Genomic DNA, 69,775 nt, shown 5'->3' on the forward strand with positions numbered 1-69,775 from the left:
GCACAGTTCTCTGCTGAAGCTGCTGCAGTCAGAGGCCGGCCAGGCTGCTCTCCCGGCTGCTGCACTAGCACCCTCTCCACAGTGCTTTCTGCTGAGCTGTTTTGTAAGGCTCTTGCCTTGGAAGAGTGGATGTTGCTGTTCCAAATCCTTCTGCAGACTTTCCAGAGCATCACTGACAAAGGTCTGTGCACGCATGTCCAAATCTGAGCGGAGCTTGCTAAAGGAGCTGAGTTGCCAGCCCTCAGATCAAGGTAAGGTGGACGGAGCAGGAGATCTCCCCAGTGCTGGAGGAGCTGCTGATATCTGAGCAGGCAGGAATACAGGCATGGAAAAGCAGGGCTTTAAAGGAAGCTGCTCATTCCCATGGTTGCCCCTAACCCTCCTCGGGAAGATCAGCAGGTGTGCTTCAGATGAGTGGACAGTGTGTGGCTGGAGAACACATCCAGTGTGCGGATTGCAGAGCTCAGAGGGTTGTTCTAATCGGTGCTGAGTCTAGTTGGAGGCCTGTGGCTAGTGGTGTTCCCCAGGGGGTCAGTACTGGGTCCGGTGCTATTCACCTATTTGCTCAGTGCCTTGCAGGAGGTGACAGAGTGCCCTCTCAGCAAGTGTGCACATGAGACAAAGCTGGCCGCAGTGGCCGACACTCCTGAGAGCTGCGCTGCCTTTGAGAGGGAGCTGCAGAGGCAGGAGAGTTGGGCAGAGAGGAACCTCCTGAGACTGAAGAAAGGCAAGTGCAGGGTCCTGCACTGGGGGAGGAAATAGCTTGAGGCTCCAGTACAGATTAGGGGTGGAGCTGCTGGAAAGCAGCTCTGTGGAGAGGGGTTTGGGAGGTCTGCTTGACAACAGGTCAAGCAGGAGGCAGCAATGTGCCCTTGTGTCAAGGATGGCCAGAGGGATGCTGGCCTGCATGAGGAGGAGTGTTGGCAGCAGATGGAGGGGGCTGATCGTGCCCCTCTCCTCAGCTCTGCTCAGGCCACACCTGAACTCTTATGGGCAGAAATATTGTGGGCTCCACAGGACAAGAGGGCTGTGGAACTTGCAGAAAGTGACCAGCTTATTGCCACAAAGATGATGAAGGAACTGGAGCATCTATGTTATGAGGAAAGAGTAAGCAAGCTGGGCCTGTTTATCCTGGGGAAGACAAGAGTGACAGGGAAACTTATCAAGAGGTACAAGGAGCTGAGGCGAGGATGTAAAAAGGACAGGGCCAAACTCTTCTTGGTGGAGCCCAGCAACAGCCCAAGGGCTAGAGGGTGCAAATTGCAACACAGTTTCAATGTGTACAAATTGCAACACACTTTCAATGTGCATATGAGGAAGAGCTTTTTGCCTGTTAGGGTGACGGAGCACTGGAAGCGGGTGTTCAGCGAGGTTATGCAGGCTCCTTCTTTAGAGATCTTCCAAACCCTCCTGAGTGTGATCCTGTGCAACACGCTGTAGGGTTCCCTGCTTGTGCAGGGGCGGCTTGGACTGATGATGTCGAGAGGTCCCTTCCAACGTCAAGCACTGTGTGACTGTGTGACCGGGGAGGGCTCCGTGGGCACTCAGGGCAGCAGCGATGTTGGAAGGGCAGCGGTGGGGTTTTGTCAGGCTGTAAGGCCTCTTCTCCCATGGCACAAAATTGTCACCATGAGCAGCTGGCAGATGGCCCTGCAGACAGCAGAGGGACAGAGCAGCCTCCACCGTGGTCCCCAGCACGGGGCCCTTCCTGGCAGCAGCCCATTTCTGCACCAGCCGCCTCCAGGGACACTGACGCTGTGACACGGTCCCTGAGCCTGTCCCAGCCCTGCGGGGCCCTGTGTCCCCCAGGGGCTTGGGGAGTTTGTCCCTGCATCTCCAGACCCCGTGTCCCTGGGGTGTGACAGCTTCCCTTTGCCTGTGGCTTGGGCACTGCGGGGACATGTTGTGTGCAGCACCCGGAGAGTTGAGAGCTGCCCCATGGTGGGGCTGGGTTTTTTTCCCCTTTGGGCATCCCCACCGCCACATGTGAAAGGAAGTCCCAGAAGGAACTTTTTGCTCCCCTGCCCCTGGTGCACACAGGGCTCCACACACAGACCTGTGGTGGGGATGCCTTTTGTGCCTGAGCTCACTTGGAAAAAATACGCAACATATGAACAATGATACAGGAATATATATTTAAACAACAACAAAAAAGAATAACAATAACAAAAATAACGACAACAATAACAATTACAACAACAACAACAGTAACAACAACAATATGAAAAACAGTATCAACAATATCAACATCTAAGAACTACTGTGACACTACAAAGAAAAAAATGCAATAGTCTAGGGACGGAGTCCTCGTGCCCAGCGCTTCCCAGCAGCAGCCAGGGTGAAGGGGAGCTTGGCCTGCAAGGGAAAAGGAGGCGTGAGCAGGGCCGAGGAGCATCTCGGGGGCTCCCGTGGAGCAGAGGCTCTTTGGCGGCTGCGCGGGCTCTTTGGCAGCAGCGCTGCCGTCATTGGTGCCCTGGCAGAGGCTTGGCGTGGCCAGCGCAGCCCAGAGGCCGGCAGAGGGGCTGAGGCAGCAGGTGCCCAGGCCTTGGGCGCTCCTGCACCCTGTGCAGCTCTGCCCCGGCGCCGCAGCCCGCCAGAGTGCCCGCACACCTGGGCCAGGCTCCCGCGCGGCTGCTCCCCAAAGGCAGCGCGGAGCAGCGCCAAGGGGCCGGGCACAGCCCCAGCTCTGCCCGTGCAGCCGGCAGCAGGGGCCATACCTGGGGGCTGCACACAGAGCTCTCCCAGTCCATGGACTCGTCTGCACTGCAGCCAACCAGGCCATTGTTCCCCATCATCTGGAAGAGAGCAGGAGACCTTGGTGGGGATGGTGCGTGGGGAAGAGGAAGGATAGGGCGTCCAGTGGCTGCAATGACTGTACCTGGCTGCTGCCATAACTGAGCCACTCCATTGGCTCCGACTCGTTCCCTGACAGCGCCCCATCCATATGTGGAGCCTGTAAGAGAGAAGGAAGCATTTGCAGGACAGATCACAGAGGTGGGGGGCTCTGGCCCCACGGTTCCTCTTGCAGCGGGAAGCAGGAAAGTGGAAAGGGGCCAGGTTGAGCCCCAGTTTTCCCTGCACAGCTGGCAGCATGGGCAATACCTGGAGGGTGCAGGTTGAACTCTCCCATTCCATGGGCTCCTCGTCATTGCAGGCGACATGATTGAGGGTGCCCCAATTCTGGAAGAGAGCAGGAGAGCTTGTGGGGATGGTCATGGTGGCAGCGCTGGCTCTGTGCGCGGGGCCTCGTGTCCCCTGCGTGCGCGGGTCAGGTGGTGCACAGAGCCAGGGCGCCAGGCTCAGGCAGCAGCCCCCGAGGCCTTGGCCACTCCTGGCCCTGGCACAGCTCTGCCCCAGCACCCAGGCCTGCCAGAGCTCCCTGCCACCTCTGCCACCAGCCCTGCGGCTGCTCTCGCAGAGCCAAGCGCCAGCCGTCCCCGCGCAGCCTCTGCCTGCACGCACAGTACCTGCACTGAGCTCTCCCATTCCATTTCTTCGACTTCACATGTATCCATTTTTTAACTTTCCTGAGTCTGCAACAGAATGGAATTGTTTACATTTGCAGCCATGAGCACCAAGTGTCGCGCGGTGGCTTTGTGGCCTCCCCTGGGAGGCATCGCGCAGGCTGCCCTGCAGCCCCGCAGCTCCCCTGCATCTTGTGGGCACCACGGGTGGCTCCTGGTGCTGCGCGGCCCTGCTGCTCACCTGGCCTTGCTGCTGCATGGCCAGCACTGGGGCCACTGTGAGGCGCAGCCCTGGGAAGCATCCGTGTTCCCGTGGCGATAACTGCCCCTCCGGGATGTTCCACTGCTGCGTGGGGGGAGGAGGGCAGCAACAGGGGCCAGGGGGGCTGCCGTGAGGAAGGGTCTGCGTGTGCTGGACTCCCCCTGGCACTGCTGAGCCTGGCGACAGAGAGCAGTGCGTGGCCTTGGGCTTGCTGGGTGCCAAGGAGGTCTCCTCACGCAGCCCCATGGTGCTGCTGGCGGCTGCCTGCCCAGAGGCCGGGCTCCACTTGGGGCTCTGCTTCCACTCCTGCAAGCAGCCTTGAACGCCTTGCTCTTTCTTCCCTGCTCCACTCCTGCCCTTACAGCCCCACGAACTAGAGAAAGTTTTGTTTTCCATGGTTGAGACGTGTTCCTCCGTAGCATAATGAGCGCAAAGGGCAGTTGTGCCCCGGGGCCAGGTGTGCATGTCCTCAGCAGAGCCCTTGCGAGTTGGTGGTGTCCTGGGAGCCCCAGGTGCATTGCTGGGCTCCTTCTCTTGTCCTGCCGCGCACCTTGCAGGCGCCATGTGCTGTGGCTGAGAGCAGCCTTGGTGCGGCATCTGCACTGGTTGCCCTGCCACGGCTTCCTAGGGCTGCAGAGGGCAGAGCAGGCACAAATGTGCCCTCAGCCACAGCAGGGACCTGCAGCTGCTGCATCTCTGCCCAGCACTGGGGTAAAAGAGTCACTTCCTAACAGAGGTGAATTCCCAGCCTTTGGGAAAGGACACGCTAGGTGCCTTTGGGCAAGGTGCTGCCAGGTGTAGCCCTCCCATTGATGGAAACCCTCCAAAAGCAAGCAGTGCAACCCCTGCCACCAAAGTGCTGCAGCCCAAAGGAGAATCTTGGTGCTGGCCAAGCTTGCTTGCTGGCATGCCGCAGTGCCCCTGTGAGGCAGAGCGCAGCTGCTGGGAAGGGGCTGACGCCAGAGGTGCGCGGAGGGCTCTGGGTGGCTCCCAAGCAGCCGCAGGGCTGGTGGCACGGGGAATTGGTGGCAGGCATGATGAAGGAACTGGAGCATCTATCTTATGAGGAAAGAGTAAGCAAGCTGGGCCTGTTTATCCTGGGGAAGACAAGAGTGACAGGGAAACTTATCAAGAGGTACAAGGAGCTGAGGCGAGGATGTAAAAAGGACAGGGCCAAGCTCTTCTTGGTGGAGCCCAGCAACAGCCCAAGGGCTAGAGGGTGCAAATTGCAACACAGTTTCAATGTGTACAAATTGCAACACACTTTCAATGTGCATATGAGGAAGAGCTTTTTGCCTGTTAGGGTGACGGAGCACTGGAAGCGGGTGTTCAGCGAGGTTATGCAGGCTCCTTCTTTAGACATCTTCCAAACCCTCCTGAGTGTGATCCTGTGCAACACGCTGTAGGGTTCCCTGCTTGTGCAGGGGCGGCTTGGACTGATGATGTGGAGAGGTCCCTTCCAACGTCAAGCACTGTGTGACTGTGTGACCGGGGAGGGCTCCGTGGGTACTCAGGGCAGCAGCGATGTTGGAAGGGCAGCGGTGGGGTTTTGTCAGGCTGTAAGGCCTCTTCTCCCATGGCACAAAATTGTCACCATGAGCAGCTGGCAGATGGCCCTGCAGACAGTAGAGGGACAGAGCAGCCTCCACCGTGGTCCCCAGCACGGGGCCCTTCCTGGCAGCAGCCCATTTCTGCACCAGCCGCCTCCAGGGACACTGACCCTGTGACACGGTCCCTGAGCCTGTCCCAGCCCTGCGGGGCCCTGTGTCCCCCAGGGGCTTGGGGAGTTTGTCCCTGCATCTCCAGACCCCGTGTCCCTGGGGTGTGACAGCTTCCCTTTGCCTGTGGCTTGGGCACTGCGGGGACATGTTGTGTGCAGCACCCGGAGAGTTGAGAGCTGCCCCATGGTGGGGCTGGGTTTTATTCCCCTTTGGGCATCCCCACCGCCACACGTGAAAGGAAGTCCCAGAAGGAACTTTTTGCTCCCCTGCCCCTGGTGCACACAGGGCTCCACACACAGACCTGTGGTGGGGATGCCTTTTGTGCCTGAGCTCACTTGGAAAAAATACGCAACATATGAACAATGATACAGGAATATATATTTAAACAACAACAAAAAAGAATAACAATAACAAAAATAACGACAACAATAACAATTACAACAACAACAACAGTAACAACAACAATATGAAAAACAGTATCAACAATATCAACATCTAAGAACTACTGTGACACTACAAAGAAAAAAATGCAATAGTCTAGGGACGGAGTCCTCGTGCCCAGCGCTTCCCAGCAGCAGCCAGGGTGAAGGGGAGCTTGGCCTGCAAGGGAAAAGGAGGCGTGAGCAGGGCCGAGGAGCATCTCGGGGGCTCCCGTGGAGCAGAGGCTCTTTGGCGGCTGCGCGGGCTCTTTGGCAGCAGCGCTGCCGTCATTGGTGCCCTGGCAGAGGCTTGGCGTGGCCAGCGCAGCCCAGACGCTGGCAGAGGAGCTGAGGCAGCAGGTGCCCAGGCCTTGGGCGCTCCTGCGCCCTGTGCAGCTCTGCCCCGGCGCCGCAGCCCGCCAGAGCGCCCGCACACCTGGGCCAGGCTCCCGCGCGGCTGCTCCCCAAAGGCAGCGCGGAGCAGCGCCAAGGGGCCGGGCACAGCCCCAGCTCTGCCCGTGCAGCCGGCAGCAGGGGCCATACCTGGGGGCTGCACACAGAGCTCTCCCAGTCCATGGACTCGTCTGCACTGCAGCCAACCAGGCCATTGTTCCCCATCATCTGGAAGAGAGCAGGAGACCTTGGTGGGGATGGTGCGTGGGGAAGAGGAAGGATAGGGCGTCCAGTGGCTGCAATGACTGTACCTGGCTGCTGCCATAACTGAGCCACTCCATTGGCTCCGACTCGTTCCCTGACAGCGCCCCATCCATATGTGGAGCCTGTAAGAGAGAAGGAAGCATTTGCAGGACAGATCACAGAGGTGGGGGGCTCTGGCCCCACGGTTCCTCTTGCAGCGGGAAGCAGGAAAGTGGAAAGGGGCCAGGTTGAGCCCCAGTTTTCCCTGCACAGCTGGCAGCATGGGCAATACCTGGAGGGTGCAGGTTGAACTCTCCCATTCCATGGGCTCCTCGTCATTGCAGGCGACATGATTGAGGGTGCCCCAATTCTGGAAGAGAGCAGGAGAGCTTGTGGGGACGGTCATGGTGGCAGCGCTGGCTCTGTGCACGGGGCCTCGTGTCCCCTGCGTGCGCGGGTCAGGTGGTGCACAGAGCCAGGGCGCCAGGCTCAGGCAGCAGCCCCCGAGGCCTTGGCCACTCCTGGCCCTGGCACAGCTCTGCCCCAGCACCCAGGCCTGCCAGAGCTCCCTGCCACCTCTGCCACCAGCCCTGCGGCTGCTCTCGCAGAGCCAAGCGCCAGCCGTCCCCGCGCAGCCTCTGCCTGCACGCACAGTACCTGCACTGAGCTCTCCCATTCCATTTCTTCGACTTCACATGTATCCATTTTTTAACTTTCCTGAGTCTGCAACAGAATGGAATTGTTTACATTTGCAGCCATGAGCACCAAGTGTCGCGCGGTGGCTTTGTGGCCTCCCCTGGGAGGCATCGCGCAGGCTGCCCTGCAGCCCCGCAGCTCCCCTGCATCTTGTGGGCACCACGGGTGGCTCCTGGTGCTGCGCGGCCCTGCTGCTCACCTGGCCTTGCTGCTGCGTGGCCAGCACTGGGGCCACTGTGAGGCGCAGCCCTGGGAAGCATCCGTGTTCCCGTGGCGATAACTGCCCCTCCGGGATGTTCCACTGCTGCGTGGGGGGAGGAGGGCAGCAACAGGGGCCAGGGGGGCTGCCGTGAGGAAGGGTCTGCGTGTGCTGGACTCCCCCTGGCACTGCTGAGCCTGGCGACAGAGAGCAGTGCGTGGCTTTGGGCTTGCTGGGTGCCAAGGAGGTCTCCTCACGCAGCCCCATGGTGCTGCTGGCGGCTGCCTGCCCAGAGGCCAGGCTCCACTTGGGGCTCTGCTTCCACCCCTGCAAGCAGCCTTGAACGCCTTGCTCTTTCTTCCCTGCTCCACTCCTGCCCTTACAGCCCCACGAACTAGAGAAAGTTTTGTTTTCCATGGTTGAGACGTGTTCCTTGGTAGCGCAATGAGCGCAAAGAGCGTTGTGTCCCGGGGCCAGGTGTGCATGTCCTCAGCAGAGCCCTTGCGAGTTGGTGGTGTCCTGGGAGCCCCAGGTGCGCTGCTGGGCTCCTTCTCTTGTCCTGTCGCGCACCTTGCAGGCGCCATGTGCTGTGGCTGAGAGCAGCCTTGGTGCGGCATCTGCACTGGTTGCCCTGCCACGGCTTCCTAGGGCTGCAGAGGGCAGAGCAGGCACAAATGTGCCCTCAGCCGCAGCAGGGACCTGCATCTGCTGCATCTCTGCCCAGCACTGGGGTAAAAGAGTCACTTCCTAACAGAGGTGAATTCTCAGCCTTTGGGAAAGGACACGCTAGGTGCCTTTGGGCAAGGTGCTGCCAGGTGTAGCCCTCCCATTGATGGAAACCCTCCAAAAGCAAGCAGTGCAACCCCTGCCACCAAAGTGCTGCAGCCCAAAGGAGAATCTTGGTGCTGGCCAAGCTTGCTTGCTGGCATGCCGCAGTGCCCCTGCGAGGCAGAGCGCAGCTGCTGGGAAGGGGCTGACGCCAGAGGTGCGCGGAGGGCTCTGGGTGGCTCCCAAGCAGCCGCAGGGCTGGTGGCACGGGCAATTGGTGGCAGGCATGATGAAGGAACTGGAGCATCTATCTTATGAGGAAAGAGTAAGCAAGCTGGGCCTGTTTATCCTGGGGAAGACAAGAGTGACAGGGAAACTTATCAAGAGGTACAAGGAGCTGAGGCGAGGATGTAAAAAGGACAGGGCCAAACTCTTCTTGGTGGAGCCCAGCAACAGCCCAAGGGCTAGAGGGTGCAAATTGCAACACAGTTTCAATGTGTACAAATTGCAACACACTTTCAATGTGCATATGAGGAAGAGCTTTTTGCCTGTTAGGGTGACGGAGCACTGGAAGCGGGTGTTCAGCGAGGTTATGCAGGCTCCTTCTTTAGACATCTTCCAAACCCTCCTGAGTGTGATCCTGTGCAACACGCTGTAGGGTTCCCTGCTTGTGCAGGGGCGGCTTGGACTGATGATGTGGAGAGGTCCCTTCCAACGTCAAGCACTGTGTGACTGTGTGACCGGGGAGGGCTCCGTGGGCACTCAGGGCAGCAGCGATGTTGGAAGGGCAGCGGTGGGGTTTTGTCAGGCTGTAAGGCCTCTTCTCCCATGGCACAAAATTGTCACCATGAGCAGCTGGCAGATGGCCCTGCAGACAGCAGAGGGACAGAGCAGCCTCCACCGTGGTCCCCAGCACGGGGCCCTTCCTGGCAGCAGCCCATTTCTGCACCAGCCGCCTCCAGGGACACTGACGCTGTGACACGGTCCCTGAGCCTGTCCCAGCCCTGCGGGGCCCTGTGTCCCCCAGGGGCTTGGGGAGTTTGTCCCTGCATCTCCAGACCCCGTGTCCCTGGGGTGTGACAGCTTCCCTTTGCCTGTGGCTTGGGCACTGCGGGGACATGTTGTGTGCAGCACCCGGAGAGTTGAGAGCTGCCCCATGGTGGGGCTGGGTTTTTTTCCCCTTTGGGCATCCCCACCGCCACATGTGAAAGGAAGTCCCAGAAGGAACTTTTTGCTCCCCTGCCCCTGGTGCACACAGGGCTCCACACACAGACCTGTGGTGGGGATGCCTTTTGTGCCTGAGCTCACTTGGAAAAAATGCGCAACATATGAACAATGATACAGGAATATATATTTAAACAACAACAAAAAAGAATAACAATAACAAAAATAACGACAACAATAACAATTACAACAACAACAACAGTAACAACAACAATATGAAAAACAGTATCAACAATATCAACATCTAAGAACTACTGTGACACTACAAAGAAAAAAATGCAATAGTCTAGGGACGGAGTCCTCGTGCCCAGCGCTTCCCAGCAGCAGCCAGGGTGAAGGGGAGCTTGGCCTGCAAGGGAAAAGGAGGCGTGAGCAGGGCCGAGGAGCATCTCGGGGGCTCCCGTGGAGCAGAGGCTCTTTGGCGGCTGCGCGGGCTCTTTGGCAGCAGCGCTGCCGTCATTGGTGCCCTGGCAGAGGCTTGGCGTGGCCAGCGCAGCCCAGACGCTGGCAGAGGGGCTGAGGCAGCAGGTGCCCAGGCCTTGGGCGCTCCTGCGCCCTGTGCAGCTCTGCCCCGGCGCCGCAGCCCGCCAGAGCGCCCGCACACCTGGGCCAGGCTCCCGCGCGGCTGCTCCCCAAAGGCAGCGCGGAGCAGCGCCAAGGGGCCGGGCACAGCCCCAGCTCTGCCCGTGCAGCCGGCAGCAGGGGCCATACCTGGGGGCTGCACACAGAGCTCTCCCAGTCCATGGACTCGTCTGCACTGCAGCCAACCAGGCCATTGTTCCCCATCATCTGGAAGAGAGCAGGAGACCTTGGTGGGGATGGTGCGTGGGGAAGAGGAAGGATAGGGCCTCCAGTGGCTGCAAGGACTGTACCTGGCTGCTACCATAACTGAGCCACTCCATTGGCTCCGACTCGTTTCCTGACAGCCCCCCATCCATATGTGGAGCCTGTAAGAGAGAAGGAAGCATTTGCAGGACAGATCACAGAGGTGGGTGGCTCTGGCCCCACGGTTCCTCTTACAGCGGGAAGCAGGAAAGTGGAAAGGGGCCAGGCTGAGCCCCAGTTTTCCCTGCACAGCTGGCAGCACGGGCAATACCTGGAGCCTGCAGGTTGAACTCTCCCATTCCATGGGCTCCTCGTCATTGCAGCCGACACGATTGAGGGTGCCCCAACTCTGGAAGAGAGCAGGAGAGCTTGTGGGGACGGTCATGGTGGCAGCGCTGGCTCTGTGCACGGGGCCTCGTGTCCCCTGCGTGCGCGGGGCAGGCGGTGCACAGAGCCAGGGCGCCAGGCTCAGGCAGCAGCCCCCGAGGCCTAGGCCACTCCTGGCCCTGGCACAGCTCTGCCCCAGCACCCAGGCCTGCCAGAGCTCCCTGCCACCTCTGCCACCAGCCCTGTGGCTGCTCTCGCAGAGCCAAGCGCCAGCCGTCCCCGCGCAGCCTCTGCCTGCACGCACAGTACCTGCACTGAGCTCTCCCATTCCATTTCTTCGACTTCACATGTATCCATTTTTTAACTTTCCTGAGTCTGCAACAGAATGGAATTGTTTACATTTGCAGCCATGAGCACCAAGTGTCGCGTGGTGGCTTTGTGGCCTCCCCTGGGAGGCATCGCGCAGGCTGCCCTGCAGCCCCGCAGCTCCCCTGCATCTTGTGGGCACCACGGGTGGCCCCTGGTGCTGCGCGGCCCTGCTGCTCACCTGGCCTTGCTGCTGTGTGGCCAGCACTGGGGCCACTGTGAGGCGCAGCCCTGGGAAGCATCCGTGTTCCCGTGGCGATAACTGCCCCTCCGGGATGTTCCACTGCTGCGTGGGGGGAGGAGGGCAGCAACAGGGGCCAGGGGGGCTGCCATGAGGAAGGGTCTGCGTGTGCTGGACTCCCCCTGGCACTGCTGAGCCTGGCGACAGAGAGCAGTGCGTGGCCTTGGGCTTGCTGGATGCCAAGGAGGTCTCCTCACGCAGCCCCATGGTGCTGCTGGCGGCTGCCTGCCCAGAGGCCGGGCTCCACTTGGGGCTCTGCTTCCACCCCTGCAAGCAGCCTTAAACGCCTTGCTCTTTCTTCCCTGCTCCACTCCTGCCCTTACAGCCCCACGAACTAGAGAAAGTTTTGTTTTCCATGGTTGAGACGTGTTCCTTGGTAGCGCAATGAGCGCAAAGGGCCGTTGTGTCCCGGGGCCAGGTGTGCATGTCCTCAGCAGAGCCCTTGTGAGTTGGTGGTGTCCTGGGAGCCCCAGGTGCGCTGCTGGGCTCCTTCTCTTGTCCTGCCGCGCACCTTGCAGGCGCCATGTGCTGTGGCTGAGAGCAGCCTTGGTGCGGCATCTGCACTGGTTGCCCTGCCACGGCTTCCTAGGGCTGCAGAGGGCAGAGCAGGCACAAATGTGCCCTCAGCCGCAGCAGGGACCTGCAGCTGCTGCATCTCTGCCCAGCACTGGGGTAAAAGAGTCACTTCCTAACAGAGGTGAATTCTCAGCCTTTGGGAAAGGACACGCTAGGTGCCTTTGGGCAAGGTGCTGCCAGGTGTAGCCCTCCCATTGATGGAAACCCTCCAAAAGCAAGCAGTGCAACCCCTGCCACCAAAGTGCTGCAGCCCAAAGGAGAATCTTGGTGCTGGCCAAGCTTGCTTGCTGGCATGCCGCAGTGCCCCTGCGAGGCAGAGCGCAGCTGCTGGGAAGGGGCTGACGCCAGAGGTGCGCGGAGGGCTCTGGGTGGCTCCCAAGCAGCCGCAGGGCTGGTGGCACAGGGAATTGGTGGCAGGCATTTGTCTGCTGCCCTGGGAATGCTGGAGGGGAAGTGCGAAGCAGAGCAGTGTTCCCTGCAGGGAGGCACGAGCAGAGGGCTGGGCAGCGAGCTCAGCCCCGTGGCTGTGAGGGCAAGTGCTGGGAGCCCCCTTGCCTGCGCGCGTGACGCCTGCAGAGCCCAGGCGTGCGCAGTGCCCCCGTCGGCAGGAAAGGTGCTGGGAAGCCCTTGCCCCACGCAGGCTGCTTGCACAGAAGCTGCGGCTCGTCTGCCTCATGGCTGGGCCACCAGGGTCCACTTGGACAGTCCTCTCTGGGAAGGTGCTTTGCAGCTGCTTGAAGGGACAGGCTGCCTGGAATCCTGCTGACTCCTGAAGGGAAGGGGTCTCTCCTGCTCCACGGCCTCCATTCAGAGTAATTTTTCAACACTGCAGTACAAGGTCTGTCTGCAGGTGGTTGGGGTGAATGGAGGGGCTCCTGCACGCCTTCGGGTGTGCCCTGCCCATCTTACTCAGATCTTTGCCGCATGGATAGGAACAGGTGAGCTGAATCTTCCCCTGCTGCTTCTTCACCTACTCTCCATGCTCTGAAAGTCTGAGAGTTCCTGGCAGGATGATAGATGGGAGCTTTGTTCTTGACTTACTCAGCTTGGATTCTCCCAGAGGAGTTGTCCTTCCTTCTGGCCTTCCATTGTCCTGCCTCGCATTGCTCCCTTCCCTGGGGATGGGCTCTTTTGCCACCCGACTTGCACAGTTCTCTGCTGAAGCTGCTGCAGTCAGAGGCCGGCCAGGCTGCTCTCCCGGCTGCTGCACTAGCACCCTCTCCACAGTGCTTTCTGCTGAGCTGTTTTGTAAGGCTCTTGCCTTGGAAGAGTGGATGTTGCTGTTCCAAATCCTTCTGCAGACTTTCCAGAGCATCACTGACAAAGGTCTGTGCACGCATGTCCAAATCTGAGCGGAGCTTGCTAAAGGAGCTGAGTTGCCAGCCCTCAGATCAAGGTAAGGTGGACGGAGCAGGAGATCTCCCCAGTGCTGGAGGAGCTGCTGCTATCTGAGCAGGCAGGAATACAGGCATGGAAAAGCAGGGCTTTAAAGGAAGCTGCTCATTCCCATGGTTGCCCCTAACCCTCCTCGGGAAGATCAGCAAGTGTGCTTCAGATGAGTGGACAGTGTGTGGCTGGAGAACACATCCAGTGTGCGGATTGCAGAGCTCAGAGGGTTGTTCTAATCGGTGCTGAGTCTAGTTGGAGGCCTGTGGCTAGTGGTGTCCCCCAGGGGGTCAGTACTGGGTCCGGTGCTATTCACCTATTTGCTCAGTGCCTTGCAGGAGGTGACAGAGTGCCCTCTCAGCAAGTGTGCACATGAGACAAAGCTGGCCGCAGTGGCCGACACTCCTGAGAGCTGCGCTGCCTTTGAGAGGGAGCTGCAGAGGCAGGAGAGTTGGGCAGAGAGGAACCTCCTGAGACTGAAGAAAGGCAAGTGCAGGGTCCTGCACTGGGGGAGGAAATAGCTTGAGGCTCCAGTACAGATTAGGGGTGGAGCTGCTGGAAAGCAGCTCTGTGGAGAGGGGTTTGGGAGGTCTGCTTGACAACAGGTCAAGCAGGAGGCAGCAATGTGCCCTTGTGTCAAGGATGGCCAGAGGGATGCTGGCCTGCATGAGGAGGAGTGTTGGCAGCAGATGGAGGGGGCTGATCGTGCCCCTCTCCTCAGCTCTGCTCAGGCCACACCTGAACTCTTATGGGCAGAAATATTGTGGGCTCCACAGGACAAGAGGGCTGTGGAACTTGCAGAAAGTGACCAGCTTATTGCCACAAAGATGATGAAGGAACTGGAGCATCTATGTTATGAGGAAAGAGTAAGCAAGCTGGGCCTGTTTATCCTGGGGAAGACAAGAGTGACAGGGAAACTTATCAAGAGGTACAAGGAGCTGAGGCGAGGATGTAAAAAGGACAGGGCCAAACTCTTCTTGGTGGAGCCCAGCAACAGCCCAAGGGCTAGAGGGTGCAAATTGCAACACAGTTTCAATGTGTACAAATTGCAACACACTTTCAATGTGCATATGAGGAAGAGCTTTTTGCCTGTTAGGGTGACGGAGCACTGGAAGCGGGTGTTCAGCGAGGTTATGCAGGCTCCTTCTTTAGAGATCTTCCAAACCCTCCTGAGTGTGATCCTGTGCAACACGCTGTAGGGTTCCCTGCTTGTGCAGGGGCGGCTTGGACTGATGATGTGGAGAGGTCCCTTCCAACGTCAAGCACTGTGTGACTGTGTGACCGGGGAGGGCTCCGTGGGCACTCAGGGCAGCAGCGATGTTGGAAGGGCAGCGGTGGGGTTTTGTCAGGCTGTAAGGCCTCTTCTCCCATGGCACAAAATTGTCACCATGAGCAGCTGGCAGATGGCCCTGCAGACAGCAGAGGGACAGAGCAGCCTCCACCGTGGTCCCCAGCACGGGGCCCTTCCTGGCAGCAGCCCATTTCTGCACCAGCCGCCTCCAGGGACACTGACGCTGTGACACGGTCCCTGAGCCTGTCCCAGCCCTGCGGGGCCCTGTGTCCCCCAGGGGCTTGGGGAGTTTGTCCCTGCATCTCCAGACCCCGTGTCCCTGGGGTGTGACAGCTTCCCTTTGCCTGTGGCTTGGGCACTGCGGGGACATGTTGTGTGCAGCACCCGGAGAGTTGAGAGCTGCCCCATGGTGGGGCTGGGTTTTTTTCCCCTTTGGGCATCCCCACCGCCACATGTGAAAGGAAGTCCCAGAAGGAACTTTTTGCTCCCCTGCCCCTGGTGCACACAGGGCTCCACACACAGACCTGTGGTGGGGATGCCTTTTGTGCCTGAGCTCACTTGGAAAAAATGCGCAACATATGAACAATGATACAGGAATATATATTTAAACAACAACAAAAAAGAATAACAATAACAAAAATAACGACAACAATAACAATTACAACAACAACAACAGTAACAACAACAATATGAAAAACAGTATCAACAATATCAACATCTAAGAACTACTGTGACACTACAAAGAAAAAAATGCAATAGTCTAGGGACGGAGTCCTCGTGCCCAGCGCTTCCCAGCAGCAGCCAGGGTGAAGGGGAGCTTGGCCTGCAAGGGAAAAGGAGGCGTGAGCAGGGCCGAGGAGCATCTCGGGGGCTCCCGTGGAGCAGAGGCTCTTTGGCGGCTGCGCGGGCTCTTTGGCAGCAGCGCTGCCGTCATTGGTGCCCTGGCAGAGGCTTGGCGTGGCCAGCGCAGCCCAGACGCTGGCAGAGGGGCTGAGGCAGCAGGTGCCCAGGCCTTGGGCGCTCCTGCGCCCTGTGCAGCTCTGCCCCGGCGCCGCAGCCCGCCAGAGCGCCCGCACACCTGGGCCAGGCTCCCGCGCGGCTGCTCCCCAAAGGCAGCGCGGAGCAGCGCCAAGGGGCCGGGCACAGCCCCAGCTCTGCCCGTGCAGCCGGCAGCAGGGGCCATACCTGGGGGCTGCACACAGAGCTCTCCCAGTCCATGGACTCGTCTGCACTGCAGCCAACCAGGCCATTGTTCCCCATCATCTGGAAGAGAGCAGGAGACCTTGGTGGGGATGGTGCGTGGGGAAGAGGAAGGATAGGGCCTCCAGTGGCTGCAAGGACTGTACCTGGCTGCTACCATAACTGAGCCACTCCATTGGCTCCGACTCGTTTCCTGACAGCCCCCCATCCATATGTGGAGCCTGTAAGAGAGAAGGAAGCATGTGCAGGACAGATCACAGAGGTGGGTGGCTCTGGCCCCACGGTTCCTCTTACAGCGGGAAGCAGGAAAGTGGAAAGGGGCCAGGCTGAGCCCCAGTTTTCCCTGCACAGCTGGCAGCACGGGCAATACCTGGAGCCTGCAGGTTGAACTCTCCCATTCCATGGGCTCCTCGTCATTGCAGCCGACACGATTGAGGGTGCCCCAACTCTGGAAGAGAGCAGGAGAGCTTGTGGGGACGGTCATGGTGGCAGCGCTGGCTCTGTGCACGGGGCCTCGTGTCCCCTGCGTGCGCGGGGCAGGCGGTGCACAGAGCCAGGGCGCCAGGCTCAGGCAGCAGCCCCCGAGGCCTAGGCCACTCCTGGCCCTGGCACAGCTCTGCCCCAGCACCCAGGCCTGCCAGAGCTCCCTGCCACCTCTGCCACCAGCCCTGTGGCTGCTCTCGCAGAGCCAAGCGCCAGCCGTCCCCGCGCAGCCTCTGCCTGCACGCACAGTACCTGCACTGAGCTCTCCCATTCCATTTCTTCGACTTCACATGTATCCATTTTTTAACTTTCCTGAGTCTGCAACAGAATGGAATTGTTTACATTTGCAGCCATGAGCACCAAGTGTCGCGTGGTGGCTTTGTGGCCTCCCCTGGGAGGCATCGCGCAGGCTGCCCTGCAGCCCCGCAGCTCCCCTGCATCTTGTGGGCACCACGGGTGGCCCCTGGTGCTGCGCGGCCCTGCTGCTCACCTGGCCTTGCTGCTGTGTGGCCAGCACTGGGGCCACTGTGAGGCGCAGCCCTGGGAAGCATCCGTGTTCCCGTGGCGATAACTGCCCCTCCGGGATGTTCCACTGCTGCGTGGGGGGAGGAGGGCAGCAACAGGGGCCAGGGGGGCTGCCATGAGGAAGGGTCTGCGTGTGCTGGACTCCCCCTGGCACTGCTGAGCCTGGCGACAGAGAGCAGTGCGTGGCCTTGGGCTTGCTGGATGCCAAGGAGGTCTCCTCACGCAGCCCCATGGTGCTGCTGGTGGCTGCCTGCCCAGAGGCCGGGCTCCACTTGGGGCTCTGCTTCCACCCCTGCAAGCAGCCTTAAACGCCTTGCTCTTTCTTCCCTGCTCCACTCCTGCCCTTACAGCCCCACGAACTAGAGAAAGTTTTGTTTTCCATGGTTGAGACGTGTTCCTTGGTAGCGCAATGAGCGCAAAGGGCCGTTGTGTCCCGGGGCCAGGTGTGCATGTCCTCAGCAGAGCCCTTGTGAGTTGGTGGTGTCCTGGGAGCCCCAGGTGCGCTGCTGGGCTCCTTCTCTTGTCCTGCCGCGCACCTTGCAGGCGCCATGTGCTGTGGCTGAGAGCAGCCTTGGTGCGGCATCTGCACTGGTTGCCCTGCCACGGCTTCCTAGGGCTGCAGAGGGCAGAGCAGGCACAAATGTGCCCTCAGCCGCAGCAGGGACCTGCAGCTGCTGCATCTCTGCCCAGCACTGGGGTAAAAGAGTCACTTCCTAACAGAGGTGAATTCTCAGCCTTTGGGAAAGGACACGCTAGGTGCCTTTGGGCAAGGTGCTGCCAGGTGTAGCCCTCCCATTGATGGAAACCCTCCAAAAGCAAGCAGTGCAACCCCTGCCACCAAAGTGCTGCAGCGCAAAGGAGAATCTTGGTGCTGGCCAAGCTTGCTTGCTGGCATGCCGCAGTGCCCCTGCGAGGCAGAGCGCAGCTGCTGGGAAGGGGCTGACGCCAGAGGTGCGCGGAGGGCTCTGGGTGGCTCCCAAGCAGCCGCAGGGCTGGTGGCACAGGGAATTGGTGGCAGGCATTTGTCTGCTGCCCTGGGAATGCTGGAGGGGAAGTGCGAAGCAGAGCAGTGTTCCCTGCAGGGAGGCACGAGCAGAGGGCTGGGCAGCGAGCTCAGCCCCGTGGCTGTGAGGGCAAGTGCTGGGAGCCCCCTTGTCTGCGCGCGTGACGCCTGCAGAGCCCAGGCGTGCGCAGTGCCCCCGTCGGCAGGAAAGGTGCTGGGAAGCCCTTGCCCCACGCAGGCTGCTTGCACAGAAGCTGCGGCTCGTCTGCCTCATGGCTGGGCCACCAGGGTCCACTTGGACAGTCCTCTCTGGGAAGGTGCTTTGCAGCTGCTTGAAGGGACAGGCTGCCTGGAATCCTGCTGACTCCTGAAGGGAAGGGGTCTCTCCTGCTCCACGGCCTCCATTCAGAGTAATTTTTCAACACTGCAGTACAAGGTCTGTCTGCAGGTGGTTGGGGTGAATGGAGGGGCTCCTGCACGCCTTCGGGTGTGCCCTGCCCATCTTACTCAGATCTTTGCCGCATGGATAGGAACAGGTGAGCTGAATCTTCCCCTGCTGCTTCTTCACCTACTCTCCATGCTCTGAAAGTCTGAGAGTTCCTGGCAGGATGATAGATGGGAGCTTTGTTCTTGACTTACTCAGCTTGGATTCTCCCAGAGGAGTTGTCCTTCCTTCTGGCCTTCCATTGTCCTGCCTCGCATTGCTCCCTTCCCTGGGGATGGGCTCTTTTGCCACCCGACTTGCACAGTTCTCTGCTGAAGCTGCTGCAGTCAGAGGCCGGCCAGGCTGCTCTCCCGGCTGCTGCACTAGCACCCTCTCCACAGTGCTTTCTGCTGAGCTGTTTTGTAAGGCTCTTGCCTTGGAAGAGTGGATGTTGCTGTTCCAAATCCTTCTGCAGACTTTCCAGAGCATCACTGACAAAGGTCTGTGCACGCATGTCCAAATCTGAGCGGAGCTTGCTAAAGGAGCTGAGTTGCCAGCCCTCAGATCAAGGTAAGGTGGACGGAGCAGGAGATCTCCCCAGTGCTGGAGGAGCTGCTGCTATCTGAGCAGGCAGGAATACAGGCATGGAAAAGCAGGGCTTTAAAGGAAGCTGCTCATTCCCATGGTTGCCCCTAACCCTCCTCGGGAAGATCAGCAAGTGTGCTTCAGATGAGTGGACAGTGTGTGGCTGGAGAACACATCCAGTGTGCGGATTGCAGAGCTCAGAGGGTTGTTCTAATCGGTGCTGAGTCTAGTTGGAGGCCTGTGGCTAGTGGTGTCCCCCAGGGGGTCAGTACTGGGTCCGGTGCTATTCACCTATTTGCTCAGTGCCTTGCAGGAGGTGACAGAGTGCCCTCTCAGCAAGTGTGCACATGAGACAAAGCTGGCCGCAGTGGCCGACACTCCTGAGAGCTGCGCTGCCTTTGAGAGGGAGCTGCAGAGGCAGGAGAGTTGGGCAGAGAGGAACCTCCTGAGACTGAAGAAAGGCAAGTGCAGGGTCCTGCACTGGGGGAGGAAATAGCTTGAGGCTCCAGTACAGATTAGGGGTGGAGCTGCTGGAAAGCAGCTCTGTGGAGAGGGGTTTGGGAGGTCTGCTTGACAACAGGTCAAGCAGGAGGCAGCAATGTGCCCTTGTGTCAAGGATGGCCAGAGGGATGCTGGCCTGCATGAGGAGGAGTGTTGGCAGCAGATGGAGGGGGCTGATCGTGCCCCTCTCCTCAGCTCTGCTCAGGCCACACCTGAACTCTTATGGGCAGAAATATTGTGGGCTCCACAGGACAAGAGGGCTGTGGAACTTGCAGAAAGTGACCAGCTTATTGCCACAAAGATGATGAAGGAACTGGAGCATCTATGTTATGAGGAAAGAGTAAGCAAGCTGGGCCTGTTTATCCTGGGGAAGACAAGAGTGACAGGGAAACTTATCAAGAGGTACAAGGAGCTGAGGCGAGGATGTAAAAAGGACAGGGCCAAACTCTTCTTGGTGGAGCCCAGCAACAGCCCAAGGGCTAGAGGGTGCAAATTGCAACACAGTTTCAATGTGTACAAATTGCAACACACTTTCAATGTGCATATGAGGAAGAGCTTTTTGCCTGTTAGGGTGACGGAGCACTGGAAGCGGGTGTTCAGCGAGGTTATGCAGGCTCCTTCTTTAGAGATCTTCCAAACCCTCCTGAGTGTGATCCTGTGCAACACGCTGTAGGGTTCCCTGCTTGTGCAGGGGCGGCTTGGACTGATGATGTGGAGAGGTCCCTTCCAACGTCAAGCACTGTGTGACTGTGTGACCGGGGAGGGCTCCGTGGGCACTCAGGGCAGCAGCGATGTTGGAAGGGCAGCGGTGGGGTTTTGTCAGGCTGTAAGGCCTCTTCTCCCATGGCACAAAATTGTCACCATGAGCAGCTGGCAGATGGCCCTGCAGACAGCAGAGGGACAGAGCAGCCTCCACCGTGGTCCCCAGCACGGGGCCCTTCCTGGCAGCAGCCCATTTCTGCACCAGCCGCCTCCAGGGACACTGACCCTGTGACACGGTCCCTGAGCCTGTCCCAGCCCTGCGGGGCCCTGTGTCCCCCAGGGGCTTGGGGAGTTTGTCCCTGCATCTCCAGACCCCGTGTCCCTGGGGTGTGACAGCTTCCCTTTGCCTGTGGCTTGGGCACTGCGGGGACATGTTGTGTGCAGCACCCGGAGAGTTGAGAGCTGCCCCATGGTGGGGCTGGGTTTTTTTCCCCTTTGGGCATCCCCACCGCCACATGTGAAAGGAAGTCCCAGAAGGAACTTTTTGCTCCCCTGCCCCTGGTGCACACAGGGCTCCACACACAGACCTGTGGTGGGGATGCCTTTTGTGCCTGAGCTCACTTGGAAAAAATGCGCAACATATGAACAATGATACAGGAATATATATTTAAACAACAACAAAAAAGAATAACAATAACAAAAATAACGACAACAATAACAATTACAACAACAACAACAGTAACAACAACAATATGAAAAACAGTATCAACAATATCAACATCTAAGAACTACTGTGACACTACAAAAAAAAAATGCAATAGTCTAGGGACGGAGTCCTCGTGCCCAGCGCTTCCCAGCAGCAGCCAGGGTGAAGGGGAGCTTGGCCTGCAAGGGAAAAGGAGGCGTGAGCAGGGCCGAGGAGCATCTCGGGGGCTCCCGTGGAGCAGAGGCTCTTTGGCGGCTGCGCGGGCTCTTTGGCAGCAGCGCTGCCGTCATTGGTGCCCTGGCAGAGGCTTGGCGTGGCCAGCGCAGCCCAGAGGCCGGCAGAGGGGCTGAGGCAGCAGGTGCCCAGGCCTTGGGCGCTCCTGCACCCTGTGCAGCTCTGCCCCGGCGCCGCAGCCCGCCAGAGCGCCCGCACACCTGGGCCAGGCTCCCGCGCGGCTGCTCCCCAAAGGCAGCGCGGAGCAGCGCCAAGGGGCCGGGCACAGCCCCAGCTCTGCCCGTGCAGCCGGCAGCAGGGGCCATACCTGGGGGCTGCACACAGAGCTCTCCCAGTCCATGGACTCGTCTGCACTGCAGTCAACCAGGCCATTGTTCCCCATCATCTGGAAGAGAGCAGGAGACCTTGGTGGGGATGGTGCGTGGGGAAGAGGAAGGATAGGGCCTCCAGTGGCTGCAAGGACTGTACCTGGCTGCTACCATAACTGAGCCACTCCATTGGCTCCGACTCGTTCCCTGACAGCGCCCCATCCATATGTGGAGCCTGTAAGAGAGAAGGAAGCATTTGCAGGACAGATCACAGAGGTGGGTGGCTCTGGCCCCACGGTTCCTCTTGCAGCGGGAAGCAGGAAAGTGGAAAGGGGCCAGGCTGAGCCCCAGTTTTCCCTGCACAGCTGGCAGCATGGGCAATACCTGGAGCCTGCAGGTTGAACTCTCCCATTCCATGGGCTCCTCGTCATTGCAGCCGACACGATTGAGGGTGCCCCAACTCTGGAAGAGAGCAGGAGAGCTTGTGGGGACGGTCATGGTGGCAGCGCTGGCTCTGTGCGCGGGGCCTCGTGTCCCCTGCGTGCACGGGTCAGGCGGTGCACAGAGCCAGGGCGCCAGGCTCAGGCAGCAGCCCCCGAGGCCTAGGCCACTCCTGGCCCTGGCACAGCTCTGCCCCAGCACCCAGGCCTGCCAGAGCTCCCTGCCACCTCTGCCACCAGCCCTGCGGCTGCTCTCGCAGAGCCAAGCGCCAGCTGTCCCCGCGCAGCCTCTGCCTGCACGCACAGTACCTGCACTGAGCTCTCCCATTCCATTTCTTCGACTTCACATTTATTCATTTTTTTTCAATGTCCTGAGTCTGCAACAGAATGGAATTGTTTACATTTGCAGCCATGAGCACCAAGTGTCGCGCGGTGGCTTTGTGGCCTCCCCTGGGAGGCATCGCGCAGGCTGCCCTGCAGCCCCGCAGCTCCCCTGCATCTTGTGGGCACCACGGGTGGCTCCTGGTGCTGCGCGGCCCTGCTGCTCACCTGGCCTTGCTGCTGCGTGGCCAGCACTGGGGCCACTGTGAGGCGCAGCCCTGGGAAGCATCCGTGTTCCCGTGGCGATAACTGCCCCTCCGGGATGTTCCACTGCTGCGTGGGGGGAGAAGGGCAGCGGCAGGGGCCAGGGGGGCTGCCGTGAGGAAGGGTCTGCGTGTGCTGGACTCCCCCTGGCACTGCTGAGCCTGGCGACAGAGAGCAGTGCGTGGCCTTGGGCTTGCTGGGTGCCAAGGAGGTCTCCTCACGCAGCCCCATGGTGCTGCTGGCGGCTGCCTGCCCAGAGGCCGGGCTCCACTTGGGGCTCTGCTTCCACCCCTGCAAGCAGCCTTGAACGCCTTGCTCTTTCTTCCCTGCTCCACTCCTGCCCTTACAGCCCCACGAACTAGAGAAAGTTTTGTTTTCCATGGTTGAGACGTGTTCCTTGGTAGCGCAATGAGCGCAAAGGGCGTTGTGTCCTGGGGCCAGGTGTGCATGTCCTCAGCAGAGCCCTTGCGAGTTGGTGGTGTCCTGGGAGCCCCAGGTGCGCTGCTGGGCTCCTTCTCTTGTCCTGCCGCGCACCTTGCAGGCGCCATGTGCTGTGGCTGAGAGCAGCCTTGGTGCGGCATCTGCACTGGTTGCCCTGCCACGGCTTCCTAGGGCTGCAGAGGGCAGAGCAGGCACAAATGTGCCCTCAGCCGCAGCAGGGACCTGCAGCTGCTGCATCTCTGCCCAGCACTGGGGTAAAAGAGTCACTTCCTAACAGAGGTGAATTCTCAGCCTTTGGGAAAGGACACGCTAGGTGCCTTTGGGCAAGGTGCTGCCAGGTGTAGCCCTCCCATTGATGGAAACCCTCCAAAAGCAAGCAGTGCAACCCCTGCCACCAAAGTGCTGCAGCCCAAAGGAGCATCTTGGTGCTGGCCAAGCTTGCTTGCTGGCATGCCGCAGTGCCCCTGCGAGGCAGAGCGCAGCTGCTGGGAAGGGGCTGACGCCAGAGGTGCGCGGAGGGCTCTGGGTGGCTCCCAAGCAGCCGCAGGGCTGGTGGCACGGGGAATTGGTGGCAGGCATGATGAAGGAACTGGAGCATCTATCTTATGAGGAAAGAGTAAGCAAGCTGGGCCTGTTTATCCTGGGGAAGACAAGAGTGACAGGGAAACTTATCAAGAGGTACAAGGAGCTGAGGCGAGGATGTAAAAAGGACAGGGCCAAACTCTTCTTGGTGGAGCCCAGCAACAGCCCAAGGGCTAGAGGGTGCAAATTGCAACACAGTTTCAATGTGTACAAATTGCAACACACTTTCAATGTGCATATGAGGAAGAGCTTTTTGCCTGTTAGGGTGACGGAGCACTGGAAGCGGGTGTTCAGCGAGGTTATGCAGGCTCCTTCTTTAGAGATCTTCCAAACCCTCCTGAGTGTGATCCTGTGCAACACGCTGTAGGGTTCCCTGCTTGTGCAGGGGCGGCTTGGACTGATGATGTGGAGAGGTCCCTTCCAACGTCAAGCACTGTGTGACTGTGTGACCGGGGAGGGCTCCGTGGGTACTCAGGGCAGCAGCGATGTTGGAAGGGCAGCGGTGGGGTTTTGTCAGGCTGTAAGGCCTCTTCTCCCATGGCACAAAATTGTCACCATGAGCAGCTGGCAGATGGCCCTGCAGACAGCAGAGGGACAGAGCAGCCTCCACCGTGGTCCCCAGCACGGGGCCCTTCCTGGCAGCAGCCCATTTCTGCACCAGCCGCCTCCAGGGACACTGACCCTGTGACACGGTCCCTGAGCCTGTCCCAGCCCTGCGGGGCCCTGTGTCCCCCAGGGGCTTGGGGAGTTTGTCCCTGCATCTCCAGACCCCGTGTCCCTGGGGTGTGACAGCTTCCCTTTGCCTGTGGCTTGGGCACTGCGGAGACATGTTGTGTGCAGCACCCGGAGAGTTGAGAGCTGCCCCATGGTGGGGCTGGGTTTTATTCCCCTTTGGGCATCCCCACCGCCACACGTGAAAGGAAGTCCCAGAAGGAACTTTTTGCTCCCCTGCCCCTGGTGCACACAGGGCTCCACACACAGACCTGTGGTGGGGATGCCTTTTGTGCCTGAGCTCACTTGGAAAAAATACGCAACATATGAACAATGATACAGGAATATATATTTAAACAACAACAAAAAAGAATAACAATAACAAAAATAACGACAACAATAACAACTACAACAACAATAACAGTAACAACAACAATATGAAAAACAGTATCAACAATATCAACATCTAAGAACTACTGTGACACTACAAAGAAAAAAATGCAATAGTCTAGGGACGGAGTCCTCGTGCCCAGCGCTTCCCAGCAGCAGCCAGGGTGAAGGGGAGCTTGGCCTGCAAGGGAAAAGGAGGCGTGAGCAGGGCCGAGGAGCATCTCGGGGGCTCCCGTGGAGCAGAGGCTCTTTGGCGGCTGCGCGGGCTCTTTGGCAGCAGCGCTGCCGTCATTGGTGCCCTGGCAGAGGCTTGGTGTGGCCAGCGCAGCCCAGAGGCCGGCAGAGGGGCTGAGGCAGCAGGTGCCCAGGCCTTGGGCGCTCCTGCGCCCTGTGCAGCTCTGCCCCGGCGCCGCAGCCCGCCAGAGCGCCCGCACACCTGGGCCAGGCTCCCGCGCGGCTGCTCCCCAAAGGCAGCGCGGAGCAGCGCCAAGGGGCCGGGCACAGCCCCAGCTCTGCCCGTGCAGCCGGCAGCAGGGGCCATACCTGGGGGCTGCACACAGAGCTCTCCCAGTCCATGGACTCGTCTGCACTGCAGCCAACCAGGCCATTGTTCCCCATCATCTGGAAGAGAGCAGGAGACCTTGGTGGGGATGGTGCGTGGGGAAGAGGAAGGATAGGGCCTCCAGTGGCTGCAAGGACTGTACCTGGCTGCTACCATAACTGAGCCACTCCATTGGCTCCGACTCGTTCCCTGACAGCGCCCCATCCATATGTGGAGCCTGTAAGAGAGAAGGAAGCATTTGCAGGACAGATCACAGAGGTGGGTGGCTCTGGCCCCACGGTTCCTCTTACAGCGGGAAGCAGGAAAGTGGAAAGGGGCCAGGCTGAGCCCCAGTTTTCCCTGCACAGCTGGCAGCACGGGCAATACCTGGAGCCTGCAGGTTGAACTCTCCCATTCCATGGGCTCCTCGTCATTGCAGCCGACACGATTGAGGGTGCCCCAACTCTGGAAGAGAGCAGGAGAGCTTGTGGGGACGGTCATGGTGGCAGCGCTGGCTCTGTGCACGGGGCCTCGTGTCCCCTGCGTGCGCGGGGCAGGCGGTGCACAGAGCCAGGGCGCCAGGCTCAGGCAGCAGCCCCCGAGGCCTAGGCCACTCCTGGCCCTGGCACAGCTCTGCCCCAGCACCCAGGCCTGCCAGAGCTCCCTGCCACCTCTGCCACCAGCCCTGCGGCTGCTCTCGCAGAGCCAAGCGCCAGCCGTCCCCGCGCAGCCTCTGCCTGCACGCACAGTACCTGCACTGAGCTCTCCCATTCCATTTCTTCGACTTCACATGTATCCATTTTTTAACTTTCCTGAGTCTGCAACAGAATGGAATTGTTTACATTTGCAGCCATGAGCACCAAGTGTCGCGTGGTGGCTTTGTGGCCTCCCCTGGGAGGCATCGCGCAGGCTGCCCTGCAGCCCCGCAGCTCCCCTGCATCTTGTGGGCACCACGGGTGGCCCCTGGTGCTGCGCGGCCCTGCTGCTCACCTGGCCTTGCTGCTGTGTGGCCAGCACTGGGGCCACTGTGAGGCGCAGCCCTGGGAAGCATCCGTGTTCCCGTGGCGATAACTGCCCCTCCGGGATGTTCCACTGCTGCGTGGGGGGAGGAGGGCAGCAACAGGGGCCAGGGGGGCTGCCATGAGGAAGGGTCTGCGTGTGCTGGACTCCCCCTGGCACTGCTGAGCCTGGCGACAGAGAGCAGTGCGTGGCCTTGGGCTTGCTGGGTGCCAAGGAGGTCTCCTCACGCAGCCCCATGGTGCTGCTGGCGGCTGCCTGCCCAGAGGCCGGGCTCCACTTGGGGCTCTGCTTCCACCCCTGCAAGCAGCCTTGAACGCCTTGCTCTTTCTTCCCTGCTCCACTCCTGCCCTTACAGCCCCACGAACTAGAGAAAGTTTTGTTTTCCATGGTTGAGACGTGTTCCTTGGTAGCGCAATGAGCGCAAAGGGCCGTTGTGTCCCGGGGCCAGGTGTGCATGTCCTCAGCAGAGCCCTTGTGAGTTGGTGGTGTCCTGGGAGCCCCAGGTGCGCTGCTGGGCTCCTTCTCTTGTCCTGCCGCGCACCTTGCAGGCGCCATGTGCTGTGGCTGAGAGCAGCCTTGGTGCGGCATCTGCACTGGTTGCCCTGCCACGGCTTCCTAGGGCTGCAGAGGGCAGAGCAGGCACAAATGTGCCCTCAGCCGCAGCAGGGACCTGCAGCTGCTGCATCTCTGCCCAGCACTGGGGTAAAAGAGTCACTTCCTAACAGAGGTGAATTCTCAGCCTTTGGGAAAGGACACGCTAGGTGCCTTTGGGCAAGGTGCTGCCAGGTGTAGCCCTCCCATTGATGGAAACCCTCCAAAAGCAAGCAGTGCAACCCCTGCCACCAAAGTGCTGCAGCGCAAAGGAGAATCTTGGTGCTGGCCAAGCTTGCTTGCTGGCATGCCGCAGTGCCCCTGCGAGGCAGAGCGCAGCTGCTGGGAAGGGGCTGACGCCAGAGGTGCGCGGAGGGCTCTGGGTGGCTCCCAAGCAGCCGCAGGGCTGGTGGCACAGGGAATTGGTGGCGGGCATTTGTCTGCTGCCCTGGGAATGCTGGAGGGGAAGTGCGAAGCAGAGCAGTGTTCCCTGCAGGGAGGCACGAGCAGAGGGCTGGGCAGCGAGCTCAGCCCCGTGGCTGTGAGGGCAAGTGCTGGGAGCCCCCTTGCCTGCGCGCGTGACGCCTGCAGAGCCCAGGCGTGCGCAGTGCCCCCGTCGGCAGGAAAGGTGCTGGGAAGCCCTTGCCCCACGCAGGCTGCTTGCACAGAAGCTGCGGCTCGTCTGCCTCATGGCTGGGCCACCAGGGTCCACTTGGACAGTCCTCTCTGGGAAGGTGCTTTGCAGCTGCTTAAAGGGACAGGCTGCCTGGAATCCTGCTGACTCCTGAAGGGAAGGGGTCTCTCCTGCTCCACGGCCTCCATTCAGAGTAATTTTTCAACACTGCAGTACAAGGTCTGTCTGCAGGTGGTTGGGGTGAATGGAGGGGCTCCTGCACGCCTTCGGGTGTGCCCTGCCCATCTTACTCAGATCTTTGCCGCATGGATAGGAACAGGTGAGCTGAATCTTCCCCTGCTGCTTCTTCACCTACTCTCCATGCTCTGAAAGTCTGAGAGTTCCTGGCAGGATGATAGATGGGAGCTTTGTTCTTGACTTACTCAGCTTGGATTCTCCCAGAGGAGTTGTCCTTCCTTCTGGCCTTCCATTGTCCTGCCTCGCATTGCTCCCTTCCCTGGGGATGGGCTCTTTTGCCACCCGACTTGCACAGTTCTCTGCTGAAGCTGCTGCAGTCAGAGGCCGGCCAGGCTGCTCTCCCGGCTGCTGCACTAGCACCCTCTCCACAGTGCTTTCTGCTGAGCTGTTTTGTAAGGCTCTTGCCTTGGAAGAGTGGATGTTGCTGTTCCAAATCCTTCTGCAGACTTTCCAGAGCATCACTGACAAAGGTCTGTGCACGCATGTCCAAATCTGAGCGGAGCTTGCTAAAGGAGCTGAGTTGCCAGCCCTCAGATCAAGGTAAGGTGGACGGAGCAGGAGATCTCCCCAGTGCTGGAGGAGCTGCTGCTATCTGAGCAGGCAGGAATACAGGCATGGAAAAGCAGGGCTTTAAAGGAAGCTGCTCATTCCCATGGTTGCCCCTAACCCTCCTCGGGAAGATCAGCAAGTGTGCTTCAGATGAGTGGACAGTGTGTGCCTGGAGAACACATCCAGTGTGCGGATTGCAGAGCTCAGAGGGTTGTTCTAATCGGTGCTGAGTCTAGTTGGAGGCCTGTGGCTAGTGGTGTCCCCCAGGGGGTCAGTACTGGGTCCGGTGCTATTCACCTATTTGCTCAGTGCCTTGCAGGAGGTGACAGAGTGCCCTCTCAGCAAGTGTGCACATGAGACAAAGCTGGCCGCAGTGGCCGACACTCCTGAGAGCTGCGCTGCCTTTGAGAGGGAGCTGCAGAGGCAGGAGAGTTGGGCAGAGAGGAACCTCCTGAGACTGAAGAAAGGCAAGTGCAGGGTCCTGCACTGGGGGAGGAAATAGCTTGAGGCTCCAGTACAGATTAGGGGTGGAGCTGCTGGAAAGCAGCTCTATGGAGAGGGGTTTGGGAGGTCTGCTTGACAACAGGTCAAGCAGGAGGCAGCAATGTGCCCTTGTGTCAAGGATGGCCAGAGGGATGCTGGCCTGCATGAGGAGGAGTGTTGGCAGCAGATGGAGGGGGCTGATCGTGCCCCTCTCCTCAGCTCTGCTCAGGCCACACCTGAACTCTTATGGGCAGAAATATTGTGGGCTCCACAGGACAAGAGGGCTGTGGAACTTGCAGAAAGTGACCAGCTTATTGCCACAAAGATGATGAAGGAACTGGAGCATCTATGTTATGAGGAAAGAGTAAGCAAGCTGGGCCTGTTTATCCTGGGGAAGACAAGAGTGACAGGGAAACTTATCAAGAGGTACAAGGAGCTGAGGCGAGGATGTAAAAAGGACAGGGCCAAACTCTTCTTGGTGGAGCCCAGCAACAGCCCAAGGGCTAGAGGGTGCAAATTGCAACACAGTTTCAATGTGTACAAATTGCAACACACTTTCAATGTGCATATGAGGAAGAGCTTTTTGCCTGTTAGGGTGACGGAGCACTGGAAGCGGGTGTTCAGCGAGGTTATGCAGGCTCCTTCTTTAGAGATCTTCCAAACCCTCCTGAGTGTGATCCTGTGCAACACGCTGTAGGGTTCCCTGCTTGTGCAGGGGCGGCTTGGACTGATGATGTGGAGAGGTCCCTTCCAACGTCAAGCACTGTGTGACTGTGTGACCGGGGAGGGCTCCGTGGGCACTCAGGGCAGCAGCGATGTTGGAAGGGCAGCGGTGGGGTTTTGTCAGGCTGTAAGGCCTCTTCTCCCATGGCACAAAATTGTCACCATGAGCAGCTGGCAGATGGCCCTGCAGACAGCAGAGGGACAGAGCAGCCTCCACCGTGGTCCCCAGCACGGGGCCCTTCCTGGCAGCAGCCCATTTCTGCACCAGCCGCCTCCAGGGACACTGACCCTGTGACACGGTCCCTGAGCCTGTCCCAGCCCTGCGGGGCCCTGTGTCCCCCAGGGGCTTGGGGAGTTTGTCCCTGCATCTCCAGACCCCGTGTCCCTGGGGTGTGACAGCTTCCCTTTGCCTGTGGCTTGGGCACTGCGGGGACATGTTGTGTGCAGCACCCGGAGAGTTGAGAGCTGCCCCATGGTGGGGCTGGGTTTTTTTCCCCTTTGGGCATCCCCACCGCCACATGTGAAAGGAAGTCCCAGAAGGAACTTTTTGCTCCCCTGTCCCTGGTGCACACAGGGCTCCACACACAGACCTGTGGTGGGGATGCCTTTTGTGCCTGAGCTCACTTGGAAAAAATACGCAACATATGAGCAATGATACAGGAATATATATTTAAACAACAACAAAAAAGAATAACAATAACAAAAATAACGACAACAATAACAATTACAACAACAATAACAGTAACAACAACAATATGAAAAACAGTATCAACAATATCAACATCTAAGAACTACTGTGACACTACAAAGAAAAAAATGCAATAGTCTAGGGACGGAGTCCTCGTGCCCAGCGCTTCCCAGCAGCAGCCAGGGTGAAGGGGAGCTTGGCCTGCAAGGGAAAAGGAGGTGTGAGCAGGGCCGAGGAGCATCTCGGGGGCTCCCGTGGAGCAGAGGCTCTTTGGCGGCTGCGCGGGCTCTTTGGCAGCAGCGCTGCCGTCATTGGTGCCCTGGCAGAGGCTTGGTGTGGCCAGCGCAGCCCAGAGGCCGGCAGAGGGGCTGAGGCAGCAGGTGCCCAGGCCTTGGGCGCTCCTGCGCCCTGTGCAGCTCTGCCCCGGCGCCGCAGCCCGCCAGAGCGCCCGCACACCTGGGCCAGGCTCCCGCGCGGCTGCTCCCCAAAGGCAGCGCGGAGCAGCGCCAAGGGGCCGGGCACAGCCCCAGCTCTGCCCGTGCAGCCGGCAGCAGGGGCCATACCTGGGGGCTGCACACAGAGCTCTCCCAGTCCATGGACTCGTCTGCACTGCAGCCAACCAGGCCATTGTTCCCCATCATCTGGAAGAGAGCAGGAGACCTTGGTGGGGATGGTGCGTGGGGAAGAGGAAGGATAGGGCCTCCAGTGGCTGCAAGGACTGTACCTGGCTGCTACCATAACTGAGCCACTCCATTGGCTCCGACTCGTTTCCTGACAGCCCCCCATCCATATGTGGAGCCTGTAAGAGAGAAGGAAGCATTTTCAGGACAGATCACAGAGGTGGGTGGCTCTGGCCCCACGGTTCCTCTTACAGCGGGAAGCAGGAAAGTGGAAAGGGGCCAGGCTGAGCCCCAGTTTTCCCTGCACAACTGGCAGCACGGGCAATACCTGGAGCCTGCAGGTTGAACTCTCCCATTCCATGGGCTCCTCGTCATTGCAGCCGACACGATTGAGGGTGCCCCAACTCTGGAAGAGAGCAGGAGAGCTTGTGGGGACGGTCATGGTGGCAGCGCTGGCTCTGTGCGCGGGGCCTCGTGTCCCCTGCGTGCGCGGGGCAGGCGGTGCGCAGAGCCAGGGCGCCAGGCTCAGGCAGCAGCCCCCGAGGCCTTGGCCACTCCTGGCCCTGGCACAGCTCTGCCCCAGCACCCAGGCCTGCCAGAGCTCCCTGCCACCTCTGCCACCAGCCCTGCGGCTGCTCTCGCAGAGCCAAGCGCCAGCCGTCCCCGCGCAGCCTCTGCCTGCACGCACAGTACCTGCACTGAGCTCTCCCATTCCATTTCTTCGACTTCACATTTATTCATTTTTTTTCAATGTCCTGAGTCTGCAACAGAATGGAATTGTTTACATTTGCAGCCATGAGCACCAAGTGTCGCGCGGTGGCTTTGTGGCCTCCCCTGGGAGGCATCGCGCAGGCTGCCCTGCAGCCCCGCAGCTCCCCTGCATCTTGTGGGCACCATGGGTGGCCCCTGGTGCTGCGCGGCCCTGCTGCTCACCTGGCCTTGCTGCTGCGTGGCCAGCACTGGGGCCACTGTGAGGCGCAGCCCTGGAAAGCATCCGTGTTCCCGTGGCGATAACTGCCCCTCTGGGATGTTCCACTGCTGCGTGGGGGGAGGAGTGCAGCGGCAGGGGCCAGGGGGGCTGCCGTGAGGAAGGGTCTGCGTGTGCTGGACTCCCCCTGGCACTGCTGAGCCTGGCGACAGAGAGCAGTGCGTGGCCTTGGGCTTGCTGGGTGCCAAGGAGGTCTCCTCACGCAGCCCCATGGTGCTGCTGGCGGCTGCCTGCCCAGAGGCCGGGCTCCACTTGGGGCTCTGCTTCCACCCCTGCAAGCAGCCTTGAACGCCTTGCTCTTTCTTCCCTGCTCCACTACCACCCTTACAGCCCCACGAACTAGAGAAAGTTTTGTTTTCCATGGTTGAGACGTGTTCCTTGGTAGCGCAATGAGCGCAAAGGGCCGTTGTGCCCCGGGGCCAGGTGTGCATGTCCTCAGCAGAGCCCTTGCGAGTTGGTGGTGTCCTGGGAGCCCCAGGTGCGCTGTTGGGCTCCTTCTCTTGTCCTGCCGCGCACCTTGCAGGCGCCATGTGCTGTGGCTGAGAGCAGCCTTGGTGCGGCATCTGCACTGGTTGCCCTGCCACTGCTGCCTAGGGCTGCAGAGGGCAGAGCAGGCACAAATGTGCCCTCAGCCGCAGCAGGGACCTGCAGCTGCTGCATCTCTGCCCAGCACTGGGGTAAAAGAGTCACTTCCTAACAGAGGTGAATTCCCAGCCTTTGGGAAAGGATACGCTAGGTGCCTTTGGGCAAGGTGCTGCCAGGTGTAGCCCTCCCATTGATGGAAACCCTCCAAAAGCAAGCAGTGCAACCCCTGCCACCAAAGTGCTGCAGCCCAAAGGAGCATCTTGGTGCTGTCCAAGCTTGCTTGCTGGCATGCCGCAGTGCCCCTGCGAGGCAGAGCGCAGCTGCTGGGAAGGGGCTGACGCCAGAGGTGCGCGGAGGGCTCTGGGTGGCTCCCAAGCAGCCGCAGGGCTGGTGGCACGGGGAATTGGTGGCAGGCATGATGAAGGAACTGGAGCATCTATCTTATGAGGAAAGAGTAAGCAAGCTGGGCCTGTTTATCCTGGGGAAGACAAGAGTGACAGGGAAACTTATCAAGAGGTACAAGGAGCTGAGGCGAGGATGTAAAAAGGACAGGGCCAAGCTCTTCTTGGTGGAGCCCAGCAACAGCCCAAGGGCTAGAGGGTGCAAATTGCAACACAGTTTCAATGTGTACAAATTGCAACACACTTTCAATGTGCATATGAGGAAGAGCTTTTTGCCTGTTAGGGTGACGGAGCACTGGAAGCGGGTGTTCAGCGAGGTTATGCAGGCTCCTTCTTTAGACATCTTCCAAACCCTCCTGAGTGTGATCCTGTGCAACACGCTGTAGGGTTCCCTGCTTGTGCAGGGGCGGCTTGGACTGATGATGTGGAGAGGTCCCTTCCAACGTCAAGCACTGTGTGACTGTGTGACCGGGGAGGGCTCCGTGGGCACTCAGGGCAGCAGCGATGTTGGAAGGGCAGCGGTGGGGTTTTGTCAGGCTGTAAGGCCTCTTCTCCCATGGCACAAAATTGTCACCATGAGCAGCTGGCAGATGGCCCTGCAGACAGCAGAGGGACAGAGCAGCCTCCACCGTGGTCCCCAGCACGGGGCCCTTCCTGGCAGCAGCCCATTTCTGCACCAGCCGCCTCCAGGGACACTGACCCTGTGACACGGTCCCTGAGCCTGTCCCAGCCCTGCGGGGCCCTGTGTCCCCCAGGGGCTTGGGGAGTTTGTCCCTGCATCTCCAGACCCCGTGTCCCTGGGGTGTGACAGCTTCCCTTTGCCTGTGGCTTGGGCACTGCGGGGACATGTTGTGTGCAGCACCCGGAGAGTTGAGAGCTGCCCCATGGTGGGGCTGGGTTTTTTTCCCCTTTGGGCATCCCCACCGCCACACGTGAAAGGAAGTCCCAGAAGGAACTTTTTGCTCCCCTGCCCCTGGTGCACACAGGGCTCCACACACAGACCTGTGGTGGGGATGCCTTTTGTGCCTGAGCTCACTTGGAAAAAATACGCAACATATGAACAATGATACAGGAATATATATTTAAACAACAACAAAAAAGAATAACAATAACAAAAATAACGACAACAATAACAATTACAACAACAACAACAGTAACAACAACAATATGAAAAACAGTATCAACAATATCAACATCTAAGAACTACTGTGACACTACAAAGAAAAAAATGCAATAGTCTAGGGACGGAGTCCTCGTGCCCAGCGCTTCCCAGCAGCAGCCAAGGTGAAGGGGAGCTTGGCCTGCAAGGGAAAAGGAGGCGTGAGCAGGGCCGAGGAGCATCTCGGGGGCTCCCGTGGAGCAGAGGCTCTTTGGCGGCTGCGCGGGCTCTTTGGCAGCAGCGCTGCCGTCATTGGTGCCCTGGCAGAGGCTTGGCGTGGCCAGCGCAGCCCATAGGCCGGCAGAGGGGCTGAGGCAGCAGGTGCCCAGGCCTTGGGCGCTCCTGCGCCCTGTGCAGCTCTGCCCCGGCGCCGCAGCCCGCCAGAGCGCCCGCACACCTGGGCCAGGCTCCCGCGCGGCTGCTCCCCAAAGGCAGCGCGGAGCAGCGCCAAGGGGCTGGGCACAGCCCCAGCTCTGCCCGTGCAGCCGGCAGCAGGGGCCATACCTGGGGGATTCAGCTGGAGCTCTCCCAATCCATGGGCTCCTCCTGGCTGTAGCTGCCCAGGCCACTGCTCCCCATCATCTGGAAGAGAGCAGGAGACATTGATGGGAACAGTGCATGTGGAAGAGGAAGGATAAGAGCGTCCAGCAGCTGCGGGGGTTGTACCTGGCTGCTGCCGTAGCTCAGCCATTCCATGGGCTGTGGCGCATTCTCTGAAAGCCCCCCTTTCATGACAGGAGTCTGCAAGAGAAAGGGAGCTGTATGCAGGACAGTTCTCACATTCGAAGGACTCTGGCCCCAGGACCTCTCTTCCTGCATTGGAAAACAGGAGACCAGGAAGGGGCCAGGCCCGGCCCCAGTTCTCCTCATGCAGCCGGAAGCAGCGGCAATACCTGTAGGGCACAGCTGGAGATCTCCCACTCCATAGGCTCCTCTTTGTCCAAGATAACCAGGCCTTGAATGCCGGGAGTCTGGAAGAGAGCAGGAGAGCTTGTGGGGACGGTCATGGTGGCAGCGCTGGCTCTGTGCGCGGGGCCTCGTGTCCCCTGCGTGCGCGGGGCAGGCGGTGCACAGAGCCAGGGCGCCAGGCTCAGGCAGCAGCCCCCGAGGCCTAGGCCGCTCCTGGCCCTGGCGCAGCTCTGCCCCAGCACCCAGGCCTGCCAGAGCTCCCTGCCACCTCTGCCACCAGCCCTGCGGCTGCTCTCGCAGAGCCAAGCGCCAGCCGTCCCCGCGCAGCCTCTGCCTGCACGCACAGTACCTGCACTGAGCTCTCCCATTCCATCTCTTCAATGGGAGAGTTGTCCATTTTTTTTAGTGTCCAGAAACTGCAAGAGAAAAGGAGTCATTGTCATTTGCAATTCTCAGAGCAGGGGGGTCTCTGTCCCAGGAGTCTGTTGGCGTCTCCATGTGGGAGCAGAGAGGCACAAAGCAGGCAGTGCTGGACCTGCCCGCAGCAGCCTCCTTGCCACCGGCAGCCCCATTGGCAGGCAGGGAGCCCAGTGCTATGTGGAGGAGAGAAAAGGGCAATGTGAGAGGTGAGCACCAAGTGTCACACGGTGGTTTGTGGCCTCCCCTGGGAGGCATCGCGCAGGCTGCCCTGCAGCCCCGCAGCTCCCCTGCATCTTGTGGGCACCACGGGTGGCCCCTGGTGCTGCGCGGCCCTGCTGCTCACCTGGCCTTGCTGCTGCGTGGCCAGCACTGGGGCCACTGTGAGGCACAGCCCTGGGAAGCATCCGTGTTCCCGTGGCGATAACTGCCCCTCCGGGATGTTCCACTGCTCCGTGGGGGGAGGAGGGCAGCAACAGGGGCCAGGGGGGCTGCCATGAGGAAGGGTCTGCGTGTGCTGGACTCCCCCTGGCACTGCTGAGCCTGGCGACAGAGAGCAGTGCGTGGCCTTGGGCTTGCTGGGTGCCAAGGAGGTCTCCTCACGCAGCCCCATGGTGCTGCTGGCGGCTGCCTGCCCAGAGGCCGGGCTCCACTTGGGGCTCTGCTTCCACCCCTGCAAGCAGCCTTGAATGCCTTGATCTTTCTTCCCTGCTCCACTACCACCCTTACAGCCCTATTTCCTCAAGAAAGTTTTGTTTTCCATGATCAAGTTCTGTTCTTCCGTAGTATAATGAGCAAGAAGGGTGGTTGTGCCCCGGGGCCAGGTGTGCATGTCCTCAGCAGAGCCCTTGTGAGTTGGTGGTGTCCTGGGAGCCCCAGGTGCGCTGCTGGGCTCCTTCTCTTGTCCTGCCGCGCACCTTGCAGGCGCCATGTGCTGTGGCTGAGAGCAGCCTTGGTGCGGCTCCTTCACTGCTGCCCCTGCCACGGCTTCCTAGGGCTGCAGAGGGCAGAGCAGGCACAAATGTGCCCTCAGCAGGAGCAGGGACCTGCAGCTGCTGCACCTCTGCCCAGCACTGCGCTACAGTGCTCACTTGCTAAAGCAGATAAATTCCTGACAGTCGGGTATGAACGGTAAAGCCAGGAGCAGACGGAGCAGGAGATCCCCCTCACGCAGACAAAAGCCCTCCAAAAGCAAGCAGCGCAACTCCTGCCACCGAAGTGCTGGTGCCCAGAGGAGCATCTTGCTGCTGGCCAAGCTTGCTTGCTGGTATGCCGCAAGAGGCTCCCGCTGGACAGAGCAGCCTCCATCCTGGTCCCCAGATCTTGGCATCTCTCATGCCAACAGGAATGTTCTTGGCATCTCTGACATCACAAGCTCAGAAACAAGAACCCTGCTTATCCAGTGTCACCTTTTTCTAAGTAAAGACCAAACTTGGTAAATATATTTTAAGTGACTGACTTTCCCAAGTATGGAAACCTGTGCTGGGCTTGCTGAAGCCAAGGCACCCTCTCCTTTGACTCTTTTGGTGCTGGGAGCGCGATTGCAGGCTGAGTGTTTGGCTCTGGTTTTATCCAGGGCGATGGGCCAGGGATTATAGATCAGAGGGGATTTACCCTCCTCTCCCCCTGCCTTCCCCTTCCCCAAACACAGTGTCAGAATACGGAATTGGGATTGTGTCAAAGCCTGGTTGCTTTGGCTCCAGCAGCAGTTCAGCAACACACAAAGAGTTAATTTATGGCATGAGAGTTTGGCCGTGTGTGGAGAGGCAACGTTGCATTTAGCGGAGGATCTCTAAGCCGTGCGCCTGTTCCTGTGCTGCTCACGGCGGCATCGAGGAGGCCGGTGCACAGGGCAGGAGCTGCTCCTTGGGGCAGTGCAGCCCCGCAGCACGGGGAACAGGGACCCTGCCCCCTGAGCACCTGTGCAGAGTGGGGGGGGTCATTTGTCCCCTTCGGAAGCAGCTTGGGAAACAGCCAGATACAGGGATGGAAAGTGGGTTTGGTTGAAATTCCCAGCAAGTGAACAAACTGCCAAGTGCTGTGTGCTTATCTCTAGGTTAGGGGATCAAGTGCAGCACAGGCAGCCGGACACGTAGCCCCTCTTTCCCCACACACCTCAGCCCCAGCCCAGCGCCCTCCTGCCAGCAGCCCGTGTGCTCACGGTGCGCTCCGCGAGCCGCCGTGCCGGCCTCTTGTGCGGCCTCCAGGGCCTCCGCTCCAAGGAGCCCCGTCTCTATTGAAGCCATGGATGAGAACCCCGTGTCCCTGTCCACATGGACATCCGTGGAAAGCTGTTGCTGTCCTTGGACAGCACAGGGATGTGCTGCCCTCACCAAGCAGAGTCCCCACAAGAGGCCGCAGCACCCGCTCCCCACAGCCTCTGCAAGGGGCAGTGTGGGGCTGCTGGAGCAGCGCAGCAAGTTGTGTGGCCAAACGCACCCATCTGCCAGCCCAGGCAGGTACCCTCGTGCAGCCCCTCTCTGCACGAGCTCCGGGGCATGGCCTGGTACCAGTTGCCACCACCATGGCCAGGCCAAGCACGGGATGCAGCTGCCACTCGTTCCTTCCCACCCATTTCACTTGTAGGGTTTTGGTGACCTTTCGGTTGAAAGCAAACCCGGTGTAAATGCTTTTTGTGGAGCTTAACAATCTCTCTGCAAAGTTCCTCATTCCTTGAGCTTAAAAGTGCCAGATTATTAACCACAAAAGCAGCATTTCTAACCAAAACACTACCATTTAAGCAGGCCAAGAGCGTCAGGAGCTGCTGTCACTCTAACCCATTCCTGGCGCCCAAGACAGGGCTGGGACTGGCCAGATGATGCCTTGAATTGCAGCTGCCCCATCTGGAGAAGCAGGTGCAGGTGTTTAGGATATTCACCAAACCACAGCTGCTGAAAGTTAAGAAATGACAAGTAATTTGTGTAAATTATGCATTGATTCTTGGACAAAAGCGTCTTGCAGTAATTTGAAGGAGGATGATCCAGAGTAGAAGAGAAACGGAGTAAGCCCAGCTCAGGGCCTCTTAGATGATTAGGGGACTGGAGCCTCTCTCATATGAGGTGTAGCTGAGAGAGCTGGGGCTGCGTAACCTGTAGAAGAGAGGACAGAGGAGAGTTTTACCAATGTGCTTAAGTATCCAAAGGGAGGCTGTGATAAGGACGGGTCTGGATTTTTTTCAGTGATGCTCAGTGACAATGATGAAAGGTAATGGGCACAAATTGAAATATAGGAAGGTTTTTCTGAAAATAAGGAAAAGCATTTTCCTGAGAAGGTGTCTGAGCATAGGAACAGGCTGCACAGCAAGACAGTGCAGTTTCCACCCTTGGAGATACTGAAGAGGTGTCTGGGCAGGGTCCTGGGCCGCCTGCTGGAGGGGGACCTGCTGGAGTGGGAGGATGAAGAAGGTCTCTGAAGGTCCTTTCCACTCTGAGCCATCCTGGAATGTGTAAAGCTAGAACATAACCTTCATGCAGGTAACGTGGAACTTCAGTGTTCCAGAGTGAAACTGATACCTGAGCTGCTGCGTTGGTATTTGTCCAGTGTAAGATGGTTATTGCAATCTATCTTATGACCTTGGAGTTTGCAAATGTTTTGTTCTTTTATTTATTTATTTACTTATTTTTCCTGGCCAAGTCTGTCTATGATGTATGCTCTACCCCTTAGAAAACTCCTTATAGTCCTCAAAAATGCAAACATTTTTTTCTAGAGGTTCTCTGTAACATGCCAAGATCTAAGTCTTTTTTTTTTTCCTTGCACTGTCCAAGAAATCCTGAAGCGTTTTGATTTTCCTTTAGGAGGCCAAGGCAGGATGCCCCGCACTGTCTCCTGAGGAGCTCTCAAATCTATTCAAACTGTCTCCTTATGTTTGCTGTGCAGCCCTTGAGTAGCCAGTGCTCAGGAAGCAGCTTGATATTCCTGACAGAACAGGACATGCCTGCATGTCCCAGATGGAACCTGCCTCAGCGGGTTTGTTCACATGCCACACTTGCCACCACGTGCTCTGCTGGTCACTGACTCCCTGGGAGATGTTCTGTAGGTGTCCTCACTACTCCTCTAATCGCATCAGGAGGGAAAGGAAGCAACCGAATCCTACCAAGCAATTAACCTGAGCAAACTCTGTGTCTCCTGGAAGTCAGGACATTGAACAGCTGCGGCATAAGGTCTTCTGCTGTGCTGGAGAAGCAGATGGTGCCTACAGTGATGATCTGGAAATCACAAGAGCACTAGGATCTGCCATAGTCCCTGTTCCCCAAGGGGCCAAGGGACAGAGCAGCCTCCATTGTGGTCCCCAGCACGGGGCCCTTCCTGGCAGCAGCCCATTTCTGCACCAGCTGCCTCCAGGGACACTGCCCCCCGTGACGCGGTCCCTGAGCCTGTCCCAGCCCTGCAGGGCCCTGTGTCCCCCAGGGGCTCGTGGATTTCGGCCCTGTGTCTCCAGGCCCCGTGTCCATGGGGCGCGACAGCTTCCCTTTGCCTGTGGCTTGGGCACTGCAGGGACACGTTGTGTGTGGCACCCGGAGAGTTGAGAGCTGCCCCGTGGTGGGGCTGGGGCTTCTTCCTCTTTGCGTATCCCCTGGGACACGTGTACAGGTCAGGTGAAGGAAGGTCCTACACTTAGGGATTAATAGCAGGTTGATTTTTAGTTGTCCTTGGTATTAGTATCTAATTTAACACATTTTCAGGATGCCCTGAGGCCTTCCCAAACCTCGTACACAGAATTGCTAGCATCATACATGAGGGAAGCACTACTTGTACCTGGTAAATTCTGGGACATTTCTTCCTGAATATTCAGGGCATTCTCATCCTTGCAAGGAGTTTTCTTCGTGCAGGGTGCCAGGTTAAGGGGAGGTGAGGGATTCTCACGGTCCAGCCATAAGTGTTGGTCAGGTGTCATTCCCGATCCCTGCTCCGCTCATCAGTGCTAGGCCCTGTCATTTATACAATTAGGTGGAAGAAGACACAGCCGTGATACGGTCATCCTCATAAGGTGATCCTTCCAGAACCTGCAGGCAAGTTGCGTAAGATTCTCTGCTCCTTGCAACATGAGTGAGTGGAGTTGTGCCCTGCCAGTGGGTGCCTCTGCAAGACTTTCCAGATCCTTATTTGAGCAGTCCTTGAAAAGTGCATGCAAACTCCAGCATATGTTCTTGCTGCATCAGTGTCCGTATGTGCCTTTTTGCTTGCCCATTCCATATGTATTGTTGTGGGGAGGAAGTTGAGTAGGGCAGGTGGATTACCCAAGGCCTGAGGAGAAAAGTATATTGTTGACGGAGATTTTATGTGGAATGTGTGGGTGTTGGGGACAGCTTTTTGGTAGGGAAATGCTGCTAAGGGAAATGTAGCCGTGGTGCCTGTGGTGGGGAGAGATAAAAGGAAGAAGAGACAATATTTGGGGGCTTTGCTAGGCATGCAGTGGCTACTTTTTTCAGGTGTGAGATTTGTATTTTGTGGGAGGTGAACTCTCTCAGCATGGGCTCTTTCCCTTGGGGCAGGTGGTGTGAGGAGCCAGGTGCAAATGCTTGCTGAGCAGGAGGTGTGTGAGCACAGAGGTGTGCTCAGCAAGCTGCACCAGGAGGCCGGCAGGAGCCTGCTTGCACTGTGCGTCAGGACTGCTTGGTGCTGGGTGCGAGCGCGGTGCCCGTTGTGGTCCGTTCAGGGCTGCAGTGGTCTTGCTTGGGAAGATGCAGCCCTGCTGGCTTGCTGCATATGGCAAAGGGGTCAAAGGAGGCCCTTGCTCCTTGCAACTGTGGAAGATCAGTATATGGATGGGTGTCTTTTCTTGTGCCTGGGGTGCCTGGGAGAGGGCGTTTTGGGCCAAAGCTGCTCTGCTCCTTTCCCCTGGCCTCAGTGGTCCTGCAGGGCAGGTGCTGCTGGTGCTTTGCTATTAAGGCCCAGTGTATCCGTGTGTTCCAGGCTGCTGGAAGGAGTGGACATCATGCCCCGCTCTGGACACTCATGGTTCCTTCAGGATCTGAGGCTGCCCTCTTGGCCTTTCTACTGAAGCAAGAGCCATGCAGAGATGCAGCAGAAGCAGGGCATCTTCTTTGGGAGCAGCTGAGGAGAGGGCTAAAGCAGTGAAGCAGGACTGGGGCGAACATGTACGTGAGGGCTGGTCCGTGCAGGTGGTCATTGGCCGCGATGAGCCAGGCTGTTGGGTGCACTCAGCTGCTCCCCGTTTTGTCAGGCACCGTACACATATTCCCTACAGGAGCAATAAATTCCACAGCCTGGCATTGGAATGGATACACATTGCTGGAAAAGAACCGTCATTCCTTTGCAGGCTTGGCCTTGGAGCTCCCTTCCTTTCCAGAGAACAATGCCTGCTCTCCTGAGGATGAGCTTGTCCTCTCCTGGCACTGCTTGAGTGCAGGCATTTAGAAGGGGAGCACCTGAGTGTGGAGCAGAGCTGCTGTCCCTGCTGCCTGTGGGGAATGCTCTTTGGCTCCGTGATGTCCCACACTCTTTTTCTCTGCCATAATTTTCTCTCACAGATACACTTTGAAGGAAATAAAAGAAAAATAAAGAAGGAGAAAAAAAGAATACAAATAAATGAAAGGAAAAGGAAAAGGCAAGGCAAGGGAAAAAAAGAAACTAAACAGTGAAAGGAAAAATAAGAAAAGGAAGGGGTAAATAAGAAAAAAAAAACAAGGAAAAAGGAAAAGAGAAAGAGAAACAGATAACAACGAAGCACAAACAGAAACAGACACAGGAAAAGAAAAAGAAAAAGAAAAAGGAAAAGAAAGAAAAAAAGAAAAACAAAGAGAAAAAAAAGAGAAAGAAATGAAACAGAAGAGGAAAAAAAAGAAGCAGAAAGAAACAACAAAGAAGAGAAAGAAGAACAAAAAGGAATAAAAAAGGAGAAGGAAAATAAAGGCATAAAGACGAGAAAAAAGAAAAACAGGAAGTAAAAGAAGAAGATGGGAAAGGGACTGTGGTAACCCCTGGGCCACGTGTGAAGAGAAGTCGTAGATGGATGTTTTGCTGGCCCTCTCTTGTCCCTAGGGTCTGCAATCTTTGGGATACATACACACAAACCTGCAGTGGGGGTGATTTTTGTGCCTGTGCTCACTTGGAAACAAGACGCCATGCTTAAGCAATGATACAGGAATATATATTTAAACAACAACAAAAATAACAATATAACAAACAATAACAAGAAAGTAAACAACAACAACAATAAAACCAACAGCAATATTAACAACAATAAATGCTAATATAAAAGTGTATAGAGAAAAATCCAAAGAAGAAGTTAGTGCTGGTGTCCCTGTGCCCAGAACTTCCCAGCAGCAGCCAAGGTGAAGGGGAGCATCTGCACTGGTTGCCCTGCCACGGCTTCCTAGGGCTGCAGAGGGCAGAGCAGGCACAAATGTGCCCTCAGCCACAGCAGGGACCTGCATCTGCTGCATCTCTGCCCAGCACTGGGGTAAAAGAGTCACTTCCTAACAGAGGTGAATTCTCAGCCTTTGGGAAAGGACACGCTAGGTGCCTTAGGGCAAAGTGCTGCCAGGTGTAGCCCTCCCATTGATGGAAACCCTCCAAAAGCAAGCAGTGCAACCCCTGCCACCAAAGTGCTGCAGCCCAAAGGAGCATCTTGGTGCTGGCCAAGCTTGCTTGCTGGCATGCCGCAGTGCCCCTGCGAGGCAGAGCGCAGCTGCTGGGAAGGGGCTGACGCCAGAGGTGCGCGGAGGGCTCTGGGTGGCTCCCAAGCAGCCGCAGGGCTGGTGGCACGGGGAATTGGTGGCAGGCATGATGAAGGAACTGGAGCATCTATCTTATGAGGAAAGAGTAAGCAAGCTGGGCCTGTTTATCCTGGGGAAGACAAGAGTGACAGGGAAACTTATCAAGAGGTACAAGGAGCTGAGGCGAGGATGTAAAAAGGACAGGGCCAAGCTCTTCTTGGTGGAGCCCAGCAACAGCCCAAGGGCTAGAGGGTGCAAATTGCAACACAGTTTCAATGTGTACAAATTGCAACACACTTTCAATGTGCATATGAGGAAGAGCTTTTTGCCTGTTAGGGTGACGGAGCACTGGAAGCGGGTGTTCAGCGAGGTTATGCAGGCTCCTTCTTTAGAGATCTTCCACACCCTCCTGAGTGTGATCCTGTGCAACACGCTGTAGGGTTCCCTGCTTGTGCAGGGGCGGCTTGGACTGATGATGTGGAGAGGTCCCTTCCAACGTCAAGCACTGTGTGACTGTGTGACCGGGGAGGGCTCCGTGGGCACTCAGGGCAGCAGCGATGTTGGAAGGGCAGCGGTGGGGTTTTGTCAGGCTGTGAGGCTTCTTCTCCCATGGCACAAAATTGTCACCATGAGCAGCTGGCAGATGGCCCTGCAGACAGCAGAGGGACAGAGCAGCCTCCACCGTGGTCCCCAGCACGGGGCCCTTCCTGGCAGCAGCCCATTTCTGCACCAGCCGCCTCCAGGGACACTGACCCTGTGACACGGTCCCTGAGCCTGTCCCAGCCCTGCGGGGGCCCTGTGTCCCCTAGAGGCTTGGGGAGTTTGTCCCTGCATCTCCAGACCCCGTGTCCCTGGGGTGTGACAGCTTCCCTTTGCCTGTGGCTTGGGCACTGCGGGGACATGTTGTGTGCAGCACCCGGAGAGTTGAGAGCTGCCCCATGGTGGGGCTGGGTTTTTTTCCCCTTTGGGCATCCCTACCGCCACACATGAAAGGAAGTCCCAGAAGGAACTTTTTGCTCCCCTGCCCCTGGTGCACACAGGGCTCCACACACAGACCTGTGGTGGGGATGCCTTTTGTGCCTGAGCTCACTTGGAAAAAATACGCAACATATGAACAATGATACAGGAATATATATTTAAACAACAACAAAAAAGAATAACAATAACAAAAATAATGACAACAATAACAATTACAACAACAATAACAGTAACAACAACAATATGAAAAACAGTATCAACAATATCAACATCTAAGAACTACTGTGACACTACAAAGAAAAAAATGCAATAGTCTAGGGACGGAGTCCTCGTGCCCAGCGCTTCCCAGCAGCAGCCAAGGTGAAGGGGAGCTTGGCCTGCAAGGGAAAAGGAGGCATGAGCAGGGCCGAGGAGCATCTCGGGTGCTCCCGTGGAGCAGAGGCTCTTTGGCGGCTGCGCGGGCTCTTTGGCAGCAGCGCTGCCGTCATTGGTGCCCTGGCAGAGGCTTGGTGTGGCCAGCGCAGCCCAGAGGCCGGCAGAGGGGCTGAGGCAGCAGGTGCCCAGGCCTTGGGCGCTCCTGCGCCCTGTGCAGCTCTGCCCCGGCGCCGCAGCCCGCCAGAGCGCCCGCACACCTGGGCCAGGCTCCCGCGCGGCTGCTCCCCAAAGGCAGCGCGGAGCAGCGCCAAGGGGCCGGGCACAGCCCCAGCTCTGCCCGTGCAGCCGGCAGCAGGGGCCATACCTGGGGGATTCAGCTGGAGCTCTCCCAATCCATGGGCTCCTCCTGGCTGTAGCTGCCCAGGCCACTGCTCCCCATCATCTGGAAGAGAGCAAGAGACATTGATGGGAACAGTGCATGTGGAAGAGGAAGGATAAGAGCGTCCAGCAGCTGCGGGGGTTGTACCTGGCTGCTGCCGTAGCTCAGCCATTCCATGGGCTCTGGCGCATTCTCTGAAAGCCCCCCTTTCATGACAGGAGTCTGCAAGAGAAAGGGAGCTGTATGCAGGACAGTTCTCACATCCGAAGGAATCTGGCCCCAGGACCTCTCTTCCTGCATTGGAAAACAGGAGACCAGGAAGGGGCCAGGCCCAGCCCCAGTTCTCCTCATGCAGCCGGAAGCAGCGGCAATACCTGTAGGACACAGCTGGAGATCTCCCACTCCATAGGCTCCTCTTTGTCCAAGATAACCAGGCCTTGAATGCCGGGAGTCTGGAAGAGAGCAGGAGAGCTTGTGGGGACGGTCATGGTGGCAGCGCTGGCTCTGTGCGCGGGGCCTCGTGTCCCCTGCGTGCGCAGGGCAGGCAGTGCACAGAGCCAGGGCGCCAGGCTCAGGCAGCAGCCCCCGAGGCCTTGGCCGCTCCTGGCCCTGGCGCAGCTCTGCCCCAGCACCCAGGCCTGCCAGAGCTCCCTGCCACCTCTGCCACCAGCCCTGCGGCTGCTCTCGCAGAGCCAAGCGCCAGCCGTCCCCGCGCAGCCTCTGCCTGCACGCACAGTACCTGCACTGAGCTCTCCCATTCCATTTCTTCGACTTCACATTTATTCATTTTTTTTCAATGTCCTGAGTCTGCAACAGAATGGAATTGTTTACATTTGCAGCCATGAGCACCAAGTGTCGCGCGGTGGCTTTGTGGCCTCCCCTGGGAGGCATCGCGCAGGCTGCCCTGCAGCCCCGCAGCTCCCCTGCATCTTGTGGGCACCACGGGTGGCCCCTGGTGCTGCGCGGCCCTGCTGCTCACCTGGCCTTGCTGCTGCGTGGCCAGCACTGGGGCCACTGTGAGGCGCAGCCCTGGGAAGCATCCGTGTTCCCGTGGCGATAACTGCCCCTCCGGGATGTTCCACTGCTGCGTGGGGGGAGGAGGGCAGCAACAGGGGCCAGGGGGGCTGCCGTGAGGAAGGGTCTGCGTGTGCTGGACTCCCCCTGGCACTGCTGAGCCTGGCGACAGAGAGCAGTGCGTGGCCTTGGGCTTGCTGGGTGCCAAGGAGGTCTCCTCACGCAGCCCCATGGTGCTGCTGGCGGCTGCCTGCCCAGAGGCCGGGCTCCACTTGGGGCTCTGCTCCCACCCCTGCAAGCAGCCTTGAACGCCTTGCTCTTTCTGCCATGCTCCACTCCTGCCCTTACAGCCCTATTTCCTCAAGAAAATTTTGTTTTCCATGGTCGAGATGTGTTCCTCAGTAGCACAATGAGCGCAAAGGGCGTTGTGCCCCGGGGCCAGGTGTGCATGTCCTCAGCAGAGCCCTTGCGAGTTGGTGGTGTCCTGGGAGCCCCAGGTGCGCTGCTGGGCTCCTTCTCTTGTCCTGCCGTGCACCTTGCAGGCGCCATGTGCTGTGGCTGAGAGCAGCCTTGGTGCGGCATCTGCACTGGTTGCCCTGCCACGGCTTCCTAGGGCTGCAGAGGGCAGAGCAGGCACAAATGTGCCCTCAGCCGCAGCAGGGACCTGCAGCTGCTGCACCTCTGCCCAGCACTGCGCTACAGTGCTCACTTGCTAAAGCAGATAAATTCCTGACAGTCGGGTATGAATGGCAAAGCCAGGAGCAGATGGAGCAGGAGATCCCCCTCACGCAGACAAAAGCCCTCCAAAAGCAAGCAGCGCAACTCCTGCCACCGAAGTGCTGGTGCCCAGAGGAGCATCTTGCTGCTGGCCAAGCTTGCTTGCTGGTATGCCGCAAGAGGCTCCCGCTGGACAGAGCAACCTCCATCCTGGTCCCCAGATGTTGGCATCTCTCATGCCAACAGGAATGTTCTTGGCATCTCTGACATCACAAGCTCAGAAACAAGAACCCTGCTTATCCAGTGTCACCTTTTTCTAAGTAAAGACCAAACTTGGTAAATATATTTTAAGTGACTGACTTTCCCAAGTATGGAAACCTGTGCTGGGCTTGCTGAAGCCAAGGCGCCCTCTCCTTTGACTCTTTTGGTGCTGGGAGTGCGATTGCAGGCTGAGTGTTTGGCTCCGGTTTTATCCGGTTTTATCTCAGCTGCTCCCCGTTTTGTCAGGAACCATACACATATTCCCTACAGGAGCAACAAATTCCACAGCCTGCCATTGGAATGGATACACATTGCTGGAAAGAAGCGTTGTTCCTTTGCAGGCCTGGCCTTGGAGCTCCCTTCCTTTCCAGAGAACAATGCCTGCTCTCCTGAGGATGAGCTTGTCCTCTCCTGGCACTGCTTGAGTGCAGGCATTTAGAAGGGGAGCACCTGAGTGTGGAGCAGAGCTGCGGTCCCTGCTGCCTGTGGGGAATGCTCTTTGGCTCCGTGATGTCCTACGATTCTTTTCTCCCAGTTTTCTCCCCCACAAAAAAAGCCACTGGAAAAACTGTGGAAAAAAGCCGCAGTTTTCTCCCATAGATACACATTAGAGGAAATATGGGGAAAAAGAAAGAAGGGGAAAAGTAAAAGAATAAATAAAAGGAAAGGAAGGGAATAGAAAGAAAAAAGGAAAGAAAGAGAGAAAGAAAGAGACTAAAAAAAAAAAAAAAAGGACCAGAAACAGGAAAAAAAGATGGAAAAGGGACTGTGGCATCCCTAGGGCCACGTGTGAAGGGAAGTCCAAAGGGACCTTTTGGTAACCCTCACTTGCCCCTAGTGTTTGCAATATTGGGCCTACACACAGACACCTGCAGTGGGGATGATTTTAGTGCCTGAGATCACTTGGATAAAATACGCAACACTAAAACAGTGATACAGGAATACATATTTAAACAACAATAAAAACAGAACAATATAAGAAACAATAACAACAACAATAATAAAAACAATATCGATAAAACTAACAACAAGAATATCAACACTATCAACAAAAACAAATACTACTATAAAAGATTCTTCAGGGACTGCCGAGGCTCACCATCGCGAGACGGAATTAATGACACTTCAATGTGAAGCAGGTTTGATTCGCCTTACTATTGTCTACTATGTAGCTTTATACAATTCCAACACCCGTAAACGCAGACACGCGCTAAGCAACAGCACTCCCATTGGTTAGACTATAGTGTCCATGCATAGCTAGCTTGCAGCTGACTGGTGTTCTTCTCGATGCTCTGTTGCTGGGCCTCCCGGACGCTTATCTGGCTATGGCTGGCTTAATTCATTAAAAGTTGCTAACAGGCGTTATCTTCTCCTCTGGGTGACCTTGGTTCCCATCACTTCAGTTCCTTGGTTCCCATCACTTCAGCTCCTCATATTCTTGCAAAATCGCCAAGGCCCCAACATTTCCCCCTCTTTTTTCAAAAACAGAATTAGTGATATTATGCATCAAGCGTTGCAATCATTGGCAAAAGCAAGGCAACATAGTCACAAGCACGAGTATAACCATCCCGATCACGCACAAGTGGTACAAAATTCCTGTAATCCATGGTCCTAAGCCTAGCGATCTGAGCCAATCTTCTAATACCCAACTTTCTTCCTTTAACTTATGCAGCCCTTCCCTCAAGAGCACAATCTTTTTATGGATGGACTCTGAATGATCGGACAAGTTTAAATAACACATACCCTCAAAATCCATGCCCATGTGCTAATAACAGAAAATCTATTGCGGCTCTATTCTGCAGAACTGCATGATTAACGCTAGCTACATCTTGCGATAGCTGGTCTAAAACGTCTGATGTTAAATTTAACTCATTCTTTGTACAGCATGCTAACTGCTTTAAGGAAGTCATTGTTCGGACGGCGATGCCCCCTGGGAGAAGCAGGGACACAAAGACAGTTTTTTACCCTTGACCAAAACTTTGGATCTCCGACTTCTGTACAATCTAACTCATGTATTGATCCTTTTTTCCTTTTGGATACAAAGGTCATCACTTGGTATATATTAGGATGAAATAAGCTCAGTTTCCCCAGGTAACATGGACCTCCTTGTGGACCGGATGGTATTCCGTTCCATGCCCGATCTCCGCGTATTAAAAACACTCCGGGTGGTAGCCGTTTTGCAGAGAAGCTTGTTAAATTACATTGGGTATATGTGTGAAGATAAACATCATTAATTTTCAGCCCCGAGTTAACCGCCGCCCATTGCGATGTACTTTCTTCAAGTGTGCCTTCGCTATGCGGTTCAAAACTAGCCCATCCACCATTTCGGGTGGTATTTGTGGCATTTAAACTTCCCAACAAGTCTAATTCCTCCGGCGGGGAAGTCAGAGTGCCATTCAGACTTTTCATGATTTCACACTGCCAGCACGCGTCTAACTGTTCTGCCGTTCGCCCTAATTGGTAAGGGCACACAGTGGTATTTAATAGAGTATCATTAAGCACAGCAAAATTAGCTACATACCCATTGAATTCCTGAGGTTGCCAAGCAGGGACACCTATCAAGCAAGTGCGGAAAGGGTCTCCTGGACATTGCAAGCTGAGACAGAAGGCATTTTGGCCTGTCTGATTAGCTATGGTGACCCAAATGTTCTCCCTCTGCTGAATTTCTGCCCGCCATTTCCCCTGCACTATCCCTGTCACCGTTATCAAGATGTTCACCAACCAGCTGAGCCTGGTCCATTCTGACATCCTGGTCCATCAACTCTTTCTGTTTCTTCCGCAACCACGGCCGTACCCACTTGGCCGGTACCCAGGTCGCTCCGTCTCCTGCAAGTACACAAGCATAACCCCGTCCCCACGTAACTAACTCAACTGGACCTTCCCAGATCTGTTTCTGCGGCCAGAAAACTTCTACCTACACCTTTTTTCCTGAAAGATCAGCTGAGTTTTCAGAAAAATGGGTGAAAACAGGTATGTTATCATCATTTCGAGGGTTAAGCCAATTTAAGACAGAGCATGCTTTGCTGATTAATTCGTAGGGACCCTTCTCCCCCTCTTTTTTCAAAGCAAACAATAATTGTTTTAAATTTCGATGGTGACGCTCGATAATGGCCTGACCACCGGAATTATAAGGGATACCCGTTTGATGGGTTATTCCCCATTGCTGGAAAAAGGTTTTACAGGTGTTACTCTTATACACGGGTGCGTTATCTGTCCTTCTGATGTCAGCCTTTCCTAGGACGGCAATTGCCTGAGCCCAATGTTTGCAGGCCGACTTGGCATTTGTGGAAGTGGCAGGGATCGCCCAGAGAGCCTTCGAGCAGGTATCCACAGTAACATGTAAATACTTCAGTCGCCCAAAGGATGCAAATTCTGTAACATCCGACTGCCGTATCTGCCTTGGTTGTCACCCTCTTGGGTTGGTACCCATTTCCTGTAAAGGGGTCAATCTTGCACAATCAGGACAGGCAGCAATAATAGCGCGAGTTGCTGCTCGGGAGATTTTAAATTCGCGTTGTAACGCTCGAGCAGACTGATGGCAAAATGAGCGAGAAGTTGATGCCTGCTGTTCTGCCGAACAGGGAATACCTGCTGCCGACACGGCACTATCTATGACTGCATTGCCTTCTGTTAAAGGGCCAGGGAGTGCAGTATGGCTACGGATATGTGACACCCAAAAAGCATGCTTCCTTTGTTGGGTGATGTTCCAAAGCTGAACAAACAAGGCTTGGAGACTATGGTTGTTTACATGCCCTATAATTGCCCTATGGATTCGTTGAACAATGCCTACCACATACAGGGAATCGATGACTATATTCATGGGTCGATCGTGAAAGGTTAGAAACGCCCAAACTACGGCTTTTAGTTCTAGGACCTGCACAGATGCGGTCTCCCTCCAGATTTGAGTTTTCCAAAGATCTAACTCCGGGAAAGCGTACCCATATTTTCCAGTTCTGCTACTAGCATCCGTGAACACAGTAATCGCATTTGACAATGGTCTTGAGCTCTGGATTTCTCATTCTTCCAGCTCCAAAGAGGTGTGGAAGAGGGGATGCTTAGGATAGTGATTTTCCACTCTAATTCCCTGAATGGCTAAGGCAAATTCTACGCTTTTCAAGTACCATTCTTCAGCTAGCTCCAGAGCCTTTAGAGGCAGTATAATACTGTCAGGCTCTCTGCCGGCAATTGTTCATAAACGTTGCCGGGCTTTCAAAATTCCCAACCCAATTGCCTCATGCCTCTGAGTTAAGGTGCGTCGTAGGTGACTCGGGAGAAAAACCCATTCGAGTACAAACAGGATCCCCTTCTCGTTTATCTGGGTGATGATTATCACCACCTCCCTTTCTCAGTTGTAGACCACCAGGGATATTGGTAATCTTTCCTGGAATCTGTAGGCAGCTGTTTCGGCTATCTTTTCCTCAATCTGTTCGAGGGCTGAGGCAGCCTTTGTAGTTAAGCTCCACTTTTCCACAGGCTCTTTAGCTCCCCTGAGAAGTTGAAACAACGGCTCCATTTCCTCATTCGTAATACCGCAAAAATTCCTGATCCATTGTATGTCTCCCACTAATTTTTGCACACAGTTAACAGTGTCAATTTCTGTCCGCAATTTAAGCTTCTGGGGTCTAATTCTGGCCTCCGTGATAACCATGCCCAAATAATTCCAAGGAGCTTCCCTTTGAACCTTTTCAGAGGCAACGGCCAAGCCAAATCCCTTTAAACAGTTAATTAATTCCTCTTCCTGCTCGGCTGGTAAAACTTCAGGGCTTGCTACTAGGATATCGTCCATATAGTGGTACGTAATCAAATCTGGGTGATTTTCCCTCCACGGTTTCGGGGCCAAATTCACAAACCAATGGCAGATGGTTGGCGAATTTTTCATTCCCTGGGGAAGAACTACCCACTGGTATCGCTCTGATGGGCCTTCCCTGTTGATTGTAGGAACCGTGAAGGCAAATTTTTCACTGTCCTCCGGGTCGAGGGGTATTGTAAAGAAACAATCTTTTAGATCAATTATTAGCAAACTCCATGCCTGTGGGAGCATACCAGGTGAGCCAAGCCTGGTTGTAGGGCTCCCATGTTTTCCAGGCACGCGTTAACAGCTCGGAGATCATGCAACAACCTCCACTTTCCTGACTTTTTCCTAACGGTGAAAATAGGGGTGTTCCAAGGACTCGTGGATGGCTTAATGTGACCTTGGTCTAACTGTTCTTTGACTAGTTCCTTTAGGTGACGTAGCTTTTCCTCTGGCAGCGGCCATTGGTCCACCCACACAGGGTCCTTTGTGATCCATGTTAACTTTAAGGCAGGGCGGAAGCTGCCCCCAATGGCCGCTAGGGAAAAGGTGTCTGCAAGATGACTCCCCACTGGGCCAGAACATCCCTTCCCAGCAGCCACAACGATGTGCCCATCACATAAGGCTTTATCATGGCTCTATTTCCCTCTTTATCCATAACTGTTACAAAACATCGATTAACCTGCGTAGGAGATTGCCCTCCGATACCTGTCACAGGAGCATCAACCTCTTGCAGATCCCACTGTGGTGGCCATGCAAACTTGGGAACGACAGTGATATCTGAACCTGTATCAATCATCATGGCAACATCAGTAAAACGGACATCGTCCGGTCCCATCATACTCACGAGTCTTGTCGGACGCTGAGTAGTTATCTTTTCACAAAAGGTGACTCGGGGGGGTCCAGAAGATCCAAAGCCCTTGTTTCCATGCTGGGCCTGTCCAGGATTAGGAACTATGGCTCGAAAAGGTATCAGTTGGGCTATCCTGCTCAATGCTGGAATAGTAATAGGAAGGTTGAAGATTTTTATCATTATACCAATATTTCCAGAGTAATCAGCATCAATACACCCTGGTAGAACAAAAATGCCCATTTTTGAAGCTGAGGAATGGCCAATCACCAAAGCGGATAGGCCCCTCCCCAGGGGACCAGTGCACGTAGACTCTAATATGTGCACATCAGAATCTCTAATTATTGTGGATTTTGCCACGGCCAGATCGACTCCTGCACTTCTGCAAGTTGCGGAGGAGAGTTCGCAGAGGCAGCCATCGTTTGGGGATATTTGTTCGCCGCGTCCCTCATAACGCGGTGGCTCCCGTTTCCCTGCAACGGTGTACCGTCCTTACAAAATTGGGACCGACACTCCGCTGCCTTATGCCCAAACTTTTGGCATTTTGCACAGTTCCCATTAAATCCTTTTGGGCCCGTGCCTTCAATCCTAAATTTGTTAGGACACTTCTTTTTCACATGTCCTAGTTGGCCACACTGAAAACACGCTCTCTTTCCAAGGATACAAGTCAGAGTACGGCTCCCAGTCCTCCACCGGTGACATGGGTGGTGGGTGGGGGGAACGCCGTAGTCTGAGTTACTCCTGGCTTTCCCGCTTTCGAATTCTGCACTTTCTTGTTGTGCTTATTCAGCCCTCTCTGCTGATATATATTACACAATAAAGATCTAAAGACCACACACACAAACAGCACAAACACAATTTCCATCCAGTGGCACGACCTCACGTGGCTGTGCACTCCACTAGTGAGTTCCACTGGTTGTCGGCAGGACACTGAGACTGAACATCCTCTCGAGTTGGCAGATTAGAGGGTTGCCAATAGGCTCCTAACTCGGCGGGCGTCCCCGCAGAGACAACGTAGGCCTCAGTGTTAGGAGTCTCACCCCCTCTCTCTCTCTGCACTGTCTGTTTAAGCCCGGTGCATCCTGCCACGTAGGGCCGTACGTGCCAGCAGGTATCATTGTGATCGGCCCCATCAAGGTGGATATCAGGGTGGTTAACCACGGCAAACCGGTGAACCAATTTTTGTACCAGCTGCGTTTGGAACAGGGTTCAATGGGTGCTAGTTGGCAAGGCGTGGCACTGAAAATTGGTGACCCTGTAGTTCTTTTTGTACTAATTACTCAAGATTGTTCAATCTGTTCAAGTACCCATTTAAAGGTCTGACGTGACTCTACTTGTCCTATAGTGACAAGCTCCAAAATTAAGATCACGCAAAGGCATCGCGGCCCCCTCTTGCGGAGGCTGTTTTGTTGTTTTCTGGATTCGGTCGGCGTGGAACTCACAGGCTCGGTCGGGACGCTTGTCACCGGGGCATACGGGTTACGGGGGCGTCCGATGGTCCGGTCCCGTGAACAGAAACTCACAATTTTCATTAGTTTTATTTTGAAGGTCTGGTTTAATAGACTTAAGCGGGCACCACTTGACTCTGCCATCTTTCCTGACAGTGACCTTTGGGTCGATCTTGGCGTGGGGGGAGCGCTGCCAGCGAGTCCCCCAGCCAAGGGCAGTTTGCTGCAACATGGCCTGCCTGGCCACATTTAGAACACGCCATTACGGTGGCTATTGCGGTGTGAACACCCACCTGAATTGGGGTCAGATGCTCTTCCTTTGCAACATGCTTAATCATGTCTGCGATACTTGACCCCACCGGCAATAATCACAGGATTTCTTTGGTTGCCGAATTGCATTGTTGGCGTAAACATTCCGCTACAATCGGGCCTTTTGTCTCCGTGGGCAGGGACGAAGAGTCGACCACTGCTTGGAGATGATCTACAAATTGTGTAAAGCTCTCACTTTCACTTTGCTTTATTGTGGACCATGGCGGTGGTTTGGCAACAACTCTACAGGCCGTGCGAATAGCTTCCCTGGCCGCACGAGTAGTTGTCCTGACTTCATGGGCTCGCAGGCCCTGGGCCTGCGCCTGGGGTGTGATCATTGTTGGATCTGTACCCATTAACCGCTGCAGGCTGGAGCCGTGTAATGGGTGATCTGCCCCAGTTACTTGGGCTAAATACCTCGTACAGTTGTCTTCCCATTCTTGTTTGAAAACGATCATCCCTGCTGCATCAAAGATCAGCCTACAAGTTTGTTTGATATCAAACGGGAGCATATCGTCCCCCCCGAAGATACCATCTATGAGGGTTGAGACCATGGCAGAATTAATCCCTTTATCTGCAATTGCTTTAACAATCACTTCTACGTCCTTAGATTTTATCGGCGAGTGGACCCTCTGTCCCCCCTCCGTCACCCGGACCGGGAACGCTAGCGCGGCTGATGGGGCCCAGTCGGCACATGCGATCTTTATTTCCTTCCAGTCCGTGAGGGGGTTTCTCCCCTTCGCGGTTTTTCTTTAATTCAGACGGGAATATTTTGGCCCTTAGTTCTGTTTACCTTCTTTTTCTCCTTCCTTAAGTTTGAATCAGTTGTGAGCCACTCGTCCTGACTAGTGTCTGATCCGGAACCGGAACTCGACTGACTGGTCACTTCCGGGCTCCGGTACTTTTTCGTTGGGCTCCGGCCCCGCCTACTTCCGTCCCGCCCACTTCCGTTGTGGGCGGGCTGTTCCCCCCCTCTTGGCTCGCCCCGCCTTCTACCCGCGGAGGCGCCTTTTGTGAAATGGCCGCTCTGGTTCTCAGCGCCTCCCTGGGGCCTCCCTCACCGGTCCGGTCAGGGTCATTGGTTCTCAGCGCCTCCCTGGGGCCTCCCTCACCGGTCCGGTCAGGGTCATTGGTTCTCAGCGCCTCACTCGCGCTTGTTAGTTCTAACGGTTCCTCCCTGATCCCGCCGGGGGCACCCTCGCCTGGCCCTTCCCCTTGCGGCTCGGCGCCATTTTGGGGGGCACAGGGTGGTGGCCTGGCCCAGACGTCCCCAAGCTCTGACTTCTTTTCAATGTTCCTAACTTCCTTGGCTAGCTCGCCCCAAACAGATTTCGGCTGTTTCTGCTCCTCTGTAAGCGGGACGGGGTTCGGGGATGGAGGGGATGTATCGCCCTCTTGCAGATCTTTAGCCTCAGCAGAATCGCCATCATCTGGGGGTGCAAAGTCTGTGCGGTTGCCCCGACTCCCATTTTCGGGGTGGCCAACAAACAGTCCTTTACCACCACTCAGGTCTTCTGCTCTTTTATAGCTTTCTGCAAGGCTTGTATAGCTTTTCCCCAAGCCTTAAGGTTTTTCCCACAACCCGAAGACATCATCTCCTCGGCTAACGCCTTAGTACATTTGTCCCACGCTTTAGGGACACACTTCAGGGACTTCACCTGCGCGCCCCAGGCATGCAGGGGTGATGGGAGCAATGCTGCCCAAAGCAGGGTGCGCAATGGGAGCAGTGAGGTGAGGCTCCTGGAGCGATAGCTTGGGGAAGCCTGTGCTCGCATTGGGTTGCTTTGTGAGCACAAGCTGCAGAACCTGCTCCTCATGGGAGCTCTGGGTGTGTGTTGTGCTTTTGCAGTGTGCTGCCATCAGCAGTGGGGAGTTATGCACAGAGAGCAGGAGAATTTGTCAAGGAGACATCTCCTGAGGCCACGCTCCCTGCTTGGACAGGCACAAGAGAGACCTGGTAGGTGGCAGGGATTTAAGTAATGCTGGTGTCAGCCTGCCGAGTAGAGAAGCAAATCTGTACAGCCAGGGAGGCCTCAGAGACTCCTTCAGATGTATTCATTCCCTTAGCTATTTTGGCCACAGTCTTTTGTCTTGAGAATGATGCCATGTGTTTGTGCCCTTGGCGTTCCTGCTTGCCATGCCCATTTTCATGAGGGAGGGACAGAAGCGATGTTTGTGAAGGGAGCGGTGTTGCCTCTGACCTCCTGTGGAGTCGTTCCTGGAGGAAAATGGCCGCCTGATGAACCAGCCATAAGAGACGTTGGAGCAAGCACATGGCACAGAACAAAAGCTTCCTTGGAACCTGCGACCTAAGGGAAGATCGATGGAGCCTGACAACAACCGATCAGGAGAAAGACTCTAGCCAATCAGATGAGACGGGAGCGCGCGTGGGCGCGGGAAAGGAACTGGTATATAAGGGATGGCTTTTTTTCAAAAAACTGGTTTTTTTTTCTCATGTTGATTCACATTGGATCGTTCTGAGCCCACGGTTTTTCTCTCCTCACCTCCTGCCATCTGAAAAGGCTCCTGTCTGCTTGTCTGGCGCAATAGCTGCAACCTGAAGCAGAGCAGCAGCAGCCACAGCACTGTGGTGCCTTCCAGCAGGGCCACAAGAGGAAGGAAACTGGAGCACGTCCTGCAGGAGCGGTGGTTTCTCCTGGCCTTCCATCTATATCAGAGAAGAAAGCGTCGCCAGGCCCAGAGATGCCACGGCAAGAGTAAGTGTGTGGCGTGTCCCAGCACGGCCTGGCGTTGCTGAGCGCCCAGGAGCAGCGTGGGGTGCGCGAAGGCTCCTGCTGCCCGGGGAGGATGTGCCAGGCGCCGCTTTGCCCGGCTCCAGGGTGGCCGGGCTTAGCCCCAGGGAGCGCGTGGGGCTGGTGCTGACTGCAGGGCCTGGCAGGTGGCAGCGGGAGCGCGAGTGCAGGGGCTGCGGGCGCGCAAGGGCAGGCTGGGCGGCAGCCAGCGTGCATTTCCTCCCTGCCCTTGCAGCGTGCTGCCAGCGCGAGCCCTCCGGGGTCTGTAGCGGGCACAGCCCTGTGAAGCCTGCCGGGAGGAGTCGAGCTGGCTGCAGGCCCAAGGGCTGTGGAGAATGGGCCAGCAGCCCTTCCTCTGGTAAATGCGTGCCAATGCGGGCGCCTGTCTCCTGCGGGGCTGCTTCGCTTGTCCTGCTGGTGGTGCTGGAGGAAATGCTGCACTTGGCTGTGGGCGCTGTGGCCTGCGGAGCGGTGGCTGCAGAGATGGGGGAGCTCTGCAGGGGCTCTGCGCCCTGCTGCTGCCGACACCAACGACTGAGCGGCTTCATCTTTCCCCCGTAGTGTCGGGAAGAAGACGGAGACCCGGGAGAATGGAGCAAAGCGCGAGGCCTTCCTGCCCTAAGGGTGCCCAGAGCGGGCGCGAGGGGAGGAGAGGAGGCGCTGACATGCGTGAGGGGGAGCGGAGGGGGAGCGAGTGCCCTGAGCGGCGATGGGCGGACACGGGAGCGGCCGGCGGTGGCCACGAAGGGCAGCTCTGGTTCGGCCGGGCAGGGCAAGGGCAGGGCCTGCGGGTGCCTGGAGGGGAGCTGGAGCCAGGTGAAGGCAGCTGGGGATAATAGAGCAGAGCTGAGGCCTCGGCACCCTCCCCACAGCTGCTGCAGTGATGCAACCCTCCGCTTTTCCTTCCAGGTTTCTTCACTCGTGCAGGTCCCCGGAGCAGATCTGTGCGTGAGGAGGATGGCGCGAGTGTGGCTGGGTCTGTCCCTGTGGCCATCACTACCTTTGCTGCCATGGTGATTTTTCTATTGGACGGTCTGCAAGATGCCACTGTGAGTTCGGACTGTCCCATGGGGCTGGAGGGTTCCCCACAGTGCCCCAGCTTCCCTGATGCCATGGAAGTCCTGGCTCCATGGCACCTCTGCCCTCCTGCCATGTCTCACTGCAAACGCTGATCCTGCCATGGTGTTGGGCAGTCGCTCCCACGTACCCTTCTTTCGTGGTGGTGGTGCCGGACTTGGGGCTTGGGTTTGCGTCAGGAAATCCCAGCTTAGGAGTCTCGGCCGCTCCTAACAGCTGTGCTGAGCGGTGCCGACAGTTTGATCACAGCCTCATCATCCCGGAGATGCTGTAGGGCTGCATGTCCCACCACACAGTGTGTGATGTGTCAGGGCGGCCGAGAAGAGACCTACCGCCAGCTGGAGAGCATCTTGTGCGGCTCTCAGAGCTGTCTGCAGAGCTCTGTTGTAGACAGAGTAATAGCAACGGTGTCTGCAGAGCTGCAAGCAGCCCAGGTGAGTTTGTTCTCTCTTAGGGAGACTCCGGATGCTGGTGCCCATCTCTGGCTACGGAGAATCTTCTGGACGTGTCCTTGTTTGTGGGGCTTAGGGAGGTACCTGGAGCTGTGCAGAGAGGGGATCATGGGCTGTTTGTGAGAAAGGGGCAATGGGAATCACATCACGGGATCTATGTGGTGCCTGGAGGCTGAGCGTGGGGGACAGCCGGTCGTGCTCCCACCATGCAGGAACTGTTGTGTTCCAGGGTGTGACGCCCGCTGTGAGGACGGCAGCGAGCGACGTCCTGGTGGCCCTGGCCCGCTCCCACCGGCGCGAGGTGGTGTCAGCACTGCAAGGCCACCTGAGGAGCCTGCAGGAGGTGTCGGCGGAGGTGGTGCTCGTCATCCTGCGCAATGTGGCTGCCCGCTACGGTCGAGTTCCCAGCCTGATGCTCCGCATTTCTGTGGGTGCCCAGTGGGAGACAGGGCCTGGGGTCGGAGTCTGGTGGCAGCTGCAGGGCAAGGGCTGCTCCCTCATTGTCTCGGCCTGGCCAGAAGGGCTGCAGCTCTGTGAAGGCCGTCAAACCCAAGCGTTTGGTGTGGGTTGTGACTGCAGCCTCTCCACCAGGTAAGAGCAGCCGTCCTGCATTTCACCGGGGAGCTGCTGCACTCCAGCACCCTGGGCTGCTCGGCATGGGGACGTGGTGGGGCACATCTTCACTGAGTTCAGCCGCTCCTCACGCAAACTGGTAAGGGCAGAGGGTGGCGCTGGTCTGTGTCCCGTGCCGCAGCGGTGCCATGGGCATCCTTAGCATTGGGTGTTCTGCCTGGTGAGTGGGAGCAATGACGCTGGTGCCACAGTGGGAGCAGCCTCCCATCACCGTGCACTGAAAGGGCTGGGAATGGGCATCCACAGGTGTTTCCCACCTTTGTCTCGCAGACATCAGGAACTCTTTCTGAGATGGAAGCCCAGGAAGAAAAGGCCATTCAGCGCCTGTGCAGGCACATCCTGGGCACACTGGATGTCTCCACCAGAGCAGTGGCCAAAGTGAGTTGTCTGCTGCTGGACGCTGTTACTTTCTGTCTTTCCCCGGTGTGTTGACACTGCCCATCTTAGCCCCTAAAGCAGCCAAGAAGAGCTAGGGCTGCCCTTGCTCGTTCAGTGCATGCTGTGGCTGAAAGGAGCACAGCTGGGCATGTCTTGGCTGCCTTCTGTAAATGAGACATAGGAACTGGGGGGACCATAGGGCATCCCCTTGCAGCAGGGAGGCGAGCTGTCCACGGGGGTGAGTTGTGGTGGCTGCTCTCAGCAAGCAGGCAGCCAAAGTGAGGGAAAAGGTGCACAAAGCCAGGTGGGCGAGAGGGAGAGAAGGTGGAGGAGGAAGCCAGAGTGAGGCTGAGGGAAGGAGTGAGGCCCAGGGGCTGGGCTGGTGCCGCAGAAGCATCAATAACAGGAGGCCTGGGAGGGAGAGGTGGAAATAGCGGCGTGCCCAGTGGCCCGGTTCTTGCCTGCAGCTCCTGTGGCCCAAACTGCTGCAGTACGTGGTGCCGGCCCAGTACACGGGCATGCTGGTCCTGCTCTGCCGCTGCCTGTGTGCACTGACCAGGAGGCGGGAGAGAGCAGAGTGCCATGAAGAGGAGGCAGCACACGAGCTCCTGGAGTCTGAGGAGCAAGGTGGGAAGCGAAGGCACAGGCAGCGCAGCTGGGGTCCCCTTCAGCTGTGCATGGGGCTGCAGGACATGGTGTGGGCAGGGCCTGGTGGGGCTGGGCGTCTCACGTGGCTTTTCTTTGTGCCCACAGCTGCTCTGCCAGCGCCCCAGGCCCTGCTGGTTTGCCTGTTGGTGAGTAACAAGGCCCCAGGAAAGAGCTTTCATGGCTGCAGAGAGGGGAGACACAGAAGAGATGGTGCCACGGCCAGTGCAGGGCACCCTGGGAGGAGGCAGGAGGATGTCAGAGGGTGCATGGGCAGCCCCTGCCCGTCGGGAGCTCCTGCTCCTCCCAGAGGGTGGCAGCGCTCAGTCAAGGCTGTCAGCTGCCTCCTGGCGTCCAGGGCAATGCCAGCCTCCCTGCTCGCCTGCCTGCGGGGTGGCCACGGCTCCTGCGGCTTGCACGAGGCCATCCGTCTTCTGCCCTAGGTGGTGGCCGCGGTGACTCCCCACGCAGGCACTGGCTGTGGCACTGCAGGCCTGTAGCTGCTGCAGGCGCTTCCCAGCATGATCCACGGGAGCGTGGGGGCAAGCTGGGCTGCAGAGATCCCCGTGCTGCTGCAGCACCTTGCAGGTAAAGTGTCCACAGAGGGAGAGGCTGCATGCGGAGAGGGCAGCACTGAGTCTGGTGGAGAGGGTGCAGTCATGTTTGCCAGAACTTATCAGGCCAATGGCCTGAGGCTTTGGGACAGGAGACACGATGCTGGAATAGCAGCAAGAGCTTCTGATTTCTCTGGCTTTGCAGGAAGAACTGCGAGAAACCTGGACATGGTGGAATGGGAGAGCCTTCTGCTGCAGGTACAGCATCCCTGTGGGGGCACACATGGATGGGGTAAGCAGGCCCAGGAAAAGGGCAAGGAGGAGCCCTGGAACTCCCTGTTGAGGCACTGAGTGGCACAAGCAGGTCCCAAGACCCCAGTGCCTTCCTTGGCCATGCAGGCTGCCTGCTTGGAAGAGCTGCTCTCAGCACGTGCAGAATGACTGGGCATAAAGGCAGCTGAAGGCCAGGGCAGAAGCCTCCTCCTCGGGGGCCTGTGCCGTGGCACTGCCTGCTCCTGACATGTGCAGCGCCCAAGGGCTTGAGTGGCTCCTGAGGGGGAAGAGCGAGAGGCAGTTACAGGAGGGGCCGGTGGGCAGAGGGGCAGTCGCGAGAGGGTGCTCTGCCCCGGCCATCTCCAGGGTCCCTGGGGTATGCAAAAGGTCCTGGCCAGGAACAGGGGGGCATTTACTTCATCTCCCGCTTCACCCTAGTTCTTGCGAACCTCACTGGACGTTGTTGTGAACGATGTCTGTATTATTGACCTTAGCAGGGAAATGAGCCATCAGCTGGGCTGCTCTCCGCGCCTGTCCTGGGAAAAGGTTTGTTCCCTGTGCAGTGTTGCTGCTGTTCACGTACCCCGACGGCTGCGGTGACAAAACCCTGGGGGGCGCCGGACAGGACTCGGGTCGGCGATGCTGCTCTGCTCCGTGCCTGGTTTTGCCCCTGCCCTCTCTCTTTGCCCAGGAAGGGGCTTGTGCCCCCTCCATTCTAAGCTGGTCCTGAGGCCAGTCTGGCCAGCGGCTGCTGTTGGTGCTGCGGGTGCCTTGGCGTGTGCTGGCACCGTGGGGCTGCCATGGGCTGGCCCTGTCCTGCAGGCTGGGCTGTCACTGCAGCTGGGGCCTGGCCTCTTCTCTTGCAGAGGTTCCTGTACAAGGCGCTCGGCACAGCCCTGGCAGCTTGCGGGAGTCCCCGCTTCGTACAAGAGCAGACCCTGGGGCACCTGCAAAGTGCAAACTTCCTGGAGCTGTGAGAGGCGCAGGTGAGGGTTCCTCGTGTTGTGCTGCGTGTCCTGGGGCTCAGGGGCTCCGTGTGCCCTGCTCTGGCCCTGCTGCATTTCTGTTCACTACCATTACCTCAGGAAAGCTGCCTGGCCAGTGGAGCTGGCCAGGGCTGGTCACTGTGGTGAGAGTGACTCCCCATTTTTGCTGCGTTGTAGGGAATGGTTTCAGTTGTGCCCCGCTGTGCTGAGAGGCACTTTCAGCTGGCCTTGTCATCTGTTGAGCGGTTCCTGGGCACCTGCAAAGAGAGGCGCAAGCAGAGGGTGAGCGGGGACCCTGTGCCAGGAGCTCTGCATGGGCAGGCGGCGGGTTCTGGGTATCCCAGGGCTGTGGGTGGCCCCTTGTTCCTGCCCGGCTTTGCCAGGGCTTGAGGCGCTGCAGTCGGGAGAGGGCCAGCGGCCGTGGCGATGCCTGTGACCTTGTGCCTGTGTCTTGCTCCTGCCGCGAGGCGGCGTCTTCCAAGACTTTGGCTCCTTGGTGGGACTGCTGGGGCCTCTGGCGTGCGAGGAGTCAGCCGCAGCCCATCGGCGGGCAGTGACCTGCCTCTGCCGCCTTCTCCAGAGAGCTGGTGAGAGGAATAGGCAGGGCTGCTCCTGCTGCTGCCTGGGAGAAGGAGCCCAGCACCAGGCCCTGTCCCCCTGTGCCGTAGCACCTTGTCCAGCTTGCAAAGATACTGTGTTGCCTTGGGGGACCCTGGCTTTGTGTGGCCTTTGCTGGCCTCCCTCATGTCCTCGCTCAGCACCCAGGGATCCGTAGGTTGCCTCCCCATGAACGTCACTCCCCTTTCTGATAGTTCCAGCCAAAAACATGGACATGGCGCCATGGACCCAGGTCACATGTCTGTCCAAGAGGCTCAGCACTGTCACCTCTGGGTCTCTGCTGGCAACCTCCACCAACATTGCCAAGGTACCTGGCCCTCGGCAAGCAGGACAGGGACCATGATATGTTTGTGTGCACGTGTGTGTGGGAGTGCTGCTCTCAGGACACATGTTTTGCATCTGAGCAACTCCTGTGGTGCACTCACTTGTGTTTCTGATTTCTCCCCAGCTTGTGTGCAAACATTTCCCACAAGGCCAGGCCACAGGCTTCATGAACAGCATTGTGGAGAACCTGCTGTGCGACAGGCCCGTGTGCATGTGGGCTGTGAGTCCATGGACACTCGCCTTCCTGGGGGATTGTGTTGAGAAGATATTCCAGGAGGAGGTGAGAGAGACATTTTTTAGATTTGCCTTTGGCTGTTCTCTGAGGTAGTGTGTTGGCCCCGAGGCACCACGGTGAAAGGACGCTTGAGCGCATGTCTATCCCTTGCACGTGCCTGTGGAGCACCCAGCAGAGCACTCCCCAGTGCGTGGTACTGCGAACGATGGTCCTGCTGTGCTGCTCTCACCAAGAGCTGGTGCTGGGCAGCCTCCTGCAGACACTGCTGCCCATGGACAGGTCTGTGCAGCCGCCCTTCCCGCTGCCGTCAGAGCCAGCTGCGGGGCTCGTCTGCGTGGGCGGCCCTCTCGGCAGCCAGTGCTTTTGCCCCGCGCAAGGCTGAGCGCTGCAGCTCGTGTCCCTGTCGGGACCTGGGCACTGGCAGTCCCCGTGCGCACAAGGAGGGTGTATGGCTTCTCCGGAGGTACCTTGGGTAGCCAGGGATGCCGGCTCACGTGCTGGCGTGTGTTCCTTTGCAGCAACACAGCAGAGGTGTGGAGGAGCCTGGGGAGAAGCGCCGTGGGCTGCCCAATCCTGGTGCACTTAACACAGAAGTTGGGGGCAGCTGGAAAGAGCCATGGGAGCAACTGCTGCTTTGGGGAGCTGGGCAGCAGCCAGGCTGCCCTGGAGCCTCGCATGGTATGGTCAGCAGCCCCGGCGGCCGTGCTGCTTTGCGTGTGCTTTCGAAGCAGTGCTTGAGTGTGGTGCTTGAGGGTTTCCTGCCCTTTGTGAGGGCCCGTGGAGCCTTGTGGGGTGCTGAGCTGGTGTGGTAGCAGCGTGGGGAGCTGGGACAGCTTGTGGCTGCCAGGCTGAAAGGCTCTTCCTGCAGTGAGAGTTGGAGTGAGTAAAAGCCCCTGACCGTCAGGGGGATGTGGTCTGTGGGCAATGGCCTTGTTTTACCAGGCGGTTCTTGGTTGAATTTCTCTGTAGATCACTCGCGCCCTCTGTGAGGTGGTGTCAGCGCTGAGAAGCGACACTCTGGTTCGGCGCCTGCTTCCTCAGCTGCTTCCAAACCTCCTGGAGCAGCTCAGTGTGACGCTGGGGGAGGAAATGGAAGTGTCCCTTGGAGAACTGATGAGGAGTGACCCACCAGGCAGGTGAGGAGCGGCAGGGGCAGAATCTGTGTGTGCAGCCCATGGCCTTGCAGGAGCACCTGCCTATTGCCCTGGAGCTGGGCTGCCTCCGTGGTAGGTGGGACTGGGCTCTGTAGGGCAGCGCACTGGGCGTTGGACCATTTCTGCACCTCAGCCGAGTGTTGCGGCTGGATCCATCATGGGGCTGTGCTGAAGAGCAGCTTCCCACAAATTATTGTACCTGGAGCTTTCCTTGGTCTCTCTCCCTGCAGCCTGTTTGTGGAGGCGCTGGAGCTGGTGCCGACCAAGAGCCTGGAGCACCGGTGGCTGCGGCTGCTGTGGGAGCAAGGAGCGTGGGCGTTGTTGACAGCATCCCAGGCCAGCGTGTGTCTCCTGGCGAGGTGCGAGCCCCTGGCGGGGGCTGTGCTGGAGGAAGGGCTGCCGGGATCTGGGGCCTGCCCCGAGCTCTGCTCCAGTGCGAGCGGTGTCTGCACCGGGGTGGGCGCAGCTGGGAGCGGTGCCGCGGGGCTGTGCTGTGTGAGCACGTGCTACAAGGCTGTTGGTGCTCTGTGCGCAGTGTGCTGCTGCGCACGGAGCAGGTCCCGCAGCGCCTGGTGCAGCGGTTCTTCCGCTGGCCGCGTTCCCGCTCGGCGAACCTGCGGCTCACAGCCACCGCGTTCTGTGCCGAGGTGAGGCATCCGCGGGGCGAGGGGGCTCGCAGAGCTTCCTGCATCTCACCCAGGGTGAGGGGTGCTCCATGCTAGCACTCACATGTCTTGATTGCAGCTCATGAAGGACCAGCTAGTGAGGGAGAAGAAGATCGTGACGCCCCTCCTAGAGACGCTGGCAGAGCGATCGCGCAACCCTGTCAGCAGCGTGAGTCGAATGGCCATGAGGGACCTGGGCAACGTGGCCACAGGAGCACCCACCAAGGTGAGGCAGCCTCTGATGGGCTTTGAGCGCAAGCCGAGCTGGGGAGGAGCGCGGAGGTGCTCGAGGAGCCGAGGCAGGTGCAGGGCTGTGCTGAGGCAATGCCCTGGCATCAGGGCTCTCCCCTGGGCTTGCTCTGGAAAGCGCTGCCTCTGGCACCACAGCGAAGAGTAGCGCTGAGAGACAAGAGCTCATGTGCGTGTCGCTCTGCAGCTGCAGAGGCACTGGGCCGCGGCAGTGAGAGCACTGCTCAGGGGCCTGGAGGACGTGGGCAGCCCGGAGGTGGCTACGGAGAGCCTGGTGGCACTGACCAAGGTGCTGGGATGGCTGGAGGCGAGGGCCGTGGGCTCTGTCTTTGGAGAGGTGGCCAGGAGCTGCCGGACACTCTGGGGGGTGGTAAGTGGAGCCGCTGGCTCTCTGTGGGCAGGCGGGAGCCCACGCGGGTTGCCGTCCCCCGTGGGCTGCTGTTGGCAGGGGGCAGCCGCCGCCAGCCCTGTGGGCAGCACCGCGCGGGTGCCGAGCACTGTGTGCTAGCAGCCTGCCCAACAGTCTTTCTCATCACAGGAGGAAGAGGAGCTGCGCTGCTCGGCCTTCGGCTTCTGCAGCGCCGTGGCCTCCTCTGCTTCGGGGAGGAGGTTGTTTTTCGGCAGGGAGGTGGAGGAGGCCTTTCCCAGCCTAGTGCTGCACCTTCGGGACCCGTCCCCAGCTGTGTGCAATGTAAGAGCCCCAGGCACCCCACAGAAAGCCCCGTGAAGCTGGCTGAGCCATGGAGGCACTCGCTCCCTTCTGCATGAGGCTGCCGGAGTGTCCATGGGCCCTGGGTGATGCTGCCCTGCTGGCAAGGTTCCTTCCTCAGTGCCCGAGCAGGTGCAGAGCATCCCCATGACACGGCCCGGGGCTCTTTTGTAGGTGTGCAAGGTGGTCCTGCGTCTGTGCGCCCCGTTTCTGGAGTCGAAGAGGCTGCGGAGGCGTCTCAACATGAGCATTGGGCTGAGTGCAGAGGAGATGCAGGACGAGGTCTGCAGACACCTGGTGAGTGAGCTGTGTGCTGGGGCTGTGTCCCTGTGCTGGCCGCCCACCCCGTGACTCCCACATCACGGGGTCGTCCCGGTGCTGGCCATGGGTGGGCAGGCGATTGGGCAGAGGGGAGCAAAGGGGGCTGTTGGAGATGGGGATGAGCTCCCGCTGCCTGCACTGTGTGTTGTCGCAGGCCCAAGACTGCCCCATGCTGTTCGAGCAGCTCCTGAGCACATCTTGGAGCTGCTGCTTGGGAAGCCACCAGGCGCCACAGGCGGCAGCCATCCATGTCCTGGGTGAGTAGCAGCGGGGTGCTGAGGCACTGCTCCTGGCCAAGCTGCCCCATCTGGGCACCACGGGCATCAGGGCCTTGTTCCCACGCTGCTCCACTCAACGTCAGTGTCTTTGCAGCTTACTGGAGGCCGGAGCACGTAGAGGAGCCCCGTGCTCAACGGGAAGTAGCTGCAGAGCTCTGCGCGGGGGGAGGCCAGCAGCACAGAGCAGGAGGGAAATAAATCTCTGTCCCTGCGGGGAGGCACTGTCTGTCCATGTGGGGCTGTGTGCGGTGTGGCAATAACCCTGGTCCTGCCTCCCTGGGGATGTGGGCCCTGCGTGGTGCTGACTGGGGACAGTGGAGAGCACAGGGACTGGAGGGAAGGGGTTTGCAGGCACTGAGCTTAGTGGGTCACTGCCAGGTGCCTCGGGACACCAGGGTCACTGGGAGCACTGGGAAGAACCTGGGGGGTCCTAGTGAAGGATCGCAAAGCAAAGCCAGCTCCGCTCTCCGCCAGCAGCAGCCCATGGCAGCGGATGAGCAGATCTGCTGCCCCGCAGCCCTGCTCTGCTGCACTGCTGGCCTGGCACAGCTGCAGGCACGAGGGAGAAGCCCCTGCCGCACGGTTTGTCGGTGCCAGCAGCGCGCGGGCAGAGCTGCGCAGCCCCTCTGCGGCACCAGGAGGCTGCATCATTGCCAGAATGGAAACAAACCCACCCAGCCTGCCCCAGCTTTCCTCAAAGCACTTGCCAAGGACATTCTCTGCGCCCACAAGTTCCCACAACCCACGGTGGGACTGGAAGGCCCAGCAGCAACTGGCTGTTGTCGCTCATGCGCCATTACACAGCAGTCAGAGGTGGCCCATCCACAGGCAGGCACATCACTGCAGAGCACAGGGTGAAATAAAACCCCCAGGCCACCAACAGGCACTTCCAAACGCCGCTTTCAAACCTGCATCAACAAGTCCCCTGCTTGGGAACGGGAGGCCGCCACAAAAGCACTTCCAGAAGGAAACTGCTCAGCCGTTTCCTGTTTCTCGTTTGTGTTTTGGGGAAACAGGCATTGCCAGAGCAATACTGTCTCAAAGTAGCTTTTCCCACGCAGAGCAGATCAGACAGCTATGGGTGGAGAAGTTTGCTCTAAATCAAGAGCGTCTCCTTTGAGCTGCTCTTCAGCTCAGCTACAAGAAGGTGTTGAAACATAATCAGGAATGATATTCTTTTCTCAAGAAGATGGAGCACAAAAGCACTGTTGGGGTTCCTTCCAGTGCAGCTGGTACCTTCTCACTGGCCTTAATGAGAGAGCAGTAAGGCCATCCCCATGAGCTGCCCAGAGCTCCCCTCTGCAGGGATGGGCTCAGCCGATTCCCTGTGGAACAAAGCTGTTTTTCTCCATTCTAGGTCTTTCTAGAAATACTCCAGAAAACATTCCCCCTGCTCTCATCACTCCGTCAGTTACTCACCAGGGTTACGGCTGTGGTTAGCAGTCTGGCAGGATTGAATGGAGTGAAGGTTTGCAGGGCCCCTATTTTCCCTTTGCTCTTTTTCGGGACTCATTGAACACAGAGGAGCAAAAGGAGGAAGGGTCTTGGCATATGCAAGTCTTTCAGCTCAGAGCCAAAGAAAATCCATTCCTCCAGTTTGGTGTAATGGCGCACCAGTGTGTCCAGCGTGTCAGTGTGTCCTTCTGGTTGAGCTCTGGGTAAGGGAGCTGGGACATTGGCTCACCAGGCAACAGGGTCCTCCAGCCTTCTTGAATGGCCAACAGTTGGGCTACAAAGGGCTCCTGAAATATTCAGGGAGGTAATCTTTGGACCTGCATAAACTAATTCTTTGTTTTCTTCTGTCAATAGTGACTGACGTGTTTGCCTCTCTTGGGCTAGTGCTGGGGAAAAGACCCTTGCAGACCATCTAGCTCCCCTTCAAATGCTTGGAGGAACTGAGCAGAAGCTTGATCATATTGGAGCGGAGAGAGCACTGCAATCTGCTCTCAGTAGTCTCAGGGGCATCTCAAGTGAGGATGCTTTTTGTCACTGTGAGGCAGCATGATGTATGGCAGGAACAGCATTGCTACTGTCTATTAATACTGTGATAATCAAAGGCAAAGAAAAGAAGACACACGCACACAAAAAAGGAAAGAAACCGGGGCAGCACTGGCTCCCATCACCCTCAACTACCACCAAACAGGAGTGTTGCGCGTCTATGCACAGTGTCATGGCTCTGATTAGAGAATGGCAGTGATTGTAGGGAAGTTCTGGCAAGCTCGTACTTCCAAAAATCACTGGCTTCTCATTGCATGTGTCCAACTTGAAGGGGGTTCTGCGTGAGAGCAAACTGCATGGCTGCTCATAGCTGCAGTGGGAAGTGAATTTGTCTTGTCTTGGATGCCATGGCATATGCAAACCTCTCTGGTAAAGGAAGGGCTGAGCTGGGCACTGAATGCGAATCTCCAGCCACGTGGTCCATGGTGCAGTTTCCTCCAGGCGCTGCAGGTGAAATCTGGAAATCTGGAAATCTGCTGGTGCTTCCCTCTCCTTCCTTTGAGAAGATAGGAGCAAAGCGTCCACGATTTCTAGGTGCACTTGAAAAGCCAAAGGAATGCAGTGCTTAGTCGCTTAGTGCTTAGACGCAATGCTTAAGTAATGATACAGGAATATATATTTAAACAATAACAAAAATAACAATATAATAAACAATAACAAGAAAAATAACAACAATATAGTAAACAATAACAACAATAAAACCAACAACAATATTAACAACAATAAATGCTAATAAATGCTAATATCAAAGTGTATAGAGAAAAAAAGCTTCTGCCCCGGAACAGAGCTGTGCTGGGACCTGCTCTCCCACTCCTGGACACCACCTGGCTCCTGCTCCTGCCACCTCCTGCCTCCTCGCAGCGCATGCACCAGCCCCTGTCCCACTGAGGACTGCAGCTCCCGCTGACAGCAGGATGTCCCACTGCTTTGCTCTCGTAATGTCCCTCTTGCAGGATGCTTGGTGTGTCAGGACAAGGAAAGGAAGAAGAAGAGGGAACTTTTCTAGCCCTTTTTGACTGCTTTTACCTCTTCCCCCAGCTTAGTCTTGTAGAAGACAAGGCTGCAGCTTGGCTCCAAAAGGATCTTGACCTCACGCGGCAAGTTCAGCAGCTCAGTCGAATTTCCCTGAGTTGCTGCCTGCTGCGTGCTGGCTCCAAGACAGAGGCGCTCCTGGGCCTTTGGAGCGCAGGCTGCAGAGCCTTCCTGCAGAGCAGCTCCCACGAGGGCTCTGGGAAGGCCCCAGCAAGGAGAGTGCCAAAAGGGGCCTGTGCAAAAGGCGCTCTCTGCTTCTCTGCAGACTCCTCTCCCTGCATGGGGGAGGGACTCGTGGCTCCCGCTGCCCGTGCTTGGCTGAGCAGGGCTTGGAGCACCCGCCGCTCGGCCTCCATTTCACAGAGCCGAGAGGCGCTCTCAAAATGGGCCCCGCACAGGAAACCCTGGAGGCTCCAAGGCCCCTTTGCAGCCCCAGCTCCTCTCGCCCCATGGTGCAGGCTGTGGCCAGAGAGCGCAGAGAAGGACCTGGGGTGCACAACAAGCTGACCAAGAGCCAGCAATGTGCCCTTGTGGCTGAGGCAGCCCTTGGTGCCCTGTACTGCAGTAGGAAGAGCGTTGGGAGCAGGTCGAAGGAGGGGATCCTGCCCATCTCCTCAGGCCCTGGGGACACCACATGTGCAGGGCTGCGTCCAGCTGTTTGTTCCCCGGGACAGGAGGTACATGGAGCTACTGGAGAGAGTGCAGCATAGGGCTCTGGAGACGATGAGGGGACTGGAGCATCTTTACTGTGGGGAGAGACTGTGAGAGCTGGGTCCGTTCAGCCTGGAGGAGAGAAGGCCGAGAGGGATGTTATTAAGCAGTAAAAATGCCTTTAAGGGAGGGTGTCAAGAGGAGGACTCCAGACTCATTTTA

The sequence above is a fragment of the Tinamus guttatus genome, unplaced genomic scaffold (assembly GCF_059628265.1).
Source record: "Tinamus guttatus ecotype Peru unplaced genomic scaffold, ASM5962826v1 Tinamus_guttatus_pri_ptg000527l, whole genome shotgun sequence".
NCBI lineage: Eukaryota > Metazoa > Chordata > Aves > Tinamiformes > Tinamidae > Tinamus > Tinamus guttatus.